This window comes from Xenopus tropicalis, chromosome 7 (genome assembly GCF_000004195.4).
Source record: "Xenopus tropicalis strain Nigerian chromosome 7, UCB_Xtro_10.0, whole genome shotgun sequence".
Classification (NCBI taxonomy): Eukaryota; Metazoa; Chordata; class Amphibia; order Anura; family Pipidae; genus Xenopus; species Xenopus tropicalis.
The window spans coordinates 76,231,507-76,303,595 of NC_030683.2; the positions used below are offsets into that span (position 1 = coordinate 76,231,507).

The 72,089-nt window shown below is 39.8% G+C and overlaps 1 pseudogene; it reads left to right on the top strand.

The window, feature by feature from the left end:
• Positions 1–23,327: 23,327 nt before the first annotated feature.
• LOC116412358 lies at positions 23,328–24,241 on the top strand (annotated as a pseudogene).
• The last annotated feature ends 47,848 nt before the right edge of the window (positions 24,242–72,089 follow it).

Below are 72,089 nucleotides of genomic sequence, written 5' to 3' on the forward strand. Positions count from 1 at the left end.
TGATATGCTAAATCCTTATTCCACCAACAAACCCAGAGAACCATAACCTACCTATAAAAACACAAAATTCAAGTCCTCTCATAGTGTACCACAGTATGGTACACTTCAAAACATGGGTGGAAACACAAAGCAGGCTTGCTAGGACACTTGGGACAATAATACCGGACATCTCGCCTAACACCCTTGGAACGGCAAACCTTACATTTTCTCTGGGCATATCTTTTATTAGGTGTTGGTGGAATTTGTGCTATAAAATGCTTACCCACCATTCGGGCAACATTGTCATTACCTGGCATGTCAGGAACCTCCTCTACATCACCAAACAACAAGGCAGGGAGCAACTGCAGCAAATAATTATAATAAGACAATCTGGGGCCTGGTACTGCCGCCTTGTAAACGACATAAGAATTATAAAGGGCCATTTGGATCATATAAATTGCTGCTTTTTTGTACCAGGCCCTGGTTTTTCGGGTGGCATTATAATAATGTTGTATTTGGTCGGATTTATCAACACCACCCATATGCTTACTATATTCTTTACCACACAGGGGCTTTGTTTTTGAGGGCCTACCGCCACTTCTGTGTTGGACAATCATGGTCTCATCGTGGATAGTAGTAAGCATAAGAACAACTTTGGTGTCTGAATATTTTATGGCCAAGAGCTCATTGCTTCTTAGAGCATGTACTTCTCCACGCTTCAGTTTCTTATCCAGCAATTCCCTGGGCAGTCCTTTGCGGTTACGGTTGACTGTGCCGCAGGCTGGGGTGTCCAAAGAATTTAGGGCTCTAAATAAAGGGATGCCTGTGTAAAAGTTATCCACGTATAAGTGGTAACCTCGGCCCAGCAGTGGAGTTATGAGCTCCCAAACAATTTTACCACTGGTAGTCAAGTCAGTGGGACAACCGGGGGGGTCCAAATTAGTGTCCTTTCCCTCATACAGCATGAAATAACTAGTGTAGCCCGTGCTGCTTTCACAGAGTTTGTAAAATTTAATCCCATAGCGAGAACGCTTACTAGGGATATATTGGCGAAATTTTAGGCGCCCTTTGAAGAGCAAAAGGGACTCATCTACACAGACATTTTGGGAGGGGGTGTAAACCTCTGCGAAGCGCTGAGACAGGCTATCTATAAGGGGCCTCAATTTATAAAGCCTGTCATAACCGGGCTCATTAGGGGCAACAGCCGTTGTGTTGTCGTTAAAGTGAAGAAACCGCAATAAAATTTGATAACGGTTTCTTGCCATAACGGCTGAAAAAAGAGGGATGGAAAGGACTGTATTGGTATCCCAGTAGGAAGCTAAAGAATTACGTTCTACGAGTCCCATTGCCAATGTAAGAGCCAGGAATCTTTTTATTTCGTTTATATTTGTGGGATACCATGCCTGGGCTCTTGAAAAACCCGGTAAAGGGTTGCTGGCAAGATACTGCTCAGCATACAAATTTGTGTAACGAACCATGTCCTGTAGGATGGCCTCTGTAATATAGAGATTAAAAAAATCTATAATTTCAAAATTAGTGGTGTCCACACTGAGGCCAGGGACTGCAGTGAAAGGGGGAATTTCAGGGACATAATTACAGGGAGGCCCCCACGCAGGCTCTCCAACTGCTGCATCAGTGCTACCCTCACCCTCTTCTACATCCATGGGTACATCTTGGGCACTACCACTAGCCTCTGCCTCTTCAGCAGTAAGCGTGCCACCACTACTAAACTCTGCGCTAACCGTGTCACTTTCCTTTATCTCTGATTCCTCAGTAGAGTGGTCAGATGGCACATACTCAGACCCAGAATCGCTAAATTCCTCTGAGCTGGAGTCCATGCAATACCTAGCAGCTTCCTCTGTGCTGTAAAAATGTTTGGCCATTGTGCCAGAAATATACAGACAACTACAAATCTAGCAATCAGCAGGCAAAGTCAAAACAAGCAAGCAAAAAAAAAAAAAAAAAAAGCAAGACAACACTTGTAATGATGTAATAATGTAATAGGAGAACACTTGTAATAGGAGAAGCTAGAAAAAAAAAACTCACTGTAACCTTTTGATAAACTCAAGCCAGCAAGAGATGACCAGGAGTTAACCTTTGGCAATAGAAACTACCAGAACAATCTGAACTTAGCACCTCTGGACCTTTCTAGAACAACTGAAATCAAATGGAATAAAACCACTAAAAGCAATCAAAGAACAATAATTGCAATGAAATCGGTGGTCAGAGCCCTGGATCCACTAATGTCACTGCAAAAGCAACCTTTTTTGGGGCACTAAACACACAATAAAGAACAATGCAAAGATAAAACACCATAAAATAAGTAAAACCCAATAAAACCACCTAAACCAACAGAAGAACAATAATTGCAATGAAATCGGTGGTCAGAGCCCTGGATCCACCTATGTCACTGCAAAAGCAACCTTTTTTGAGGCACTAAACACACAATAAAGAACAATGCAAAGATAAAACACCATAAAATCAGTAAAACCCAATAAAACCACCTAAACCAACAGAAGAACAATAATTGCAATGAAATCGGTGGTCAGAGCCCTGGATCCACCAATGTCACTGCAAAAGCAACCTTTTTTGGGGCACTAAACACACAATAAAGAACAATGCAAGGATAAAACACCATAAAATCAGTAAAACCCAATAAAACCACCTAAACCAACAGAAGAACAATAATTGCAATGAAATCGGTGGCCAGAGCCCTGGCTCCACTAACGTCACTGCAAATTCAGCACCCAATAGCAATACAAAAGTTACAGTGCAATAAAAACAGAAATCAATTATGAAAATGCCAAAAAAACACTAAAATGCAACCAAATAAATCAGATAATTATAGAGCAAGATCAGAAATAAAGTTTTAGTAAAAAAAAAGACTGCCAAAGAAAGCAAAGAAAGAAAGAAAAGAAAGAAAGTTTTTTTTTTTTTTTTTTTCTAAGTGTGTGTGTAAGTGTATGTGTGTGCTTGGGAAAGTTGTAAATAAGTGTGTATGTGTGCAAAAGTGTAATAATGACAAAGATAGAAGAAGAAATGGAAAAAAAAAAAATTTTTTTAGACAGTTGAGATAAAATAAGCAAAATAAACAGTGGTTAGAGAGTTGTAGTTCAGCTCACACAATGCAGGCAGGCAATCAGGGCGACCAATCCAGCAGGAAGGCAGCAGGAAGGCAGCAGGGGGGCTCCAGCAGTCACACGTGCACAGCAGGAGTGAAGAGGCGACGCGGGGGCGGCGACATTTAAAGGGACAGCAGTGGACACGTCATCAATGCGTGTCCACTGCTGTCATTGGCTGAGGGACCGGATCGGCGGCGCTGGGGGACCGGATCCGTAAGTATGTCCTTATATGCTCGTTGCCTAGGGGGTTGTGCAGGCTTTACAAGCGCTGCGCTGCTTTAAAAGCGAGCGCGGCGCTTGTAAACCCGATAGTGCCATAGGACGTAGATTCTACGTTCTATGGCACTTTGGTCCTTTAGTGCCTAGGACGTAGAATCTACGTCCTATGGCACTAAAAAGGTTAAAACCTCACAGACAATTGATTTTTCACAGACCCTGACATATTTTCATTACACTCCTGTAAGGGATTGTTTTCAGTTTTCTGTGTGTGATCAGAATGGCACTGCACATCGGTGGCTGCCATAGTTGTAAGCAGAATTAGTAACAATCCTATTAGTACAAGACCACACACTACTAGCCCTGAACTGTTATAATAAGCTGTATAATTGACTGTTATAATTAAGCTGTACTGTGTCTGAAGACACCAGACTTAAAGGTCTGGCTGTAGCTCTGCAGCTAAGGCATATTTGGGTATACATTTAGAATGCTGTAAAGTAAGGCCTGAGAAAGCACATAAGAAATGGATGTCAGAAGCAGCGGTTCTTATACAACAGCACTGACATTCTTTGGGTTAGGCAGTAAATACTATATTGCTCAGAAATAACAGCTGACTTGTCTCACACAGCAGACAATGCAATAACGTGTGAATGTACCATTACATCCACATCCTATTGTATCCAGTACACAATAGCTTATTATACACCACCATCCACTATGTAAATTCCTTCAAGTCTATACTGGAATGAATGACTGGAATTAATTTTAAAAGATAACACATTTGAGCTTTCTTTTAAAACTAAAGATATATTGTAACAGACTTCTATAAATAGGCAAACCCACATTGCCATCTACTGGTTTAGACCAACATTATAATACAGGTTACATTATACTCATCCACAAAGAGTAACATCATTTAACATAATATATTGTTAGGGAATCACTCGGTTAGTTGTAGTGGTGTCACTTTTCCCTCAGGCAAAAGACAGGGACAAACATATCCATTATCAATGTGAATGTGTTTTATTTACAGTTAATAATCTTCATTATCTTCATTCTTATCTTTATCTATGAACACTGACAAGCAGATGTCATGTAGTAGAAGAACTATGACCAACTGCAGACAAATCCAAGACTCTTTGAAATTCTTTTGAAAGTAAAAAAATAATTTCCTGGCCACCTCATGTAAATACTGAGTATCCCCCTCCCCCCAAAGCAAAGTCAGAAAAGCATCCAAGTAAAGACCCCCAATAGATCTCTGCTACCGCGGGCAACTAATTTCTCCAAAATGCCTTTCCACTGGCAACAAAGGAAACATTATATACATTGCTTTGGTTTTCTGAAGTTGCACATCTCCTCCTGCAGGCAACTTCGAGTGACTCTGAAAAGCTGAAGTGATGCATAGGCCTTTCCACCAGCAATTTCCTTTATTGCCAGGAGAAACTCTTTATTGGTTGGTTGCTCTTTATTGTTACTGAATCTGAAACTTTGCTTATTGTTTTACATATAGTGGTTAGTGTTAGAAAATGTGAGCAGATTGAGAGCACAGACACTCAAATTTACACATAAATATTAAGCTAACATTTTTGTGTACATGTAGGGTTGCCACCCCATCCCTTTAATACCAGCCTCATATTGAATCTACATCATGCATGGCTAATTGGCAATTAATGTAGACTGAAATGATTTATGTGCAGCCATGCAGCATGCATAATGTGGATTCAATATGTGGCCAGTATTAAAGTGGTTAGGTGGCAACTCTAGTGGAACTATTACTCTGGTCTTGCAAGGTGTCTTAAATGAGACACAAATTACTGCAGGTGTTTTTAAGACTACAGGTACTTGAATTAGCACTTTTATACTGAATTATTGATTTTGTGTGCAACTAATACTACTGTCTGTTTTTGAAAGGTGCAAAGTTGATTGCATAGTATGGTTATTGTTTAAAGTCTTCATATTTATTTATTTTTCTTTTATCTTTATTTTATACTGGTTGTTCAAACTAAATTTAACATTGCATGATAGAGTTTGTGTGAAAAATGTGTGATTTAAAACACTATACTATATATTGTTTCTATTGTCCTCTCTTTTTGTAGATGCTATTTATATCTGCTGCTTTTGCGAATGTAATTCAATTGAAAAGGTACAGGAGTGTCAAAACTGAAATGCTTCTGCTAGGACAGAAAAAGAAGATAGCACAAAAGGTTATTTTTAGCAATATTGAAAATGAGGATGGAGGTGTGTGCTGGAATGGGAAGGTAAGAATGCAGACACTTTGTGTGCACCCTCTGAATGAGGCAAAGCGCCTGCCTTGTCTACACCTAGTTCCAGACTATTATGAAGGCCAAAAGATCTGCAAATAATCAAGTCACATTAACACAATGTAGTCTATCGGAATGAGAACCTTATCAATTTAGGGTAATAGAGGGCACTCTGGGCTAGAATATTCTTGCCCTTTAACCACAAAAAAATACAAAATGTATACAAAGTATATAATATCCAGGTGCTAGGGTTTTAGCAATCCCCATAAGAGGATTATAGCTCCCTTGACAAAGGCGTTTGAGCCGAAACGTTGGGGTATTCTCTCATCCAGAGTATCTGCCTTCATATGTATGTACTTGTTTCTTGATGGATATATATTGTTAAAGTATAAAAACTTTTTAACATCATTCTTTTGATGAATAAAATGCTTTTTTTTAACTATAATACCTCCCTAAGGAAGTTTTTTCTGGTGTGCAGGGTTTATATGGGGTTTCACCTTTAGAGTAATGCCAGATGAGGCGTAGGGCAGATATTTTCGGCAAGCGGTAAAGCGCTTGCTGAAAATACCGCCTTCGACCTGAATGAATGGAATACGGTCGGGTGCAGGCACATGTAGCCGAAATACGCATAAAAACGCAAGACTTTCAAACTCTTGCGTTTTTATGCGTATTTCCGCTACATGTGCCTGCACCCAAGCGTATTCTATTCATTCGGGTGCAGGCACAAGTAGGAGGCGTAGGACGGGTTTTTCCACCCTACGCCTTGTCTGACATCAGCCTTACTGTCTGTTGTTGAAAAGTAAACGCTGCTACTAAACTTAGAGTCAGATGTTAGTGAATGACCACTCATGCCATATACCAACAAACCCAGCTTTAAGAATGTTAGAGCATTCTCATGCTGTCAGCTCTGGGTACAATCAGCATCCATTCTATATAGCATTTGCATCTAAATAACATTGTAATATTGATAAGCTAAAATCCATTGTCATTTCCTGATACAATGTGTCATGTCACTAAAGTAAAAAAAAATCCATTGTAATTTCCTTATGCAAAATAACAGCAAGATAGCCGAGAAGGCACTAGAGGGCAAGAATGACCTACTTTTCACAATGACTTGTGGCACAAAAAAATTCACTTTCATCTTACCATTTTGGAGTGCTGCTGGAAATTTCTTTCTATAAAGACCATTGCTGATTACTTTTTAGCCAAGGTGAGGAGGAATAGAATCAAATAACAGAAGCTGTCACATTAACCCCAAGTGATTTGGCAGAATAATAGAATAATAAGTAGCAACTAGGAACATCTAAGAATTTCCAACCTGCAGCCCTCTATCTATTGTTAAACTACAACTACGCATATTATGTAGTAGTTGAACTATAGCTAAGCACATTATTAATAGAGCGCTATCAGCCAAATGCTGCAAAATTACAGCTAGGAGGAGGGCAGACATTGGAGCCTAACAATCACCTACAAAGCTTATTAGGGTCACTACTACAGTGGGATAATTATACAAACTTGTGCAACTTCATATTGCAGTGTAAAGATATGAGTCAGCTGGTATCCTTGGGGGGAGGAGCTTATATTGCAGTGTAACAATATGAGTCAGCTGGTATCCTTGGGGAGGAGCTTATATTGCAGTGTAAAGATATGAGTCAGCTGGTATCCTTGGGGGGAGGAGCTTATATTGCACTGTAACAATATGAGTCAGCTGGTATCCTTGGGGGAGGAGCTTATATTGCAGTGTAACGATATGAGTCAGCTGGTATCCTTGGGGGGAGGAGCTTATGTTACATGGGTTTGTGCTCTACTCACTGGTGTAAGTGTCTCACATATACTGAGTTACACTGCTACCATAAATATCTGTATATTGTACTATATTGAGGGGCCCCCACATGAGTGGTTATTCTGCTAATGTTAGAGTTTATTTGAAATAATGCTATTTATATCTTGTGTTTTATTGACTTGTCAGGGGTAGGGTTGCTACCCGGCCAGTAATTTGTCTAGCTAGTAAATACCAGGCAAGGCCGGGGCCAGTATTGGGAATTTACCAGTCTACCTGTCATTCTCCAGCCTACCCTAAACCTGCCCAAAATCCCTAATCAAGCCAGGTTGTTATTGCCCATACACACAGGGTTTCTGTGGCTCCGCCCCCAGCCTGCCCACCTATATCACCTCCTCCTCCCTTAGCTTGAGCAAGAATCTTTCTAAAAAAAAAAAGGGGGGGGGCAATAATAATTAGGCCTATTATACTTACCTGAAGGTATTATATTTATGTTTTAAAATGCTTTATTCTAGAGTCATTTTTAGCTGCACAATCCAGAGAAACATCATTAGATCAGTTTGTGCCACAGAATCAGTACAGAATTAGGGGGAAGACACACAGAGCTACTAGTAGCAGCTACTTGTAATGGCTACTAAAACAGACAATTCTGATCATTTACTCATAACTGTCTCAACATTTGTTTTAGCAGAGGCAATTCTCAGTATTGTCTATGGCAGGGGATTTTCTGGTGTTTAGTAGCCGTGAAAAGTAGCTGCTACTAGTAGCTCTGTGTGTCTTCACCCTTATAGTTCTCATCCACCTGTAAGACATTCCATTTAAGAACCTGTAGAGAACAGCTGCCCTTTTAAGAGTGTTTGTTCTTTGTTAATGGTTATTGCTATGCAGCACAGCAGCCATTAGAGGGCACCTCTATATCAGGCCACACATCTATAGACTGGGGATGGTGCAGCCATGTGGGGCAGAGCTGGCAGTTTTTTACCTTGTTCAATAAATCCTACAAACAAATCCTCCTTTGTGTGTGTGTGTGTGGGGGGGGGGGGGGCAGGGTCAACACTTTATAGAAACAATTCAAACAGTGGGAAGAAAGACCAGTAAATGGACTTCAATTAAAACTTGCATGTTATTGGATAATTAATATACTTGCTTCTTATTGGTTCAGTAATTAGACTGACGGTGTTGTTTCACAGAAGGGATATTTTATCAGTTTTGTGGAACTGAGTATTCATTTTGTTGATAGAATGATTTTTGTGCTATAGAATCTTCCTTTTTGTAACAAGCATCTATTTTGTCATAAAATCTAGCTTGGAATAAGCTAGTCAGTTACACCATTATATATTTTGTTTTACATAATTCATTCTGTAAAAACTTGTTCTGCTGTATGGATGTTATACATTTGTGAGACAGAATGCTTGTTAAAATTTTCAGAATGGAGTTTGTAATATGATTATATTCTTTTGTGCATAAAATTGATTATTTTCGCAGAACTATATCTTTTGTATATTTGTAACCAGTGTATATGGCCACACATTTATTCTGTGTCCTGGGGATTGTCCTTTGTTTATAGAATGTATTTATGTAGACAAACGGCACCCCATAGTTTTCTTTTAATCTATTTAGTATCACGTGAATACCTCTCCACAGTCTGTACCACAGCCATCTTAGCACTGGCAGCCCTTGCAGTGTTCTCTTTTCCTATATTAATGGAAACTTGCCAAACACATCTATAGAGCTTACTAGAGCCTCTTGTGTCCTGGATACAGCCTCACAGAAGAGTTGCCCAAAGGTTTCATGGAGAGCTCCTCCAAGAAGCGCTGACTTCCTTTTACATCTCTGTTTTGCCCAGCACCACACAGTACAATTTCTCTCATCCAAAAGCAGATAAACGGTTTGGAAACACTAACCTACTTTTATGCAGTGTTGCCCCTAACTGGCACACAATCGCTTAGGTCTTTACTCCTTAACAATAACCTCCTTGCTTGGGCTACAGCTATGCTTGCTATCTAACCTAGCTGCCTTTCACCTATAAGGAGAGATCATGTGGGGTGTTTGGTCAGCTAAACTGCCCTTGCTAACTAACCTAGCTTACAAATGGCAGTAGAAGTTTTGTTGGTGGCAGTCAATAAGGAGTTACTACCAATTAGTAGCAAGTAACTACTAGCTACTGCCCAGAGGCTTTGATTGACCTTCCCTGGAAGGCAACAGACCATAACAGAGGCAAGATGGGCACAACAGTTACAGTAGGATGGAGAAGGAGCCACGGTGTAAGACAAGGAAATAATTTAAATTATACACAATAGATATAGAAAAATATACAGAATAAATGCTAAACAGAAATTGATTCAGCATTATAGGTTAAACATGGCTCTAGATATAATAAGCATTAATTCAAGCTAGTTGTGGCTGCTATTTTTTGTTCTTTTGCCATATAAAACCATATTATAAATTAGTTGTAAATACATTATTGTTTCTTTTAAATTGGATCCGATATGGATGAACAAAAATGTTAAATGTTAAAGTAATGTGGTAAATAGCCCAAGTTTAACATTTCTGTACAGTGGAATCCACTCTTTATGTACGCAGGAGTTATATATGCAAATAATGCATGCAATAATCATCAGTCATGATAAATGTAAATTCTACAAAATAATAGATGTATGTGTATGAGATTACAAAGATCTGGAGTGAATTGATATAGGTGTTGCATCATAGCTGCGTTATACCTTGCTATAAATATTTTGAGTTACTATTTAATTTATTCATAGTTCCATAGGATTGAAAAAAGCCCAGAGTCCATCAAGTTCAACCCTTCCAAGTAAACCCAGCACCCCCAAACCTATACTGACCTATCTATACACTCACATACATAAACTATATATACCAACAACAATACTAACTGTAGATTTTAGTATCACAATAGCCTTGGATACTATGCTTGTTCAAAAACTCATCCAGGCCCCTCTTAACAGCGTTAACAGATAGTAATCTGTCCTGTTTTGCTTTGCCTAAAAATCTGCGAAACAGCAAAATTCGCGAAATGGTGAAAAATGAGCGAAATGTTTGTTACGTGATTTTTTTCTGTCACCCACGTCTTATTTTGTTCCATTTTTCCGCGACCGTGACCATTTGTATGCGACCGCACCCTTTTTGGCATGTCCGCGCCTATTTTGACGTGAGTGCGGTTTTTTTTTGACACTCAAAAAACAATTCACCAATGGTGAAATGTGGAAATTCGCTGCAAATCTATGCCTTGCGAAAAAATTTGCTAATTTTGCTAATTCGCTAATCTCTCTGTTATTACAACATCACTAGGAAGGGCATTCCACAACCTCACTGCCCTCACCATAAAAAAAAACCCACTTATGCTGCTTCAAATGAAAGTTCCATTCCTCCAATCTAAAGGGGTGGCCTCTTCTGCGCTGATCATTTTTATGGGAAAAAAAATATTCCTATAATCCCTTCTAATGTACTTGTCCCCTCGCAAGCGCCTTTTTTCCAGAGAAAACACCCCAATCTTGACAGTCTAACCTCATAGTTTAAATCTTCCATCCCCTTTACCAGTTTAGTTGCACATCTCTGCACTCTCTCCAGCTCATTAATATCCTTCTTAGAGCTGTGACAGATGGGGAGATTAGTCGCCACAACTAATCTCCCCGATATGCCATCTCACCAGCTAGAATGTAAATCGCCGGTGGGATGGCATACGCGGCGCCAAAATTGCAAAAGTTTCCTCTCAAGGCAATGGCATTACGGGGAGATTAGTCACCTTTGTCGCATGGCAACTAATCTCCCCTTCTGTCACAGCCCTTAAAGGACTGGAGACCAAAAATTGTGATTTGCAATGTATTCAAGTACATTATCCCTTAAACCGATACTGACACCAGAAAGTAAATCTTTTTTTACATCTATCATAACATTGTCTTTGCAAGAACTTTATAATTTTGCCATAAAAATATTTGCCTGAGGCGCTTACATAACCTGTCTGATCCCCCGTGTTCCTCTATGAGAGGGCTGCCATATTTGTCTGTTAGCATTAGAAGCTGTAACTGACAGGCTGAGAAGGGACAGTCAGGTTGGCAAAACAGTCAGGTTTAGGGACTTCAAGTAACAATTACTTACAAAACCAAACCGGTCAGCGAAAAACCGCCAACACGACCTACAGGTAGCTTTTTATGTATATTCATATTTTGAAAAGTAGTTTTTTCATGTCAGTATCACTTTAATGCCCCTTCCAATAGCTTTCCTACTACTGATGTCAGACTAACAGGGCTATAGGTTTCAGGCTGAGAACGGGATCCATTTTTAAATAACAGCACTACATTAGCAATTTGCCAGTCTCTGTGCACCATGACAGACCTCAATGAATCCTGAAAAATTAAGTGAAGAGGTTTGGCAATCACAGCACTAAGCTTGTTTAGTACCCTGGGATGAATACCATCTGGTCCTAGACCTTTGTTTACCTTTACATATTCAAGTCTCTTTTGAATACTTTCCCGAGTGACCCATGCGTCAGTAGTTATATTACTAGAATTTGGTCTTTTAAAAGGGAAGCCTTCATTAGCTGGCTCCTCAGTTGTATAGACAGGTGAAAAATAAGAGTTCAAAATTACTTGTATGCTTTGAAAGAATGTTTTTTCTTACCAACCACGACACTAAGAATTTCATTCAGGCATAAAGGTTTTGCTTTGCAATGCCTCTCCTTGCTTACAAGGGAAAAATTCTGACCTGTATACTTGCTAAGCAACATTTTAAAGATGTTCCATTTTCCTTCAGTGTCTAACCCTGTGAAACGCCTTTCCCAGTTGACAGATTGCAGAGATACTTATACTGGCAAAGTCTGCACGTCTAAAATTGAGTGTTTTAATTAATCCTTTATAGACCTGTCTTTGAAGTATTATCTCAAAAGAGACCATGTTATGATCACTGTTCCCCAAATGGTCACCCACACATATGTTAGAGATGAGTTCAGTATTATTATATATCACCAGATCTAAAAATTGTTTCCTTTGTAACAATGGAAGCTCCTTATCTGGTAAACTGTATGCCTCCTTACTTCTCCCCCATAACCCTTTGCTAATCCCACTGCCCCCTCTACACTAGCTTTCCCATAAAACTCTAGCTCACCCACCCCCTTGTCTAGTTTAAACACTCCTCCAGCCTCTTAGCGATTCTCTTCCCTAGCACAGCGGACCCCCTTCCATTGATGTGCAATCCGTCATGGCTGTATAGATTGTACACCAAAGAAAAGTCAGCCCAGTTCTCTAGGAACCCAAACCCTTCCTTCCTACACCAAGAGTTTAGCCATACATTTAACTCCCTAAGCTCCCGCTGTCTCCATAAACTTGCACGTGGCACAGGCAAAACCTCCGAAAAAATGACATTGGAGGACATTTGCTTAATCTTAGAGTTTAGATCCCTGAACTTACTCTTTAAGGTCCTCCACCTACCATTCATTTTGTCATCAGTACCAATATGTATCAAGACAGTTGTGTCCCCTCCCAATAATTTGTCAACCCGATCAACCACATGCCGAACCCTGGCACCAGGAAGACAGCAAACTGTTCTGATTGTAGCGATCCGTTTGACAGATTTCCCTGTATACTTTCCTAATGATTGAATCCCCCATAACCACAATCTGTTTAGGCCTAGCTCTGCTCTCTTTTTTAAACCAAACCGGCTTCAAACCACTCTTATTTTATCACAATGGTGGTAGTGCAGCAAAAACCCAAATGCTTGGTCCTTACTGCGGGAATATTTACCGTCATTCATATGTAAAAGAATTATATTATGTCATATTAAGATATATCCTTAAATCTATATGCCTCCTCCTCCCCTGTGTATAGCACAGCAACCCCCAGCATATAATTACACACCTTAGGGACCATTTAATGGTTATTTCCAACTGCTAACAAACTCCCAGAAAAAAACCCTGCCATGTTCACCTCCCACAGGCAGCATAGGGTAGGCAGAGTATGGCACACAGGCAGCACTCTGCCTGCCCTACCCTGCCTGTGTGTGCCATACTTTACCTGCTGTATGCTGCCTGTGTGTGCCATACTCTAAATGCCCTGTGCTGCATGTGTGTGCCATACTCTGCCTGCCCTACCCTGCCTGTGTGTGCCATACCCTCCCTGCCCTATGCTGCCTGTGTGTGCCATACCCTCTGTGCCGTATGCTGCCTATGTGCCATAATCTGCCTACCCTATGCTCCCTGTGTGTGCCATACACACAGGCAGCATAGTCCAGGCAGTACCTACAATGTCTGAGGTGTGAACAATGGGGGTGATTACAGCCTGAGGTGTGAACAATGCAGTGGTTGAACAATGCAAGGATTAAAAGGTGTGAACAACACAGGGAATTACATTTTTAAACAATACATAGGGATTACAGCCTGAATCTGAGGTGAGAACCATGCAGGGGGCCAGTTAATCTCAGTACTGATACCATTTAAAGCTTACTCAAAGGTAAGCCATCAAAGCCAGACAGATGGGGGGCCACACAGAAGGGGGTCGTGGGCCACCAGTTGGACAGCACTGTCCTATTTCATACAACAGCAAACATAGCATGTTTCTTTTAGTGCTACATTTTTTTTCTTTTCTACTAAAGTAGAAAAGTTTAGTTGATCACGGTTGATCTATCTTAATAGTGGGTGACAAATCTGAAGATATATTTATTTACAAACATTACATTTAATATTTTGTAAGATTTAAATGCCTTAAACAGAATAAAGGCAATGGCACACAGTGGTCAAATCTCCCCAAAATGCTTTTACATTAGCAATAAAGTGAATCTCCTGTGGAAAGGCATATGCAACACTTTGTTTTCTGTTGTTGCCCATAGTTTCCTGTGCAGGAACTTCACATAACTTCAGAAACAAAGCAATGTATATGCCTTTCCACCAATGATTTTATTGCCAGTGGGATGGCATTTCAAGGAGATTAGTCACCAGTGGTAGCTGTGATTTGACATCGAGTGACTAATCTCCCCTTGTGCCACTGCCCATAACCTGGCCATACACATATCGATACCAATTTTCTGACTGTGTGTGGGCTTAGAACCATTGTTCTGATAACTTTCATACCATGGTGATCAGTCATTTAGTCGATCAGCCAGGTTAGAAAATTTAACGATAAAATCTGTGCATGTATTGTGTATTTGCCAATATCCTTGGGACCTACAATGGAAGTCACTTTCGTACGATTGGTGTCTGCCAACTATTTCATGTTCAAAACATCCTCCGATTAGTCTACAATTAAAAAAAGGTATCGTAAATAATAATGAGCAAAGCTGTCCCATTTCGCTTCGGTGTAAAATTTGCGAAACGACAAGAAAATTGGCAAAATGGCGAAAAATCCGCAAAACATGTTTGCTCGCGACTTTTTTGTCGCCCGCATATTTTTTTGATGCAACCGCACCTATTTTACCTATTTTTACACTACTGCACCCAATTTGACGTGACTTTTTTTGATGTGCAACTAATTTTTCCGCTGTAAGTTTTTGTGGAGGTATTGCAAAACAATTTGCCAATGGCGAAATGAGGAAATTTGCTACAAATCCATGCCTGGCAAAAAATGTGCTTGTCGCTAATCGTAAACACAATTTTTTTTGTTTTAATGAATTTCAAACTATAGCTTTATACCGTACACACATTATATTTTTTAAAAATTAGACTATGGATTTTATAAATCTTAATCATGGAAATGATGACTAAAATTACACAGCTGATTACAAATGAATTCTGTAATGTAATCCAGTAGCATTCTATGCAACCAAGCTTTCTCTGCTATGTAAACTTGGTTATTCTCTTTTATTTAAAAAAAAATAAATAAAATGGAACAATTGTCCCCATGCCCACACAGCAGCTTCTTTAGATAAGCTAGAGCTGTCTTTGTGAAACAAAAATGTTTTGCAAGTGTCAATCATCATAATGTTGCATTTAATTAATATCTATTCAGGGGTTCAGAGACTTTGACAGAAATTATTTGATTTGTGGTATGAGTTAGTGAGTACATTTTTGCAAGTTTTTATAGGTGAGGATTAATGTGTAGGAGTTGTGTCAGTTAGATGTTTAGCTAGTTATAAAATGCAGAATTCCAGACTTTTCAAAATGAAATGTGTTATACACCAGTTGCAGTTGATGAAGGTATGAAAGTATGATGGTATGCATACATTTGTAACAGACTTAAAGACCACAAATGTCATCTGCCATCTTTATATCATCTGCCATCTGCTAATTAAGAAGTTTTTGTAAGGTGCCTGCAACCAAAAAAATCTTGTCTTTAAAAAGCATTGACTAATAAATATCTTAAGAGAAAGTTTTTCTGCCATTACACAGCACATTCAATTAAATACAAGAAAAACTAGTAAAACACAGTAAAGATATGAAAAATATTACAATGGATACACTATATAAACAATCCTCTGCATAGCGTTTCTAGCATAACTAGAGCACAATTAAATAACTACACATTTACAATGGAACTTATAGGTGTCGGAACAGGGTGTGGTCATGTAGAAAGGCAGATGGAATGCTTGGTATTTTAATTATTTTTCATTTGCATTGGCAAACACCCATTTACTAAGATTTTCTGAGAAAAGTTGTATTTTTTTTGTTTATTTTTTTTCTGAAATCTAGATACCGTATATACTAGAGTATAAGCCGATCCGAATATAAGCCGAGGTACCTAATTTTACCTAAGAAAACTGGAAAAACTTATTGACTCGAGTATAAGTCCCTCAGTGGTGCAGCATGAAAAGCATCCATATATACAAAATCTTTAATCCCATAACTAAATATGGCAATTCTGTACAGTACAGTAAATTGCTGTTCTGGATGTCACTTCAATGAATACAAAATTATTCTATATAAATTTGATAAAACAACTACTGTGCCACTAGCCATAGAGCTTAGCAAGTTATGTAAACCTCTCAATATAGAGACCAGTACATCTCTCTCTCTTTTTTATTTTTTCATTGGTGACTGTACATAAGCCTGAGAAGAACTGCATGTGGGTACTTTTGATTTAATTAGGTGAGCAGTAATTATGTAAAGAGCTTCAGAAGGGCCTCTTGTGTCAAAGACATCAATTTCATTTGCAGGGCCACTTTGTACAGCATCTGCTGTAAATCTCAAGCAATGGCCTTATGCAGCTGCACCAGATTGCAAGATGTTCATTACTTTACCAAAAGCTGACAAAGCTATAACTTCATACCAAAATAAACTGTGTGAGGCCTTATTTTTTATAACCCTACCTGCTGTTGTTACACTACAACTCCCATCAACTCCCGATTTGATGAGGTTTCGGCAGTCAGTGGATTACAAAAGTTGTATTCATAAACAGTTGGAGGCTGCATGTTGGACATTTGCTACCCCTTCCTTGAAAACCCCCAGACATCCTTACTGATGAGAAATGACGTTGGTCAAAGTAACAAAATAATTACAGGGCACAAGTTAAAAACAATAACAACAACTGGCTGGCTAGCAACACAAGTGTGTACATTGATTTCCAAACCTCTCCGTTGCTAAGCATGCTTGCAGGAACACTGCTTTTTTTTTTGCAGAGCACTATTGTCACCAGCAGTAAAGGTGGTAATCAAGCTAATCCCCTCATTGTAAAAACAATAACAACAACTGGCTGGCTAGCAACACACGTGTGTACATTGTTTTCCCAACCCAGTCTACCTGCTTAAGGCACAGAGTGTATTTATGTAATCAGAGAATCAGCACGGCAGGCGAGCTTATCCAGGGGGGATGTGCCCCTCAAAGGTGCATAGGCGCGCCGTGCACGATGTCCTGTAAATATTTAGTCGCCATAATATGCAGTACTATAGTGGTAAATATTTATTCGCCATAATATGCAGTACTATAGCGGTAGATATTTAGTCGCCATAATATGCAGTACTATAGCGGTAAATATTTAGTCGCCATAATATGCAGTACTGTAGCGGTAAATATTTAGTCGCACAAAATACATTACTGGGTATATTTTGGCGATTTCTTTGTCGCGACTTTGTAATTTCGCGACTTGCGGACATTTTGTAGCAATTTTGTAATCTCGTGACATGTGCGACTTGCAGCCATTTTGTGTCATTGAGCCTGCAGTCACACTACAGAGAGCATCATGCCTGGGGTATCTGATCTGCTACCAGGGGAGAGGCACTATATTGTGTCATTTTTCCTGCGCTCAGGATATGACAACCTGCCGCTGGGGCCCTTAGTGGTCCACGAGAGGAAGAGGGCAATCCTGCGCGACCTCCAAGATGGGTTGCGCGACAGGTTTGCCCTTGATGTGGACCTCCGCCTGCTTCAGAGCAATATGGTCGGACCTGAAGCGCAGGAATTCAGATCTGGTCACTGAAACTTACTTTATTATGCTTTTACAGAATACGTTCAGTAAAAGATTTAGCAAGTAATTTGAACTAAAAGTACAAATGTAAGAAATGTCAGGGATGACGAAAGTAACATAGTAACATAGTAAGTTGGGTTGAAAAAAGACATACGTCCATCACATAATGCCAGTGAGGAACTGAAATGTTGGTCACAATAAACCTCTGAATATTATTTCACATCTTCGTGACTCCTTGTGAAAATCCTGTGTGTGCCGTCACCCCATGCCTGTCTAGATTTTGTTTTGCCACAGGCACCCAGGTATTATTGTTCCTTATGGTGTGCAGCTTCCCAGCACTTCATATTGTATATATATATATATACACACACACACACACATCTATTTTCAAATATATATGCATAAATGAGTTTAAAGCAGGGGGAAGCAGCAGGGAGCGGTCCATAGTGTGAGTCATTTGGGGAAGGGCCACGAATGCTTTAGGGGGCCCTGGCTAACAATGTCCTTTGTATTGATGTGAGGGTTCACAGGGGGAGGGGCCAGTGGGGGCGTGGGAGGAGGGAGGCCCAAAAAATGTTGTTGTGAGGGGCCCCGTTATTTATGATGGTGTATAAATGTATATATGTGTATAATATATTACACAAAATAACATCTTGCAATACTATCTCACAGAACTTCAGCTGGACGTAGCGCCTCATCCCCAGGCACACCAGGCTCCAGAGGCCCCCCGAGGCCCCAGCACCCGGCCAGGCCCCTTCACCCGGCCAGGCCCCTGAGGCCTCAGCACTCGGCCAGGCCCCAGCGTCACCAGAGGCCCCAGAGGCAAAAGAGGCCCCCAAGGCCCCGGACACTCCCCCCTTCATTCCTCCCCCAGTTTCCCCCCAGGTCCTTGAGTTCTCCCCCCAGGCCCAAGGACTCACCCCAAGACAAGCGCTGGGCACCAGGTTCTCCTGCCGACGAGGGACCATCACGCCGGTCAATGCAGGAGGACCTGGATACCATCAAGGCCCGAGTTGGCCCAGCTCCGGGGGGGAAATGGCCGAGCTGCGGAGGGACATGCGGGAACTCAAGGGCAGCAAGCCCTAAGTTTTATTTTTCCTATTTTTTTCTCTTTTAAAAGATTTTATTGTTAAAATAAAAGTTTTTATTTTTCTGCTTTTGAACTGGTTAATGTCTAATTATTTTTCCTTCCTTGATATGGTATTCTATACTTTCATGTAGTTTCTCCTCCACTCTTACATTTATCAGTAACAGCATCAATATGCTATATGGGTTAAATTTTTGCAAATATTCTGCGCAACAATTTTGTCTTTAGCCCATTTTGCTGAATAGTAAAACTTGCATTAATTAGTACGCAGCGTATTTTCTGGCAAGTGTGATAACTGCCAATCAAATGTTTTGTTGCCAGAATAATTGCAATTTTATATTTGTTCCCGTTTAATAAAGTGCCCATAATATATTTGCCATTTATTCTGTGTCTAAAATCTCCCACATAATTTAAGCCACTTTAGCAAACGGACCCCTAAGTATTTGGCTAAATATTCTTAAATGCCCCCCCCATTTTATTATCTCTAGCACTTCTTTTTTTTTCTTACTTATATTTTTATTGGTTTCTTGGTTTTTTTTTTGCAAATAAACATTTATACAGCACCTCTCTAGCACTTCTGTGCTCTCCCAGGGCAAAATGTCGCCAGTTTTATGCTGCCGATTGCAGTGTGCGTAATGCCGCGACAATTAGCACTTGCGATAATTAGCGTGCATGGGAAAAATACTGCGCACGTTATTTACCGCGACAAAAATATCGCATGCAGTATCGCGCGTAAATTAGCGCAAGTGTGCTTATAGTGAATCGTGCGATAAGTCGCGAAAATTTAGAGGCGATAAAATTTTTACCGCACGCTATAAATTGCGCACGTTTTATCGCACTTTAGTGAATCAGCCCTATTATGGTTTTCCAAAAATGAGCGCCAATGCTCCTAACATGGCTGCTGGAGCAATTCATGTTTGGGAAAAATAAAGAGGATTCATGGAAATAAACGGGCATTTATCTAAAAAAAAACAGACAAATTTCTCAAATTTTTTGTCTAAAAAAAATTCTTGATTTTTAGACAATAAACTCAAATTTTTTGTTCAACCCTACCAACATTATTGTAACATTTAATAAATGTAAGAATAATCACGTTTTATTTCAGAAAATACCAAGTCGAGTTTATATGAGTTAAAAGGCCAGAAAAATCCTAGTATTAGTAAATATGCCCCTTACTCACTGTTGTGCAGTAAGATCGTTCCCCTCCTTCTGTGCCATGCAGGAAATTCAAAACAGCAGCATAGCAAGGAGCAACGCGATCTTACTGCGCAACAAAGCAAATAATTTGAAAAGTTAAGAAGCCCAAGATACATAAATATGGGCACATAAACTAAACTGAGCGGTAAAGCAGCTACCAATTATATATACTCATATAATGCATTAGGCTACATCTGTTTACTGTTTTAAATATATTGAAATTTTCACTTTTTAACTAATTTTAAATGGTATATGAATATATGTATTTAGTAGGCAAGAGAGGCACCTGCCTGGCACCCCCATCTTCATGCCCTAGGCAGGTGCCTTTTCTGCCTACCCTGCACCTGATTAAAGGAGAACTGCCATCTGAAGTGTGATTTAAGGAGGCTGCTATATTAACTGTTCAGGAGTTTGTACAATTCACTCTCCTGCACAAAACCACTCCTGTAGCTCTCCTGTATTGGATAATCAAAAGAAAACCTGTATAACTGGCTCGGTGACTGCAATCCTTGCCTGTGTAAGTTACTGCTTCTGACTCTGATCAGCAAGTAGATGCATGTGCAGTGGAGAACAATTTCATCCTGGCTTCCTCTGCATATGTTCTGCAATTAGATTCAGGGAGCCAGAAACAGAAAATGACCAAAGGCAGCTGCCAACCCCACGGCGCAGGTCTGCTTTGGATTATAGGGCACAGAGGAGTAGGAGAGTGATAATAGTGATATTCAATTAGGGGCTAGGAATTGTACAGGGGACTTAAGGCTAGGGGAGTATCAGTGCACACAGCAGACCCAGCAGCTGCGCAGGAGCCCAAAATACAGAGAGCTTGATGAGGTTCCCAAGTGATGCAAATGTTTTTAAAACAAACAAAGAAAAGAAGCGTATTAGTGCTTTTTGTGCATTTGATGCATAATAAACGGTAGAAAATTTACTTTTTTTACACAAAACATGGAGTTCAAATTTGAAATAGTGAAAAAATAGTTTTAAGCTGTGTAGGAATGATGTATATACTGTATTAAGCCATAATGTATGTCAAGAATTAGTAACCTATAAAAAAAATAAGAGGTTTGCTTTTAAACTAGTGACCTCTAAATGTTAATTTACAGTAGCAGTTTACTGCTCAGTACATATTTACATAACTGGGCATATTTATATTTTTTAAATGTTTGTTGGTTTGATAATATTTGATAATGCTTTTGTAACCATAAAAATACCAAGTGTCCAAGTGAAAAGTTATTAATTTTAAACTTTCAAACATATAACTTTTATTTTAGCCTTCTGTTTATATTTCCTATTTCATACAACAGCAAACATAGCATGTTTCTTTTATTGCTAAAGTAGAAAGGTTTAGTTGACCATGGTTGATCTGTGTTAATAGTGGGTGACAAATCTGGATTTTAGGATACTTATTAACCAATAGAGATGTAGCGAACCTCACAAAAAAAGTGCGAACTTTGCGAACCCCATAGACTTCAATGAGAAGGGTGCCACGACCTGGACAGTGGTATGCCGGAGGGGGGATCAAGGGCAAAAATTTCTCTGAAAAATACGTTGTTGACACAGCGTTGCGTTTTGTGCTGTAAAGGGCAGAAATCACACTACATTTCTAAACTTGTGTAATAAACTGCTTTAAAATGTCCCGCATCTACATGCCAATAAAAAAAAATATTTGAATGTGTGGTTGGTGCTGGTGCACTACTATGTCTGTCTCCAACACACACAGACGGAGCTGCAGTACACAATGAAAAGAAGAGTAACAGTAATCAGAAAATAAAAGCAGTCCTTACAAGGACTATTGGGTTACAGCAGATGAGATCAGCAGGACAGCTGTCCACAGCAGCTACATATAGAGCAGAAGAAAGTAGATTACTAGTCAGCAAAGCTACCTAAACTGTCCTTCAAACCCCTGCACAGCTCTCTCCCTATGCTAACACACAGACAGAATGTAAAATGGCTGCTGGGCTTCGGTTTATATATGGAAGGGAGTGGTCCGGGGGTGGTGGTCCAGGAGGGAGAGCTGCCTGATTGGCTGCCATGTATCTGCTGGCTCTGGGGTGAGAGGTCAAAATTTGGCTTCAGCTAAGGCGAACCCAAAATTGCGAACATCGCTAAAAGTTCGCGAACTTGCGAACACCCGATGTTCGCGTGAATTAGTTCGCCGGCGAACAGTTCGCTACATCTCTATTAACCAATGGAACTGCAGATAACTCAGTTACATAGGGTTGAAAAATGACAAGAGTCCATCAAGTTCAACCCATCCAAGTAAACCCAGCACACACAACCCATACCTACCAATCTATACACTCATACATAAACTATATATACACAACCACTAATACTAACTGTAGATATTAGTATCACAATAGCCTTGGATATTCTGCTTGTTCAAAAACTTATCCAGGCCCCTCTTAAAAGCATTAACAGAATCTGCCATTACCACATCTCCAGGAAGAGCATTCCACACCCTCACTGCCCTCACCGTGAAAAACCACCTACGCTGCTTCAAATGGAAGCTCCATTCCTCTAATCTAAAGTGGTGACCTCTGGTGCATTGATCGTTTTGATGGGAAAAATAACATCCCCTATCTGCCTATAATCCCCTCTAATGTACTTGTACAGAGTAATCATGTCCCCTCGCAAGCTCCTCTTTTCCAGAGAAAACAACCCCAACCTCGACAGTCTAACCTCATAGCTTAACACTAGATTTACTATAGCTGCGCAAATCTGCGTAAATTCCCTGCACCTCACACCTACTAGCATCCCTGCTGAGTTTTTTAACATGCCGTTAGCTCCATTGTTCTATTGCTTTTGTTGTGCAAACCACCCATTACCTGTGAAGCCTGGCACATTTGCATTTGTTTACTCAGAGTAGCTCAGATCCAAGGCACATCCAAACCTCTGTGTGTGACATGGAAACCTTCAGAAATGTTGGGGGTTGGGGAGCAGTGAGCAGAGAGTGTGGAACCTCTCTGCACAACAGGCTTTGGTCTGGCTTCAGGAAATGGACGAAGCAGACTCTGACGGAGGAGAGATTTAATTGTCCAGCAGGCCACTGATACCTCCTCAGAAGAATCTGAAAAGGAGACAGAACAAGAACCCAACATGCGGCGGATCCAAGGCAGATCCAAAACTCTGTGTGTGACATGGAAACCTTCAGAAATGTTGGGGGTTGGGGAGCAGTGAGCAGAAAGTGTGGAACCAGTGTGAAGTGTAGAAAATAAAAATAAAAACTGTACCAAGAGTACAGTATAAAAAGTGCACTATACTAAAAATCTGGACATAAATATGGACACGTGTATTGAAAAATATTTGTGTGTAATATATATATATATATATATATATATGTGTGTGTGTAAACAGATAAATATATGTACAACACTGTGGATATATCTTTATGGAGAGAGGCTGGCAGAGAACGTGGTCATGAATCTGATGGAGCCATTTTTGCATGATGGGAGAAATGTCATGATGGACAATTTCTTTACTTCACTGTCGCACAAACTGCTGCGGCGCAAAACAACGCTACTGGGCACGGTGAATAAAGTCCGGCATGAACTTCCTCAACTTGCAAAAGACACTGCACAGCGAGAGGTATTCTCCACTTCAGTGCTTAGAAGTGGCAGTGTCTCCTTGACAATTTATGCACCTAAAAAAAACAAGACTGTGTGTGTTCTAAGTTCCATGCACCAAGACGTGACGATCGGTGACAACAGAAAGAGGAAACCCAACACAATAACAGACTATAACCACATGAAGGTATATGAATGTGTGTATAATTTTAGATGTGTTGGACCAAATGGCGCAGATGTATTCCGTAAGACCAGCACCACGCAGGTGGCCAGTAGCGTTTTTTTACAATATGCTGGACCTGGCGGCGGTGAATGCCTACATTTTGTACAAGGCATGTACAGGGTGGACAGGCAAAAGAAGATTGTTTCTGAGTCTTCTAGGTAAGGAACTCCGTTGCCGATTCATGCAGCACAAGGAAATATTGGCACAGAGGCAGGCTGCTGAAGCTGTTGTGCCAGGGACTGTACAGACAACGCAGTGCCAGGTGAAAGAGAGCTGCAACAGGAATCACAGCAGGTTTACCTGTGCAACATGTCAGAAATTCACCTCAACGAATCCTGAAAAATTATGGACCTTTGTTTACCTTTACATGTTCAAGTCTCTTGGAGTGACCCATGCGTCCCTACCTAAATTACTATAACTGGGCATCTTAAAAGGGAAGTCTTCATTAGCTGGCTCCTCAAATGTATAGACAGATGAAAAATAAGAGTTCAAAATGTCAGCTTTTTCCCCATTCTCATCAACCAACTCAACCCCCCCCCATGATAATAAGGTTCCCACCCCTTAATTTTTTTACTATTCACATAATTTAAAAATATTTTTTTTGTTGTGATCACTGTTCCCCAAATGCTCACCCACATAAATGTTAGAGATGAGTTCAGTGATATTAGATATTACCAAGTCTAAAATAGAGTCATTCCTAGTAGGTTCTTGAACCGCCTGAACAAAAAGTTGTCATTTAGCATATTTACAAACCTACTAGGTTTTTCTGACTTAGCCACCCCATTACTCCAGTCAATGTCCGGATAATTAAAGTCCCCCATAATAACAACTTGCATTTGCAACAGTAGCTGGGTCTCATTCCCCCCATCTATACGGGGTGGTTTATAGCATACACCAATGATCATTTTCTTTGTGACCTTCAGCCCTACTGAAATTTCTACCCAAAGAGATTCAACGTTTTCATTGGTAATGTCTTTATTACATGGCTTTAAATCTGACTTTACATAAAGACAAACCCCTCCACCCTTTTTAATCCCTCTGTCCCTCCTAAAAAGCGTGTAAACATTTAAACTCTAGCTCACCCACCCACCCCCTTGTCTAGTTTAAACAGCCTCTTAACCATTGTCTCACTAGCACAGCAGACCCCCCTTCCATTGAGGTGCAATCCATCACAGCTGTATAGATTGTACCCCAAACAAAAGTCAGCCCAGTGCTCTAGGAACCCAAACCCTTCCTTCCTACACCAAGACTTTAGCCATGCATTTAGCTCCCTAAGCTCCCGCTTTCTCCCTAAACTTGCACGTGGCACCAGCAAAATTTCCGAAAAAATGACTTTTGCTTAATCTTAGAGCCTAGATCCCTGAACTCACTCTTTAAGGTCCTCCACCTAGCATTCATTTTGTCGTTAGTACCGATATGTACCAAGACAGCCGGGTCAATCCCAGCCCCTCCCAATATTTTGTCAACTCGATCAACCACATGCGAACCCTGGCACCCGGAAGACAGCAAACTGTTCGGTTGAAGCGATCCGCTCGACAGATTACCCTGTCCACTTTCCTAATGATCGAATTCCCTATAACCACCATCTGTTTAGGCCTAGCTCTGCTGTCCTCCCCACCACTACTAGAGAAACTGGTCTCCCGGCTGTTAGAGAGATCAGCCTCATCTAGAATCACCAGTTCAGAGTTCACACTCCCATCTTCTTCACACAATCTGGCAAATCTGTTGGGATGTGCAAACCCTGGCGCAGCCTCCCTTTAATCTCACTCGATTGTCTAACTGTCACCCATCTTACTGCTTTATCATCCTTTCACTGCTCCCCTCCCCCAAAACTATCTGACCCCGCTAGCCTCTGCTCAGTAAGCAAGAGACTCCTCTCAAGATTGTCAATCGAACGCAGTGTTGCAACTTGTTCCTCTAGGGCTCTAACGCGAGCCTCTAAAGTGGCAATTCACTCACAACCACAACAGAGGTATGCACTTTGGAACTGTTGTTCCACAAATGCATACATGTGGCAGGCTGTGTCAGATCTTCAATGCATTCATGTGGCAGGTTTGTGCACTGTGTCAGATCTTCAATGTTGCTGCCACTCATTCTCCCAGTTACAGAAACAGTTAAACAGAAATAGGTGAAAAGATTTGAAATAAATACAAACTTAGTACCTTGTTTTAAACTCCCTTAGTTTGTAACTCCTGTGTTTATAACTCCACTTACAGAGCACCCACTAACTCCTGTGTTTATAACTCCACTGACAGAGCCCCTCTTAAAGAGCAATCACTTACAGAGCACCTATTACCAGAGCAAGCACCACTGGAGTGCCAGTAGGTCACCTGAACAGTCTGTTCAGGTGAACTAATCAAATGCCACCCACCTCAAACTGAGGGTAATTACAAAGGAATGTAACTTCTGGCAAACCTGCTGTAAGCCTTATAGTTCACCAAACTTTGTAAAATATCACCAAAAACAGCAAATACTTTTGATAAAATTAAACCGAACAGTAAAAAACACAATGATTTTGAATAAAGTTGACAAAAAATACTTATCCTTTTTTGTTTAAGTGAAAAGCAAATTGATTCAACCAGCCACCAGCCTGTTTAGCAAATTATGGAGTACTTTGGGCCTTCTGGTTCCCTAATAGATAATGCAACCACGCCCATTTTTACTCCATTGTGCCCAATTTGACATGACTGACTTTTTTTTGATGTGCAACAAATTTTTCAGCTGTAAATTTTTGCGGAAGTATTGCAAAACAATTTGCCAATGGCAAAATGAGGAAATTTGCTGCAAATCCATGCCTGGCAAAAAATGTGCTCATCACTATTCGTAAACACAATTTTTTTTTTTACAGAATTTAAAATTATAGCTTTATACCATACACATATTATATTTTTTAAAAATTGGACTACTATGGTTTTTTATAAACAAACGTTATGGAATTATGGAAAAGATGACTAAAATTACACAGCTGATTACAAATGAATGCTGTAATGTAATCCAGTAGCATTCTATGCAACCAATCTGTTCTCTGCTATGTAAACGAGGTTATTCTCTTTTATTTATAAAAAAAAATGGACCAACTGTCCCCATGCCCACACAGCAGCTTCTTTAGATAAACTAGAGCTGTCTTTGTGAAACAAACACATTTTACAAGTGTCAATCATCATAATGTTGCATTTAACTAATACTTATTCAGGGGTTCAGAGACTTTATTTTATTTGTGGTATGAGTTAGTGTGTCTAGTCAATTTTGCAAGTCTTTATAGGTGAGGATTAATGTGTAAGAGCTGTGTTTTGCCAGTTAGATGTTTAGCTAGTTAAAAAAAATGCAGAATTTCAGACTATTCAAAATGAAATGTAATATACACCAGTTGCAGTTGATGAAGGTATGAAAGTATGATGGTATGCATAAATTTGTAACACAGACTTAAGACTGACTAAAAATGTCATCTACCATCTTTATATCATCTGCCATCTGCTAATTAAGAAGTTTTTATAAGGTTCCTGCAACCAAAAAAATCTTGTCTTTAAAAAAAATTTACCAATAATATCTCAAGAGAAAGTTTTTCTGGCATTACACAGCACATTCAATTAAATACAAGAAAAGTAAAGATATGAAAAATATTACAATGGATACACTATATAAACAATCCTCTGCATAGCCTTTCCAGCATAACTAGAGCACAATTAAATAACAACACATTTACAATGAAACTTATAGGCATCGGAACAGGTTGTGGTCATAAAGAAAGTCAGGTGGAATGCTTGGTATTTTTTATTTTATATTATTTTTTGTTTGAGAAAAGTTGTATTTTTTTCCCCAAAATTTACATGTATGTGTAGGGACCCATAGGGTTAATCTGCCCCTATCGCTTTAAACCCTACCACTTGCTTATTTCTACTGTTACTGGGCAAAGACCCATGTATCTAGTTTACAATTTACATATTGTGCCTATTGGTTTATTTGGTTGATCACACCCCTTGCACTCCAATATAGTATTTAGCAAGAAGGTGTGGCTTCCTCTTTGGCTGCCTCTGTGTCTCAGGTGAAGGTCCACTGAGCCTGGGATCAGAATAGGCCCCAGTAAAGCCTTATTGCCCTAGAGTACCCATCATCTACTCTAGAGAAGTCAGGGGACAGACCCCGTAAACGAGGACCAGTTTTTCTTGTAAGAGCACTCTCCAGGAGAGTGAGATAGAGAGGGTAGGAAGCAAGAGCAGCTCAGCTCCAGCCAGCAAAGTAGCTGGAACTATACATCCATACAGGCAATGCTGCTTCAGCATAGGCCACGGTTGAGACATAGGAGACAGGCAGTATCTCAACCCTGATCCACAGTAAGCTGTAGGACTCTTAAAGCTAGAGGTATTCAACCTGAGGACTGAAGTATCTATCCAGACTGTTTCCAAAGGGGTGCTCAGCTGACCAGGTGCATTTACCCTGCCCAGACTCTAAAATGAGGTAGGATAAACCGGTGTGCATCCTCTCTTGTTATCCTCAGAGTACTATCATATACCATCTGAACTGTGAGTAATGTATATTTGATTTAACCCTGCATCATCATTTGTCTCTAAAAATAAACTGTGCTATAGTTCAACTGCAAGAACCTTCTTGTGTCCATCTTTGCTAATCTGCACTGCACACAGCTCAGTGAGTTGTAGTTCCACTACACCCTTGCTCCGCATGTTCTCTTCCATATAGCAAAGGCCCATTCTGTCTGTACCCCATGCTCTAAACCACACTAGCCTGGGTTTGACTATTTGATAGCCAAATAGGGGTTGCATATGTTTAGCAGTATATGATAGTTTGTTCCTTATCAAAATATATAATTCTGAGTATTTTCTCGGATTGTTTCCATTGTTTTCTTTTTCACTCAGTTTCAAGGAGAAATTAATCCCATCATTGTTTTCTATGTCACTCATTTTCAATGAGAAGTTAATCCCATCATTGTTTTCTTTTTCACCCAGTTTCAAGAGGATGTTAAACCCATCAGTGTTTTCTATTTCACCCAGTGCCAATGTTTCTAAAATGGCTGCTGGAGCAATTCATATTTGGGAAAAATAAAGAGGATTCATGGAAATAAATGGGCATTTAAATTTTACATATTTCTCAATTTTTTCTGCAAAAACATTTTTTTTGTTCAACCCTACCAACATTATTGTGACATTTAGTACATGAAAGAATGATCATGTTTTATTTGAGAAAATACCAAGTCAAGTTTATAAGAGTTAAAAGGCCAGAAAAACAAAATCCTAGTTTTAGTAAATATGACCCTTACTCACTGTTGTGCAGTAAGATTGTTACTCTCCTTCTGTGCTGTACAGGAAATTCAAAACAGCAACACAGCAAGGAGGGGTGCGATCTTACTGCACAACAAAGCAAGAGTTTGGCAATACAAATGAAAAACAATGGTCATTGTGTTTTGGCTGAGAATTAATCAGTTTAGTAGCCTAATTACAGTTGGATGTGTGCCGAACACAGGTAGAGTGTCTAACACAGGTGCAAAGCAACATTCTGCGTCCAACTTGCATCTGGCACTTACATGCGTCTGTGAGAGTACAGGCTCACTTGAAAGAATGAAATGCATTCCTTCCTGTGCTTCCCTGCGGTAGAATCCTGATGAGACTAAATAAATTAAAGATGGCTGTGCTTTCCAATGTGGAACTGTGTGACCGTATAATATAATTTTTGCAGGCAGGAGTTTCAGATAAGCAAAAGTAAGACAAAAAGCATGATAGTTGATAGTAGCTAAATCTATAAAAAAAAAAATAAACAAAATATTAACATATAACATTTAACTGACACATGTATATTGGGGACAACATATATCAACACAAGGACAGTGATTAGAGCTAATTCTACACATACTTTTTTCCAGAGCTACAATAGGACATTTTAAGATAATCCATATTAACTCCTTGCAAGGTAGATGATTCCTTTACCTCAGATAATGCCCAAAGATAATGCACTTTCTAGTTATCATTACAATAATCCGAACTAATTTCCTTATTGGTGCCAAAATTTAAAAAAAATAAACAAAAGACAAATAATTACACATTTTGACGAGGCAAAAAAAGGAATATCATACCTCCCAACTGTCCCAATTCTCGTGGCACAGTTCCTCTTTTAACAGCAAAACCCATAGTCCCGAATTGTTACTGAAAAGTCCCTCATTTCCCTTTGATCTCCCTCACTGAAAGCGGACTTTAATTAAAAAGTAGTTTTTGGCAGAGAGCCCAGAAATCTTAAAAAGCTGCAGAGAGCCTAAAACGTTAACAAGCCACACCTGCACTTAGATACAAAACCCCCAGAAAAGTGTTCAAAATTTAAATAACCTGCCAAATTTTGTAAAATGGGAGTAGTATTTAGGGGATGTGGTCACAAAAATTGGCATGGTCAAAAAAAATTTACACGCTATGCCCAGCATTCCTTTTTGTCCCTCTTTCCATTTTCCAAATGTTAGGAGGTATGGAATAAGTGAATAATACTTAAACTGAGCAAGCAACGAAGTCAGCATTCAAATTTCCTGCTTCTCATTTTTTGCCTTTAGTCTGATGGAAGTCTTCTTATCTCAAAATTCTATTAAAATAAACAGAAAATACACATTAATGTTAATGGCAGTAAGCACTAAGCATGGCCTGCAATAATGTGCTCTGCACCCAACCCAAGGCAGAAGCATTTTCTTCATGAGTAATAATGGTTATGCTTTAGTACCTAGTGCCTTGCCCCTTGTGAATCTTTGACTGTACTAATATGCTTTTTATATTATAAACATGCAGCCTAATCTCACAAATGTTTGATGTGAATGTTTTAAAACATTTATTTACCTTTATTTGAAAACCTTAATATACTAAGGGGCAGATTTATCAAAACACGAGTTCGAATGGGAACAATTCGGATTGGAAACGAAAATTTCTGAAGATCGCAAATATCACGAAAATGCTTCCGAAAAAATCATATTAGTCACGATAATATCGTATTTAGATGCAAAGGACAGACACACACTTAATCAAGGCACACCATATAGGAATTTTAAAATAAATATTTATTTCAATTGCTTCTAAAAATTAATTAATTTAAAATAGCAAATAAGGGGAACAGGAAAGATTAAAAAGGGAAAGAAGGCCCTATGTTTGTTGGAATTGAAACAATTTCACATTCTATGTAGCAACATAGTAACAATGTAGCGACTTAGGGTTTTTTAGCTATAATTGCTATTCAGAGACAGCAGCTATTGGGATTCTCCAAACTAGGAGTAAATTGATCATACTAGATCAAAATCCCAAGTATTGATAAGCGATCGATATTTCCTAAGGCAGTAACAGTTTTACTACAATGGTACCTCTACCCTAGGTCATCTACATAAACATTCTTTTTGAGTTCGAGTGAAAGTTTGTGGGAGTTATAGTTCACATTGTTGCACATTATTCATTGCTACAGCATAAGCAGGGTAGCTATCTATGATACCCGAGAGTTGTAATTAGAAAGCTGAGCAAAATTCAGCCTATCTGTTTAGCTATTGTCTTCACAAAACAAGTTAAGTATCGTATACACCAACTTGATGCGCAAAGGTAGATTTATGTCTCACGGGGAGCTGGCTGCCTCTTTCGAGGTTCTGTGCCTTAATCTGACAGATGCGCCGTTTTAAATATTCAGCATTAGTTGTGCCACTCATGCATCGGCGGAATCAGGAGCGGTAAATTTATCTCACTGCAGCGGCCCCCTAGCTTACCCAAAGATCGCTCTCAATTGTTAGGAGCCGCCCGTACCATTCAACAAGCTACCTAATACCATTCAGCAGGCTGCCTAATACAAAGGGCGTCCGCGCCTACTTCAATATGTATAGTGCTAATTACGGGTTAGTCGATCCAATTCACGGATCTTATAACAATTACCCGTCTCCCCCATGCTCGTATACTTGGCTAACTCGAAGCTGTGCGGCGCCTTAACTCCCATTCACATTATTTTGACCGGATAGCTTGAAAGCACCATCTCTCCCCCCGATATTTAGACTCAAAAGAACGGCTATTAGTGTCCCTTAGCAACCATATGTTGGTGCCGTCAACATTAGCTGTCCCTATTCTTTCTCGTGCCTACCATTACCATAGATTTAACCTCGGCACGAGGACCAACAAACAAAGGGCTATAACGCAGACGCGCGTTTCGCAAGAAATGCTTTCTCAAGGCGAACATCTGTGCCTCCGTGGGAGTTGTTTAAATATTCTCCCCCACCAATCACCATCATTCGACGCCTTCACGTGAGCTCCAATTGCTCTAAGAGATTAATGATATCGCAGGAACGGAGAGGAGCCTAACAACAACAATATGCTTCTTATTTTTATTTTTTATTATTGTTCATTTATATCTGTTTTAATAAACTCATTTGCCATTTATATGATTTGAAAGCTAAGTGGTTTTCTCTTATGTCTTGTGTTGTAAATATTTATTAAGAAGGTTCTTTTATTTTAATTATCAAGATTTTATGTTATAAGGATCGGAAAATTTATTAATATTGATTTAGTATCTCCTACTCAGGTTAACTTCAATAAATTAGAAAGTTGACACAAGGGATTATCTAACGCCTAATATAGGCAAAAAATTAAACAAAATTATATAAAAATTAAATAATTAGTTACCTAAAAAGGTTCTCATAAATTATTATATTTGTATTATTGGGAAAGAGAGGGTTTACCCGTGTAAGTTCTCATAAATGTGAAGTGCTGTCCAATATCAAACATACGAGAAATAAGAGAATTTTAATATATGTGCTCCCTTGCTTAATGTGAATATTTATCAAGGAATTACAAGTCCCTGATCAGGGTTGAAAGTGTAAAGAGGTGACTAAAAAACAAACCAAAAGAAAGGTGAGTGAAAATTAAGTGAATTGGACTACCCATAAATCTGTGGATTCTCCTATACGTGGTTAGGGGGAATTGTATGTGAAATTGAGAGGATCACAGTGATTGATAGTGCAGGTGGGGATTAGGTTTAATAGTGTACATATAGCAATTTGTGATGAATTTATATTTATCTGAGATTTTATAGTGATCTTATGAATAATAAAATAAAACTTTGATTCCCAATAATTATAAACTAAATTAAAGTATTATCTTAAGAAGGTAGAGAAATCAATTTTCTCATTTAATCCGGCCGGGGCTAGAGTATTTAATGTAAAAATCCATTTGCTTTCGCGTTTTAGAAGATGTTCCGATATATTACCACCCCTTATACCAAGGGACACATGTTCAATTCCCCAGAACTGCAATTTTTCTGACTTGGCATTATGATGCATTAGGAAATGACTTGCCACTGTACTGAGAATTTTAATTCTTTTTCCAGTCTTCTTTTGCCATATTAATGGTGCTTACATGTTTTTGTATTCTTTTGTTTAATCTTTGTGTAGTCATGCCTACGTACTTTTTTTCACAGGGACATTCGATACAGTATATAACGTTTGAAGTCCTACAGTTGATATAATCGTTTACATACTGTACATTACCAAAACGGTCAGTAAAAGAGTCCTGACTTTTAATCATACTGCAGGAAATGCAGTTCCCACATCTAAAGGTCCCCTTAATGGGGGGTTGGCGTTTCCTTCCTGTGAAATGACTTCTGGTGAGATGGTCTCCTAAATTCTGGCATCTTTTGTAACAAAATGAGACTTTTTCAGGCAGTACAGAACGTAAATCCGGATCTTGACATATTATTGGTCATAGTTCTTGGATTATCTGTTGTACTTTATATGTTTGTGGACCATATGTGGTTATAAATCTTAATTGTTGGTCATCTTGAGTCTTTGCCGGTTTGATTTTCAAAAGCTTATCTCTATTTGTAGTGAGTGCTTTGTGATATGCTTGTTTCAAAATTTTATTTGAATAACCTCTATCTTTCAGTCTGGTTTTTAGTTGTTCTGACCTTAAACAAAAAGTTTCCACAGATGTACAGTTATGTCTAAGTCTTAGAAATTCGCCCGTTGGTAAGGATCTTTTTACCGTATTCTTATGATAGCTCTCAAAGTGTAGAATTGTGTTAGTAGCCGTTTCTTTTCTATATAGGTCAGTAGTAATGTTTAATTTTTCATCTATACTTATAGTTAAGTCGAGAAAGGAAACAGTTTTTTAGACCCAGAACTGATTTTTTAGAGAGTATGACATCACAAGACAGACCCCGTTTAAAAAGAACTCGAGGAGAACAATCTATAATGCACACTCGAAACGCAAAATCAGGCGGGGACAGGGAAAGAGAAAGGGAATTTCTAAGACCCCTGACCAGGCAGAATTACAATTACAGACACCGGGAGAGACAGCGGAGACTGTAATGGATGATGCCTTACAAATTATAAACCTGTCTAAACATATCCTTAATAATGACCATATGAAAATACTTTCGAAGGGCCTTTCCTTTTGCCCTACACCACAAGGTGGTTATTTTGAGTTAGAAAAGGACTTAAACCTTTTTTGTAGGAAAATCCTCTTGAAAAAACACTTTAATAAGGTAAAACTAAGAGAGTCTGATATTGTTGATAAGGACAAAGAAATCCTGGGGATTCTGGAGAGTTTACTAGAAGAAAATGAGGTGGATAACGGGAATCAGAAAATAAATAGATCGGGGCTAAAGAAAAAATCAGATTTCACACCTGGGTACGGTATTAGCAGCTATGTTTCCGTGTTTAGAGACATGGCTTCTGATGCCTTCTTAAAACTTAATCATAAGCGACAATTTGACAATTTAGATAAAGCAGAAAGACAAGCGTTAAAAGATCTAAAGTCCTGGGAAGATGTCCAGATAAAACCATCAGATAAAGGAGGTAATGTCATGATCTGGGATAACGAAATGTACATAGTTACATAGTTACATAGTTACATAGGGTTGAAAAAAGACCTGTGTCCATCAAGTTCAACCCATCCAAGTAAACCCAGCACACCTAACCCACACCTACCAATCTATACACTCACATACATACACTATATATACAACCACTAGTACTAACTGTAGATATTAGTATCACAATAGCCTTGGATATTCTGATTGATCAAGAACTCATCCAGGCCCCTCTTAAAGGCATTAACAGAATCTGCCATTACCACATCACTAGGAAGGGCATTCCATAACCTCACTGCCCTCACCGTGAAAAACCACCTATGCTGCTTCAAATGGAAACTCCTTTCCTCTAATCTAAAGGGGTGACCTCTGGTGCGTTGATTGTTTTTATGGGAAAAAAGAACATCCCCCAACTGCCTATAATCCCCTCTAATGTACTTGTACAGAGTAATCATGTCCCCTCGCAAGCGCCTCTTTTCCAGAGAAAACAACCCCAACCTCGACAGTCTAACCTCATAGTTTAAATCTTCCATCCCCTTAACCAGTTTAGTTGCACGTCTCTGCACTCTCTCCAGCTCATTAATATCCTTCTTAAGGACTGGAGCCCAAAACTGCACTGCATACTCAAGGTGAGGCCTTACCAGGGACCTATAAAGGGGCAAAATTATGTTCTCATCCCTTGAGTCAATGCCCTTTTTTATACAAGACAGCACTTTATTTGCTTTATTTACATCCTAGAAGCAAAACGACAGCTCCATTCAGATACGTATAAAAGATTATATACCAACCCCACTGAATCCTTCCTGGCAATACATAATAATTTGATAAATGACGCTTTCAGAGATTTTTTAATTTCTGAACAAGAAAAGGACTTATTAGTAGATAATCCCAGGATAGCTACCTTTTACCTATTACCAAAGATCCACAAAAATAAAGTTAAACCTCCAGGACGGCCTATAGTGTCGGGTATTGGCAACTTAACAGAAAATTCGAGCAAATATGTGGATTGCCTACTAAGAAAATATGTTACCTCTTTACCATCATTTGTCAGAGACACAATGGAAGTTTTAGCCAGACTCAATGGCATCCATGTAGTGAAGGATACATATCTTGTGACACTAGATGTAGAAGCACTCTATACATCAATCAGACACAAAGATGGTATGGAGGCGGTTAAATACTTTTTGGACACAGATCCAACAGTGAATCCAGATCTTGGACATTTTATAATAAAAATGCTAAGCTTTATATTATATCACAATTATTTTGTGTTTAATAATATATTCTATCTTCAAACACAAGGAACCGCGATGGGAACTTCCTGCGCTCCAACATACGCCAATTTATTTTTGGGAAAATGGGAACAGGATGTCGTCTTTGGAGATGATCTTAGTTTTTATACCAATTATATCCCTCTATGGATTCAGTACATAGACGATATCCTGTTCCTATGGGAGGGACCACAAAATTTATTGAATGATTTCATTACTATTTTGAACTCTAATAGTCTGAACATCCGACTTACCCAAAATATTTCCCAAAAAACCGTTTCCTTTCTCGACTTATAAGTATAGATGAAAAATTAAACATTACTACTGACCTATATAGAAAAGAAACGGCTACTAACACAATTCTACACTTTGAGAGCTATCATAAGAATACGGTAAAAAGATCCTTACCAACGGGCGAATTTCTAAGACTTAGACATAACTGTACATCTGTGGAAACTTTTTGTTTAAGGTCAGAACAACTAAAAACCAGACTGAAAGATAGAGGTTATTCAAATAAAATTTTGAAACAAGCATATCACAAAGCACTCACTACAAATAGAGATAAGCTTTTGAAAATCAAACCGGCAAAGACTCAAGATGACCAACAATTAAGATTTATAACCACATATGGTCCACAAACATATAAAGTACAACAGATAATCCAAGAACTATGACCAATAATATGTCAAGATCCGGATTTACGTTCTGTACTGCCTGAAAAAGTCTCATTTTGTTACAAAAGATGCCAGAATTTAGGAGACCATCTCACCAGAAGTCATTTCACAGGAAGGAAACGCCAACCCCCCATTAAGGGGACCTTTAGATGTGGGAACTGCATTACCTGCAGTATGATTAAAAGTCAGGACTCTTTTACTGACTGTTTTGGTAATGTACAGTATGTAAACGATTATATCAACTGTAGGACTTCAAACGTTATATACTGTATCGAATGTCCCTGTGAAAAAAAGTACGTAGGCATGACTACACAAAGATTAAACAAAAGAATACAAAAACATGTAAGCACCATTAATATGGCAAAAGAAGACTGGAAAAAGAATAAAATTCTCAGTACAGTGGCAAGTCATTTCCTAATGCATCATAATGCCAAGTCAGAAAAATTGCAGTTCTGGGGAATTGAACATGTGTCCCTTGGTATAAGGGGTGGTAATATATCGGAACATCTTCTAAAACGCGAAAGCAAATGGATTTTTACGTTAAATACTCTAGCCCCGGCCGGATTAAATGAGAAAATTGATTTCTCTACCTTCTTAAGATAATACTTTAATTTAGTTTATAATTATTGGGAATCAAAGTTTTATTTTATTATTCATAAGATCACTATAAAATCTCAGATAAATATAAATTCATCACAAATTGCTATATGTACACTATTAAACCTAATCCCCACCTGCACTATCAATCACTGTGATCCTCTCAATTTCACATACAATTCCCCCTAACCACGTATAGGAGAATCCACAGATTTATGGATAGTCCAATTCACTTAATTTTCACTCACCTTTCTTTTGGTTTGTTTTTTAGTCACCTCTTTACACTTTCAACCCTGATCAGGGACTTGTAATTCCTTGATAAATATTCACATTAAGCAAGGGAGCACATATATTAAAATTCCCTTATTTCTCGTATGTTTGATATTGGACAGCACTTCACATTTATGAGAACTTACACGGGTAAACCCTCTTTTTCCCAATAATACAAATATAATAATTTATGAGAACCTTTTTAGGTAACTAATTATTTAATTTTTATTTAATTTTGTTTAATTAATTTTTTGCCTATATTAGGCGTTAGATAATCCCTTGTGTCAACTTTCTAATTTATTGAAGTTAACCTGAGTAGGAGATACTAAATCAATATTAATAAATTTTCCGATCCTTATAACATAAAATCTTGATAATTAAAATAAAAGAACCTTCTTAATAAATATTTACAACACAAGACATAAGAGATAACCACTTAGCTTTCAAATCATATAAATGGCAAATGAGTTTATTAAAACAGATATAAATGAACAATAATAAAAAATAAGAAGCATATTGTTGTTGTTAGGCTCCTCTCCGTTCCTGCGATATCATTAATCTCTTAGAGCAATTGGAGCTCACGTGAAGGCATTGAATGATGGTGATTGGTGGGGGAGAATATTTAAACAACTCCCACGGAGGCACAGATGTTCGCCTTGAGAAAGCATCTCTTGCAAAACGCGCGTCGGCGTTATAGCCCTTTGTTTGTTGGTCCTCGTGCCGAGGTTAAATCTATGGTAATGGTAGGCACGAGAAAGAATAGGGACAGCTAATGTTGACGGCACCAACATATGTTGCTAAGGGACACTAATAGCCGTTCTTTTGAGTCTAAATATCGGGGGGAGAGATGGTGCTTTCAAGCTATCCGGTCAAAATAATGTGAATGGGAGTTAAGGCGCCGCACAGCTTTGAGTTAGCTAAGTATACGAGCGTGGGGGAGACGGGTAATTGTTATAAGATCCGTGAATTGGATCGACTAACCCGTAATTAGCACTATACATATTGAAGTAGGCGCGGACGCCGTTTGTATTAGGCAGCCTGCTGAATGGTATTAGGTAGCTTGTTGAATGGTACGGGCGGCTCCTAACAATTGAGAGCGATCTTTGGGTAAGCTAGGGGGCCGCTGCAGTGAGATAAATTTACCGCTCCTGATTCCGCCGATGCATGAGTGGCACAACTAATGCTGAATATTTAAAATGGCGCATCTGTCAGATTAAGGCACAGAACCTCGAAAGAGGCAGCCAGCTCCCCGTGAGACATAAATCTACCTTTGCGCATCAAGTTGGTGTATACGATACTTAACTTGTCTGTGAAGACAATAGCTAAACAGATAAAGCTGAGCAAAATTCAGCCTCTAATTACAACTCTCGGGTATCATAGATAGCTACCCTGCTTATGCTGTAGCAATGAATAATGTGCAACAATGTGAACTATAACTCCCACAAACTTTCACTCGAACTCAAAAAGAATGTTTATGTAGATGACCTAGGGTAGAGGTACCATTGTAGTAAAACCGTTACTGCCTTAGGAAATATCGATCGCTTATCAATACTTGCAAATATTTGGGATTTTGATCTAGTATGATCAATTTACTCCTAGTTTGGAGAATCCCAATAGCTGCTGTCTCTGAATAGCAATTATAGCTAAAAAACCCTAAGTCGCTACATTGTTACTATGTTGCTACATAGAATGTGAAATTGTTTCAATTCCAACAAACATAGGGCCTTCTTTCCCTTTTTAACCTTTCCTGTTCCCCTTATTTGCTATTTTAAATTAATTAATTTTTAGAAGCAATTGAAATAAATATTTATTTTAAAATTCCTATATGGTGTGCCTTGATTAAGTGTGTGCCTGTCCTTTGCATCTAAATCATTTATTTACTACATTCAAGTGCACCCATAGAGCAAGCTATAGTGCGAGGTCGTTCTTAACTTTAGATAATATCGTATTGGCGATCCGAAAGTCACAAAATTTTCGTACTGAACCGTTGCAAACAGCGGCAGCGGCGAAAAAATTAAGAATACGCCCGGAGCGTTCGCATTAACGCTCGGAGCGTTCGGGTCTTTGTAAATCTCCCCCTAGGGCTTAAAGAATTTTTTTTAAATATATAAATAGTTTTGATTCCAATTATAGCACTGTAAGCTAAGCTTTTGAAGGTCAGATATATCACTATGCAGTATTAGTCTGGAAAAGTATCTGTGGGGAAAAACAGAAAAACACGGCAAATAGTGAAATACGTTTCTAATCTTTGAACTAAAAGAAACCCAAAATGACTAAAAAAAAAGACAAAACCCTGGCCAGTTTCTGCACCGGATATAATGAAACCGGTTTTAGGTTAAAACAGGTTAAAAATAAATACTGACACTTGATAACAGCAGACCCAATACTGGGACATGAATATGGCAGCAAACTTTTTCAGAAAGGCACTCACCCTTAAAGATATGGTGGCCAAGTCCACAATTTGGGGAAGAAAGAATGACACATAATCCCTTTGGTATAACGAGAACTTTTAGATGTGAACGTAAGTACTGTTAAGCATTTCCCTTTGTCTTACTCAACAAAGTATTGAAAATGGTATACCATTAACAGATAATTTTATAAATTCTGCCTCTATTTATATAGTGTATGATTGTTATCCCATGCAATGCATTTTATCTAAGAAGAACTAAAATAGTGGTAAGTTGTAGAATCAGCGAACAAATCTGTAATATTAGAGCTGGTAAAATAAACCACAGTGTCCCACTTTATTAAAAAAAATACACAATGGGGATCCCTCTGCTACAAATAGCAGCTAACATTATGGGTGGAGACTGATTGATTGGAGTTTTAAATTATATCATCTGCAACTGAAATATCTAATCATTTTAATTTGTCCTTATTCCATGTATCCTTTGAATTAGTAGCACATATTTATTAAGAAGTGTGTTTTTTATAACATTTATTGTCTTAAATCAGTTCTTAAAAAAAGGTTGTAATTGTAATGTTTTTTAATTGAAAAAGATTGCATTTTAATATATTCCATGTATCTGGTAACCATAGCATTGCTTGCATTTTCAGCCATAGTGGACTTTAACACTTTGCAGACTATCATTGTACAATGTTTGACATTTGTTTTGTGAGTATCCCTTTTGTTTTTTTTTTTATTTTAAAGATTAAAATCATATTACACTATTTGGCTTGTCTTTTCATAGCAAATACATTTTGAGCAGAAAAACTGTCATGGGTATTATGTCTGGTTATGATTTATTGGTCTGGTGAGTAGGAGTCCTGCTATTGAAAGGATAAGTCATCTCATTTTGCCACTTTCCCTTGCAGTTTTGCACCAGGCACGAATGAAGTTGGCAGCAGCACAGTGTCAGCCTGGCCCACCAGGATACTGGGAAAACTCCCGGTGGGCCCAAGTGTCAGTGGGCCCTCTTGCTTCTAACTATTTAGCCTATTTCATGGTCATTCCCTACAAGGAATTTCCATGTTTTGCCATTGGCGGATTGTTTCGCGAAACGGATGAAAAAATTTGCAGTTGAAAAATTCGGCGCACGTCCAAAAATTGTCGCCAAGGGCAACAAAAGAATAGATGTGGGCGACAGAAGAATAGCCACACGATGAAAGAATAGCTGCGGGCGACGAAAGAATAGCCGCGCAACGAAAGAATAGCCGCGGGCAACAAAAATATAGTCGCAGGCAACAATTTTTTTTTGACGTGCGACATTTTCGCCGTTTCGCGAATTTTTTGCCGTTTCGTGAATCTTTTGAAAGATTTACAAATTTTTCTGCGAAGCAAAACGGGACAGATTCGCTCATCACTAATAATTAAGAGTTTGAGGGAGGAGAGGAGGAATTAAAGTTTTGAGAGTTGGCCCATGGTTCAGGGTTTTCTGGTGGCCCCTGCCATCTCAGTCCGACACTGCAGCAGCACTTGCACTCTTGTGTTTTTTTTAATGTGTGGATATTAAATATTGTATAAAATTTAGTGCACCAGGATTTGGTCTGTGCGCTTTCCCGCAGATACTTTTCTCAATTTGTGGATTCAGCAGAGTAGATTTTATAATGGAAGCTGCAATCAATTTTCTTATACCACGACTACAGCACTGAATGAAATTTTCTTCTGTTTCAGCATTAGTCTGGAAGCCTGTCTACCAAAGCTACACCCTAACCCACATGTTAATATGCTATAAATGTTTATATTCTACCAGTTCTGTTTTACCTTTACCTCACTTAGGAAACAATAGCATATAATAATATCTAGGTGGGGATGGAGCAAAATTTATTTCCAAACAAGAGAAATATTTAGCAGTTAAATAATAATAATCAATATTTTGCAATGATTGCCAAAACCACAATGGGTTACCTGCAAGGTCACCACCTTCTGTAAGACCATACATCATAATTACATATAAAGCTGGGACATAGGCCCCTCAGCACATGACAAGCATTCCTCCAAGCTGTGATAAATAAGGTAACCCAAACTATACACCCACTTATCACCCATGTCAACTTAACCAGGTGGCTGGGCATTATACTGTCCTCAGTGCCACAGAACAAGGAAGAGGTCCCCCCTCTCTCCCTAAACTAATTATTACTCCCCAGGCCTCCTGATCTTCCCCTGCTGACCAATTACTCTACTTGCCCTACAGTCTGACACTCTATAATTTATTTTATAAATCCCTTTGCTTGCCTGTTTACCACTACCAACCAATTACTTTCTATTTGCCTACCATGATAAGGCACTCACCTCCATTCTGCGCTTCCATTTGGAGCCCCAGTACTATTTGGTTGTTCATTTAAAAATGATTTAATATGATTATATAAATCCATCTATCTCTGTGGCATCTTGAGCTATTTAAACATTGAAGGAACAGTAACACAATTATTTCACATAAAGAAAAACCCTTCTGACTGCTTTTATGAACATATTATACAAAAATACAATATTATAAGTGGTTGTTAATATAATAACATTGCATCATGTATAGGGCAAAGAAAAAAAGATGACTGGGTTATTGTTTCAGGTTCAAACCAGAAGTTAGTTTCTGACATTCTTTAGAGCAGGAATCCCCAACCTTTATTACTCATGAGCCACAGTTAAATGTAAAAAGACTTGGGGAGCAAAACAAGCATCATAAAAGTTAATGACGGTGCCAAATAAGGGCTAAGATTGGCTATTAGGTAGCCTCTATGCAGACTGCAAGCCTACAGAAGGCTTTATTTGGTAGTAAATCTTGTTTTTATTCAACCAAAAATTGCCATAAAGCCAGGAATTAAAAAATGAGCACGTACTTTGAGGCCACTGAGAGCAACATCCAAGGGGTTGGGAGCAACATGTTGCTCACGAGCCACTGGTTGGGGATCACTGCTTTAGAGTCTGCCTTGTGAGTGATTAATTTTTTTTGTGTTGGTTCATGGGTGGGGGATGGAGGGCCTCTCTTGTTCTTCTGTTCTTCAACCTCTATATTTTCATAGTTTTTTATCTTTACGTACTATAATCTATTCTTCTTTATATTTAGTCTCTTTGTTCCCATAGAGAAATAGGGAATTACCATAAATTAGGCCAAATTGTAGAATCAGGAGGGCCCACTGACACCAGGGCCCACCAGGAGTTTTCCTGGTATCCCTGTGGGCCAGTCCGACACTGCTTCTGTATCTAAATGCCTGGGTGAATGGAGAACGCTGCCTAAGCTTGTACAGGGAGAGGGAGGGGGAGGAGGGGGAGCCGTCAAGATGGAAGTCAGCAGATTTAGAAGAGATCTGCAGTCTAAGACCTATGAATCTATAGTAATAATATTTATCCAAAATACACTTAGAATACTAATATTTTTGTATGCTAATAAAAGTGTTTAGAATGGATATTATTATTATTGTTAAATATTTAAGACTTAGGGGCTGATTTACTAACCCACGAATCCGCCCCGAATTGGAAAAGTTCCGACTTGAAAACGAACATTTTGCGACTTTTTCGTATGTTTTGCGATTTTTTCGGATTCTGTACGAATTTTTCGTTACCAATACGATTTTTGCGTAAAAACGCGAGTTTTTCGTATCCATTACGAAAGTTGCGTAAAAAGTTGCGCATTTTTCGTAGCGTTAAAACTTACGCGAAAAATGCGCAACTTTTCGCGTAAGTTTTAACGCTACGAAAAATGCGCAACTTTTTACGCAACTTTCGTAATGGATAGGAAAACTCGCGTTTTTACGCAAAAATCGTATTGGTAACGAAAAATTCGTAAAGAATCCGAAAAAATCGCAAAATACCGATCATTAAGAAAAAAACGCAATCGGACTCCATTCGACCCGTTCGTGGGTAAGTAAATCAGCCCCTTAGATTTGAGCACACCTAATTCCATTATATTCTGCCTAGAAGTATTCAGATTAAACGTGCTGCATTTTCTTGCGCTTGACACATGTTCAAAAAACGAGAATAAAGGACTAACAAAAATGATAAAAAATTCTATATATGAAATATATGTATATTAATGCATTTAGCATGCTTTTTTAAATGAATAAAAAATGCCTGTGTGTAAGGGTCCTAACAGTTGAAGTTGCTCTGAGAATTGTGCTGCAGAGGAAACTTTTGAGCAGTTCCTATTATTAATTATGTTGGGTTAAAAACCCCAACATACTGTTCTTCGACTTTAGCTTATTCTTCTGCTTTTTCTTCTTCTTCTTCCAAGCACCCCCCATTTTTTAAACACTACTCCTCCTACAGTGTTATGGGTACAACACCCAAATTCTCCACACTTCACCCTATAGTGGAGCAGGTTGCTTGTGCTTTTCTAAGCGATCCACCTCCCCGTCTTTTTGTAGCGCCGCTCTGAACTCCTCAATTTTCCCATTGACTTTGACAGGGAAGATTTTCAAACTGCTGCCATGCTTATAGCTTTGAAGCGACACACCCCAAACTTGAATAACATAATAATGGGGTCACCCCGAATGAAACGGCAACATTTGTTGGATGGCCCCAAAGTGGGAGGAGCCAACCAATCAAAGCCAATCAAATTTCACCCATTGACTTTTATTGGGAAATTGAAACTGCTTATTTGTATCATGTGTTAGTTCAATAAAAATCCTTTGATTTTACTTCATCTTTTTGTGAACAACCGCTTTTCTTCACTGCAATACCGGAGTGCCTGCCTTTTCTCAATGTTTGTGCTTTATCCATGATGGCTCCCTTTAGCTGAAGGTCTGGGGCATGAGCACCTGGGCCCACCTACACTACGGGTGAGATTTTTCTAAAACAATTTTGAGCATATGTTTTGTTCTTGTATCTTTGGTAAATTGAAACTGCTGCCAATCTTACAGCTTTGAGGTTACACTCGCCAAACTTGAATCACATAGTCATGGGGTCAGTCTGAATGAAAATATGATGATTGTTGGATGCCCAAAAGTGGGTGGAACTGTGAACAGCCAATCAAATGTCACCTATAGACTTCATATGTTTCATTCTTTAAATATTAATACTAAGGTCCCCAGAGCTAGTCACCAGGTAACTGCGGTTCAGAGTTAGAAAAAGTGGGTGGAGCCACCAACAGCCAATCAGATTTTAACTATTTATTTAAAATGGGGAAATTCAACCTGCTGCCATTCTCACAGTATTAACACCAAGGACACTAGGGGATTAGATTTTTAGGTTTTAAAAAGTGGGTGGACATCAAACTTCATCTATTGAATTTATTTTTTTTGTTTACATTTAACATGCTGCCTTTCTCACACTATTTAGTCAGTCACTGGCTGACTACATATTCAGGGTTAGAACAAGTGGGCAGAGCCACCAACAGCCAATCCATTTCCACCCATTAAATTTCATTGGTTTATATTTAAACGGATGCCATTATTAAGTATTAATTCCAGGGTTGTTAAACTTTCCAGAGTTAGTCACTGGGCATTTGCCGTTCAAAGTTACAAAAAAGTGGGTGGGGTCACCAACAGCCAATCGCATTTCACCTATTTACTTTCAATGGTGAAGTGTAAAATGCTGTCAGTCTCACAATTTTTATGCCCGAGTCCCCAAACTCAACAACAAATAGGAAACAAAAATAGGAAAAGTGGGTTGGGCCACTAACAGCCAGTCAGATTTCATCCATTGAATTTTATTGGTTTAAATTTAAACTGCTGCCGTTCTTCAACTATTAATCCTAGGGTCCCTAAACTTTGCAGAGTTAGTCACTGGGTAACTCCAGTTCCAGGTTAGAAAAAGGGGGCAGAGCCACCAACCACCAATTAGATGTTACTCATTGACTTTCAGTGGGGAAATTTAAATTGCTGCCATTCAGACACTATTAAAGTGATACTGACAGCCTCGTAAAAAATTTTTTTACACCTGCTGTTGTGTTTTAATTTGTATCAGCTTTAAATTCCTTATAAACTAAATCTGCAAAGTTTTCGCTTCATAATTATGGTAGCACAAATTACAGACCAGCCATGTCTGTCACCCTCTTCCGGGTTTTAATTTAAATGCCTCCCAAGTGAATAAATATGCCCAATCACAAACCTGAAACGTCCCTTCTGCTTTCAGCTGGAGTGTGACAAGCTCAGCTCTGTTGTCTATGTGTAATGGGGAGGGGTGCACGGAGAGCTCTTAGAAGCAGACAGGCAGGCAGGCATGGGAAAGCTTAAGCTGGCCTGCTATTTAAATTCTTTATGCAAAGAGCAGAGTGCTATCTAGTTCACAATGCAATGCGAGGGAGGGGGAACACTTTGAAGCAAACGGCAAGCTGAATCCTCCCAGTTTATGACGTAGTCCTTTTGACAGATTGAGAAGCTACAGTCGGGTTGCCAAACAGTCGGGTTCAGGATCTTCAGTAGGATTTATGTAGAGATACAGGATTTTTAGGAAAAAAACAGTCAACATGACCTATAGGTAGGTTTGGAAGTAGGTTCATATTTTTTGTGTCAGTATCACTTTAAACCCAACCTTTGCACAGTGGTTTTTACTATATAACTGTGGTCCAAAGTTAGAAAAAGTGGGCGGAGCCAACGATCAGATTTCATTCAGTGACTTCACGGTTTTTAACCTAATATGAAGTTTGTTCTCAAACTTCCCTTTCTAGTTTACAGAGATGTTGTTTGTTATGAGTAGTGATGAGCGAATCTGTCCTGTTTCGCTTTGCCATAAAATTCGCAAAACGGTAAGAAAATTCACGAAATGGTGAAAAATTCGCGAAACGCATTTGCCGCGTGATTTTTTTTTCGCCCGCGTCTTTTTTGTAGCCAGCATCTATTTTCTGTTGCCTGCATCTATTTTTTTTGTCGCTCGCACTTTTTTTTACATGGCCCCGCCCAATTTTGACAGGACCACGCCTTTTCCTGACATGCCATGCCCAAATTGACGTGACCACGCCCAATTTGATGTGCGGCAAAAAAAATTCCGTGTGGCAAATTTTTCTGCGGCAAATTTTCACGAAAAAAATTTGCCAGTGTCGAAATGCGGAAATCACTAGTTATGAGTTTATAGGGTTGATTCATTTAAGTGTGTTGAAACATGCGCTATTTATAGCGTGCGTTAAAAATGTTAACATACTTGTGTTAATTTACGCGCGATACTGCATGCGTTATTTTAGTTGCGAAGACTATTTTTGTGCGGTATTGGACGGTACATGCGCTAATCAACGCCCGCGTATAAATAGTCGCCACATATAAATAGTCACCGCATATAAATGGTAGCATATAAATAGTGCATATAAGTAGTAGCATATAAATGGTAGCATATAAATAGTAGGCGCTAGTGATGAGCAAATCTGTTCCATTTTGCTTCACCAAAAAATTTGCGAATCTTTCAAAAGATCCGCGAAACAGCGAAAAGTTCGCAAAACGGTCGTGCGGCAAAAAAATTCTCGCCCGTGACTATTCTTTGATGCCTGTGACAATTTTTGGACGTGCTGCGAATTTTTCCGCGGTGAATTTTTTCATCCGTTTCGCAAAACAATCCGCCAATGGTGAAACACAGAAATTCGTCGCGAATCCATGCCTGGCGAAACATTTCACCCATCACTAGTAGCCACATATAAATAGTCATGTGAATAAATGCACGCCATGTTAGCCATACATGCCAATACTTGCGGAAAATTACTGTACTGAAAATAACCATTTCCCTGCAAACTGGAGGTTACATCACTCTAGGGCCAACACATACTTGAATAAGTAACACTGCAAAGTCCATACTGTGTTGCCAAAAGCTCATGAACTGTATTTTTCTATAATTACCGCCTGCCCCAAGTAGGTGTTACTTTTCGCATAGACTAATGCGATATTTAGCGCATCTAAGTGTTTGTGAATCATGCGTTAGTGTTATTTAACGCATGCAATGTGCAACTTAACGCACGCGGTAATACTGAAGTAAATCGCGCACTCATTTTCACGTCCATTTTAACACAGAAAAGCATGCGATAAAAATGAACGCACTTTAGTGAATCAGCCCTTATGTGTCATTTATCATCGCTGGCTTTTGTTCCCTTTGCCTAGATCAGGGGTGTCAAACTCAATCACATAAGGGGGCCAAAATCTAAAAAAGACAGGCTAAGCCGCAGACCAAATTTTTTATTAATATACTTAGTAAGATACTAAGGGGTATATTTATCACAATGTGTAAAAAGTGGAGTAAGACATTACCGGTGATGTTGCTCATAGCAGCCAATAGATGCTTTGCTACTGTTGAAATCCGATTACTGATTGGATGCCTTGGGCAACATTACTGTTAATGCTTCACTCCACACAGCATGATAAATATACCCCTTAGTCTTAGTTACTATTTGAGGAAAATGGAAATTGATCAGGCTGGATGGTCAGACACACTCACCAAGGGCCACATAAAACAGCCAGGTGGGCCAGATTTGGCCCCTGGGCCTTGTGTTTGACATATATGGCCTAGATAAAATGCTGCCTTTCTCACACTATTTAGTGAGACACTGGCTGACTACATATGTGTCTGCTTTTTTTTTAAAACTTGTAATGTTTTTTATTTTAAAGGGGAACTATCTTGTAAACAAAAAAAAAATATGAACTTTATCTCATAAATATAAGAAACTTTATAAATATAATCAATAAATAATTATCTATTTTAGTTCATCTTTAACCCTTTGCCTGCCAAGCATGTCTCTCCTACGTGCTGGCAGGAAAAGACTCAAAAGAACACAGGTTCTTTAGCAGTCAGAGTTTCTCTTTGCAGGTATTTTAACCACTTTAACTGATTTGCACAATTTTATATGATTTTTGTAATTGTATTACATTTTTATTCCTGTATGTGTTTTTTTTGCAAAGCATTGGGATTTGGTAGTTTGTAATAAAAAGACATATTCACTCATTTTGGATTTAGGAGAATGGGTGCTATCCAAAAATGTGGCTTTGTGGATTAATTTTTTTTTTTTGCCCCCACATAATAATAATAATTTATCCATAGTTATCCATTCTGGATTTGTCAAAAAAATTGTGGTTTCCTGGGATAAACCTGTGGAATTTTTGGCCTTGCAAGTATGCAGACTTCTGTATGGTTGCCTTGAAAATTTGATAGTGTACTGCTGGGAGTTTTTTACCTATTCAATACTGACATGTTTAAGTAACACGGGGCATTCCAAATATGTGGCATTTTAGTGCAGAAAATAAACTACGTTTCTATTATATTTTTTTTTTAGGCAACTAATTCCAGAATTTTTTTTTTTTTTTTTAAAGTATACCCCAAAAAACAATATATAGGTTTTCCTAGTTCCCCCCAAAGAAATGTCCCTAAAGTGAAAGAGCACAAAGTGCTCATAGTAAATCTGGAAGTACCTGAACTGCTGAAAATTATTGGCATTAAAGGTTATTACCTGCCTCAGCAATGTTTCTCTATATTTATGCTTTTCTTTTGATGGACAGTAAATTATATCAATACATCACTGGCTTTTGTTCCCTTTGCCTAGATAAAGTATTTGAGCTATTCAAAAATGATTCTGATGAAAAACCTACATGTACAAAAGGTACAAGGAGAGCAGTAAAGAGTAATTTGGTTTGTTTTAGAAATTATATTTAATTGATTATATTAAGATTTTTTTTTTTAATTACCATGGGATTAAGTTTATATAAAATGTTTGTTTTCATGACAGTTCCCTTTTCATAAAAAAAATTCCCACAAGTTCTAACACCAGCCCTTTCAGACAGTTTGTCAGGACTGGCCTCTGGCGAGAGACCAGCAGGTAGGAGCCTACATGTAATAACCCCCAGAACTCCCTTTAAGGGCCAGACAGCCAAGTATGATAACCAAGGAAGTTTAATGAAGACCAAACAGAACAAAAATAAAAATAATGTACAAGCCTGTGATGAAGAAAACACAGAGGCCGGCAATAGGCAAATCCGTAAGCGGGCAGAGGTCAGTCCAGGCAGAGTTCAAGCAGATCCGTTTATCAGGCAGGGGTCGGTCCAGACAGGGTTCAAGCAGATCTGTAAATCAGGCAGAGGTCAGTCCAGGCAGGGTTCAAGCAAATCAGAAATCAGGCAGAAGTCAAATCAGGGAAACCAAACAGGGACCAGGCAGGGAACACAGAATCAGAAATGGCAAGACCAGGCTCAGTGGGAACAATGATCGAGCAACTGGGTGTTGCCCGGAGAGGGTTTATATAGGCAGGTAATTAGAAAAGCAGCCACACATGCAATTAACAATATATGTTGCGACATAAGGAAAACTGGTGGAAATGCAGAAGTCACATAAGGGCAACTGATCCCATAGAGCTCAAGGAGCCTCCTGTGCCTCCAATGTTCAAATCCCCATAGTTCCTGACACAGTTGCAGCTTCATCCCAATATGGTAAAACTCTTATAGAATTCCATTAAAGAAAAAAGTTGATCACCAGTACATGGATTTTCATATAATGGTTCTAATTTAATTTATAATCATTGCTCAGCCATAGTTGCAAATTGTTTCGCAAAACTTCCATGGAAAATTGGCACAGAAAAATTTGTTGCTCAGAATTTTCTTTGTTGCACGTCAAATTGGGGTGTAGTCGCATCAAAAATGGGCTTGGTCACGTAAACCTGGGCGCAGTCGCATCGGAAATAATCCCTATTTTGTTTATAAGAAAGGGCATTTTATAGTAACTTAATGCACAAAATGTCTTATGGGCTTATTTATTCGATCTTGTGAATTTCAGAGTGCTTTTCTAAATAGATTAAACTCACATTTTAAAACAATTGAATGGTTGCTTGTTAATTAATATGCAAAACACGTTTGAATAAAAAAAACTTAAATTTATCTAGTTTTCAAATTTACAAATTAGAAAAAGACTTGAAAAACTGAAAATATGGCTTGACTTCGTCTAGGGCAACTCCCTTTGACTTCTATATAAACTTGCAAGCTTTTAGACATAAAAGTTGCACATTTGAGTTTTTGGGTTTTTTGCACTTAATAATTATCAGACATTTGAGCTTTTGAATCATAATTCAAATTTTGTACGTTTTAGTGCAAAAAAACTTGAATTGTAAAAAAAAATTAAAACAAACTCGAACATTTATAAATCACACCCTTAATGTCTTTAATATACATCAAAAATGGGAAAGAATGGAGGATCTCTGAACTTTTTGTGTGTGCTATAATGCCATCTTCTTTGCTGTTTACTGGCATCTGCTGCCCCTGTTAAAGAAGTACAGAAATCATCAACCCAAAGGACACTCTGTAATCCACATGTGCTCACACAGGGAGGCATAGTTAATGTCTGATAAAGGAAGTAGGGGTGTAGTGCGATAAAATACCCTGGGATTGGGCTTTTTTTCAAGAAGGGGAGGGCTTGAGGGGTCATTTTACTTCTCCTTCAGTCTAGAGAGTAAATAATAATGCCGAATTATGCTTTTCTTACATAATCTTGAGAAAACACTGTCAAAACTGAGACCTCTATGTCAATTTTAGAACATTGTCTCAAAACATTTTTTAACCCTGTACTATTGGCAATAAGTAACAACTAAACTTTAAACATCCACAAAAGTTACCATAGAAAAATAAAGCATTTTAGAATAAATGTAGTAATGTAACACCTTTACTGTAAGGACATGTAGGCACTGGACAAAATAGAAATAGACCTATATATTGCCAAGATATGCCCCTTTCTTTCACAAGTAACAGCTAAAACACTAATCCATGCCCTTATCCTTTCCCGCTTAGATTATTGCAGTCTCCTACTAACCTGCCTCCCAGACTCCCACCTCTCTCCCCTGCAATCAATCTTAAACTCTACTGCCAGGATCCTCCTGCTCTCTCCGAAGAGGGAACCTTTTCAGCCTCAATTAAGCTCTCTTGCATGGCTGCCTGTTAAGCAAAGGATAGCTTACAAAATCCTTCTGCTAACATTCAAAGCCCTTCACTCCTCTGCTCTTCACTACATTTCTTCACTGATCTCCCTGCATATTCCTGGTCGTCTCCTCCGCTCCTCTCAGACCCTCTGTCTTTTTACACCATCCACACCCACTGCGCTCTTTCATCTTAAACCTTTCTATCTCGCTGCTCCTTACCTCCTGAAATCTATCCCTGAATCTCTCCGCACTGAACACTCACTAACTCTCTTTAAGAAAAATCTCAGCTGTTACCTTCTGGAGCACTAAAACACTATTTTGCCTAGTCCTGAGCTTAAGGGCAAATGCCCATAACTGGTGCACTCTTACCTTCCAATTTGTGCCTGTATGTTACCAAACCACTTAGATTGCAAGCTCTATGGGGCAGGGACCTCTTTCCTACTGTGTCTCATACCACACAACACTTACTCCCTGTGTATTTATATATATTTATATTTATTTATTATAACACTTGTCCTCCCTGTGTGTAATTTTGTATTTTGTAAAATTGTTCAGCACTTCATACCCTTGTGGAGCTTTATAAATAAAGTTATACATACATACATACATACATACATACATACATACATATTGGGCAAATTGCAAAGCACAAAGTCTCCTGTTTTTCACATTTCCCAGATCCAATTTACACATTGCTTCTACAATTAAGCACAAAGCATTAATCTGCACTCTCTATGCAGTGTTGCCCCTGTTACAGAGAGGAAGGGCAGAGGTAGGCTGGAAATTCAAGTCAATCATAACGTGCAAGTTTAAAAGAGCCGAGGAATGCAAGGCACTAGGATGCTTATGGCAGGTGTAGCACAAGACTTCCTTGTGTCCGTAGTGAGCTGTGCTCTGCAAAGGTGAAACTGTACTGTGTATGGGACTTATGAGCACAATTTTGCACCCTTAGCTCTTAGCTACACTTGTACCTGTATATCTGGTAAATGAGCCCTCAAGCATTACAGGTATAGGACCTGTTTTCCAGGTAAGGGGTATGTAATTTGGATCCCCATGCCTTATGAAAGGTCTAAGGTCATTTCCAAGGAATGACAGAACAGGAGATTTTAAAATGCTCACTCAGAAAAGGAAATTTATTGATGCGGTGCACCAAGCATAGAATAGCAGTACAGCATTCATCAGCTTCTCACAAATTTGTGTGTCACCTACCCTGTGACATAATTTTTTATACCTTTGAATAAGCATCATTAGCATAAGTAATTACATATTATTACCTTTGTAATTTCATTGGTTAACACATTAATATACAGAATAAGACAATTATTTTATTGGATTAGGTAGTTAAGCGTCACCTGTGGTAAGGCAAGATGCCTAGAGAAACAGGACTATATCTTGTCCATTTTCACTTCCCTACCTACTGTACCTAAAGCTGTTGGACCACATCCTGGCCATCAGACATGATTTCCTGATGAGCAGAACATTTGCAGAAACGTTCCAGACATGGAAGTCTGCCAAGTATATTATTATGTAGGTAAAAGGTTATCTGAGCCAATCTTCTGAGCAATGCAAGCTCAGGTCTAAGAAGCAAAGCAAATCTCAGATCTAACAGTCCCCCCTTTGGAGATGTCCATCTCCACAAAAAGTAAGTAATAAGAGAGGTAATATGTTTTAAAGACATTTCAGGGCACTTAGCAGTTTGTATGGAGATGCACTATAAATTTCCATTTCCAAACATATTCTCTTGGATCACAAGCATAACAGCATATTGGCCACTAGACACTGGATCCTGCCCATGTCCACACCCAGATATGGCCTTGAGGAAACAATATTTTATTAACCAAATAATGACCCCCAACCCCTAAAATAAACGCTACTAATCACTATCTGCGATGAATTGGGGGTAAGTTCTTTCTAATCATGTCTGGAACCCATGTGATTATAATGGGACTTGATGATCCAGCACTGTATCTGCTATATAGATGAGATCTGTACAATCAATATACCATTAAATACTGCCATTTCCTTTCAGATCCACACAAACACTTGTGAATTCAATTGTATTTACAAGAAAAAATGGTATGGCTGACTCAAATATGTAATTGCTTTTTTGAGAAGGAATATTCAATTCTACAATCTTTGTAAAATTAAGGAATAATCCTACTAATGCAGATTCCCCTCCACTAGTAGGTATAGCAGAACAAACCCAACACTCAGTGAGACTTAGGGGCTGATTTACTAACCCACGAATCCGACCCGAATTGGAAAAGTTCCGACTTGAAAACGAACATTTTGCGATTACTTTGCGATTTTTTCGTATGTTTTGCGATTTTTTCGGATTCTGTACGAATTTTTCGTTACCAATACGATTTTTGCGTAAAAACGCGAGTTTTTCGTATCCATTACGAAAGTTGCGTAAAAAGTTGCGCATTTTTCGTAGCGTTAAAACTTACGCGAAAAGTTGCGCATTTTTCGTAGCGTTAAAACTTAACGCTACGAAAAATGCGCAACTTTTCGCGTAAGTTTTAACGCTACGCAAAATGCGCAACTTTTTACGCAACTTTCGTAATGGATAGGAAAACTCGCGTTTTTACGCAAAAATCGTATTGGATCCGAAAAATTCGTAAAGAATCCGAAAAAATCGCAAAACATACGAAAAAATCGCAAAGTACCGATCATTACGAAAAAAACGCAATCGGACTCCAATCGACCCGTTCGTGGGTAAGTAAATCAGCCCCTTAGAATCTTACCAATACGAACATGCATTTGAAATACTATATTATCATTGTAGGAAATATTTTAAGGAAACAGGAAAGAAAGTAAAATTATTGTTGCAAACATCATTGGTGATAGAATGACCAACTACTCTCAGGAAGTAAGTGACTCTTTATCAATTACCACAAACCCCTTGCACACAATGTCTCACTGGTTTACACCACTCAGCCACAAAAGATTTGTTGTCCTGTTGTTGACTTATTGTCTTCTTCCTTGTCTGTGTCTTTGAATAAGTTTCCGGGTCTTTCTTCCACACCTTGGTTTGGAGTTGTGGTCAATTCAGTAATCTTTTTAGCTTTCATAGTTACATAGTTACATAGTTACATAGGGTTGAAAAAAGACCATTGTCCATCAAGTTCAACCCATCCGAGTAAACCCAGCACACAACCTATACTAACCAATCTATACACTCACATACATAAACTATATATAGAACCAGTAATACTAACTGTAGATATTAGTATCACAATAGCCTTGGATATTCTGCTTGTCCAAAAACTCATCCAGGCCCCTCTTATAGGCATTAACAGAATCTGCCATTACCACATCACTAGGAAGGGCATTCCACAGCCTCACTGCCCTCACCGTGAAAAACCACCTACGCTGCTTCAAATGGAAGCTCTGTTCCTCTAATCTATAGGGGTGACCTCTGGTGCGCTGATTGTTTTTATGGGAAAAAAGAACATCCCCCAACTGCCTATAATCCCCTCTAATGTACTTGTACAGAGTAATCATGTCCCCTCGCAAGCGCCTCTTTTCCAGAGAAAACAACCCCAACCTCGACAGTCTAACCTCATAGCTTAAATCTTCCATCCCCTTTACCAGTTTAGTTGCACGTCTCTGCACTCTCTCCAGCTCATTAATATCCCTCTTAAGGACTGGAGCCCAAAACTGCACTGCATACTCAAGGTGAGGCCTTACCAGGGACCTATAAAGGGGCAAAATTATGTTCTCATCCCTTGAGTCAATGCCCTTTTTTATACAAGACAGCACTTTATTTGCTGTAGTAGCCACAGAATGACACTGCCTGGAATTAGACAACTTGTGATCTACAAAAACCCCTAGATCCTTCTCCATTAAGGAAACCCCCAACACACTACCATTCAGTAGATAGTTCGCGTTTATATTATTTCTACCAAAGTGCATAACTTTGACTGGATCAACTAGTACTAAGAGCTATCTCCCATAACCCTGTATTCCCTCACTTGCTAAGAATCCATCCAGCCCCTTCTTAAAGTTATATAATGTATCAGCCAGCACAACTGATTCGGGGAGGGAATTCCAGAACTTCACAGCTCTCACTGTAAAAAATCCTTTCCGAATGTTTAAATGGAACCTCCCTTCTTCTAAACGAAGTGGGTGCCCTCGTGTCCGTTGGAAGGACCTACTGGTAAATAAAACATTAGAAAGGTTATTATATGATCCCTTTATATATTTATACATAGTTATCATGTCACCTCTTAAGAGCCTCTTCTCCAGTGTAAACAGACCCAACTTGGCCAGTCTTTCTTCATAACTGAGACTTTCCATACCCTTTACCAGCTTAGTTGCCCTTCTCTGGACCCTCTCTAACTCAATAATGTTCCGTTTGAGCGCTGGAGACCAAAACTGAACAGCATATTCTAGATGGGACCTTACCAGCGCTCTGTAAAGGGGAAGAATAACCCCCTCCTCCCGTGAAGCTATACCCCTTTTAATACAGCTCAAAACCTTGTTTGCCCTTGCAGCTGCTGCCTGGCATTGCTTGCTACAGCCAAGTTTATTATCGACTCCAAGGTCCTTCTCCATTATGGATTTGCCTAGTGCAGTCCCATTAAGGGTATACGGGGCTTGCATATTTTTACATCCCAGGTGCATGACCTTACATTTATCCACATTAAATCTCATCTGCCACTTAGCTGCCCAGATTGCCAGTTGGTCAAGATCCTGCTGCAGGGATGTCACATCCTGGATAGAATTGACTGGTCTGCAGAGTTTTGTGTCATCTGCAAACACTGATACATTACTCATAATACCCTCCCCTAAGTCATTTATGAACAAATTAAACAAAAGTGGACCCAGTACAGAACCCTGAGGGACCCCACTGAGAACCTTACTCCAAGTAGAGAATGTGCCATTAACAACCACCCTCTGTACCCGATCCTGTAGCCAGTTTTCTATCCATGTGCAAATGACTTCACTAAGACCAATATACCTTAGCTTAGAAAGCAGTCATTTGTGGGGAACGGTATCAAATGCTTTGGCAAAATCTAAATAGATTATATCTACTGCATCCCCACTGTCCAGCTTCTTACTTACCACATCATAAAAAGCAATTAAATTGGTCTGACATGACCTGTCCTTCATAAAGCCATGCTGATTACTGCTCATAATGGCATTCTCCACTACATAATTTTGAATGTGATCCCTTAACAAGCCTTCAAATAACTTGCCCACCACGGTTGTCAAACTTACAGGCCTATAATTGCCAGGCTGAGATCTTACTCCCTTTTTAAATATGGGAATGACATTCGCCTTCTTCCAATCCCTAGGTACCATACCTGATGAAAGAGAGTCTGAGAATATCAGAAACAAGGGCCACTGTAATTCTGCCCCTAGCTCTCTCAGTACCCGAGGGTGTATTCCATCTGGCCCAGGTGCCTTGTTTACATTTATCGTGTGTAACCCTTTAAGCACCATATCCTGTGCCAACCACTGTGTAGTTGGAGCTGAGGCAACAGTGCAGCTATTGGGTGGGACTTGGCCCACTGGCTCCTCTACTGTATACACAGAAGAAAAGAACTGGTTAAGCACATCTGCCTTTTCTGTATCTGCTGTAACCATATTGTTATTATAACTCAATGGGGCCACACCCTCAACCTGCATCTTTTTACTATTAACCCTTTAAATGCCAGCCGAATTCGTCATTTCAGTTCCCCCCAGTGCCAGACGTTTTGTGAACATTCTGTGCTCTCTCAATGTAGGGGCTTTTACTGGGGGCAGGGTTAAGTTTAGGTAGGCAAACTATATATTGTTTTTTTCAGGAGAACCTGAGCTTTCCAAATCTATCCTGAGTTTTTGTGTATTTCCACTTCTGGAACAAGATTTAGAGCTTGAAATACAAAAAAAAAAAGAAAAAATGCTATTTTTCATGATATAAGGATTTCTACCAGAAACACATTTTATTTTATGGACAAAAATTCAACTGATTTGGAAAGCCTCATGTCTCCCGAACGTGCCAATACCTGATATGTATAGTTTTATTGAGATTTCTGACTTCTATAGATCAAAAACTCCCAGCAGTAAATTACTAAATTTTCAAAGCATTACAGCAGAATACAGCACACTTTACATTCCAAAGCCAAAAATCCTGGAACATTAGGTTTACCCCAGGAAACCATACATTTTTGAAAACTACACATTCTGACGAATCCGAAATGGGTAACTATGTCTTCCAACTCCTAAGTACCAAACGGCAATGCTTTATTGAATTTAGCATTTTCTATAAAAAATTATGAAAATTCTAAAAAATCACCTCAAATCTTCCATTTTCAAGCACCTTATCTCCCACATAACATTAGGTACGAAGAAAACACACCCTAAATATGAAAGCCAGGGGTCCACTGAACAGTTTGATGCCCATTGTGCATAGGATCACCGATGTATCTGGAATTTAGAGACCCCAAAAGGTTAGTACATACAAATTGCCAAGGAGATCTCTTTAGCTACTGAAGGAGTAAAGCCACAAAAAAGCAAGCTCTCTGTTTAAGCTCAAATTAAGCAGGGAAATCCCTGTCTAAGGGAGGATTTTTTGGTTTCATTTGATGTGTGAAGGTGGTGGTCATTTGTTGGTTGAATTTTGAGAAGTTTTGAGTTGATTTACTTTATTTAAAATCGAATTTTAGTTTCACCCAGAAGGTGAGTGATTGCTAGCCCATTTCCCTTCACTTCTTTGGGCTACAAACTCACTGATAGATCCCCTACCCCTCCCCCACACCTGGGTGTCAGTTTCATTTGCATTTTGATTCTGTTTTAGCTTAAATCAAATACTTTTTTCTCACATTGTGTGGGTATTTTTATTTTCATATTGCATTTTTTAGTTTTTGAATGTGAGAAAGCTAAAGGGAGAAAGATTTTGGAAGTTAAAATCTTTTCTCAGCAGCAGTGCAACTCCCAGGCACCTGCTCACATTAACTCTCTCCCTGCCAGAGCCTCTCTCCTTTATATCTACTTTTTGTTGATTAATAGGATTAAGCTTCCTTTTTTGTGGGGTATTTTGTAAATAATGGGAGGTAATAAAAACAAAAATGTTAAAAAAATGCCTCAGGGTCCTAAAGGCAAAATACCTGAAAGACCCGGCTACAGCTCTGCAGCAAAGCAGCAGTCAGAGCCTGTGTCAAAAAGCCCCAGTGCTTCTACATCTGCTGCTTCAGCCAACGTGACCCCGGCTAAAACATTTGCGCAGGCAGTAGCTGCTGGCAGCAGCCCAAGCCAAGTCACCACTGGGGCAGAGCAACTTACACGGAAACATGGGGTCCGATGTCTAATGTCAGGAGCTCATGGCATAGAGGCTTATATAAAAGCTGCAGCTGAACTAGTGGGCCCCTCTGCAATAGTGGCAGCCAGCAAAATGTATGGGAAAGCAATAATCTTTGCCCGTACACTAGCTGCAGTACACACTTTGGTGCAGAGGGGTATCACAGTGGGGGGGAGTTACGTCCCTGTAGAACCCCTAGAAGGGTTGGGCACTAGGGTAGTCTTATCCAATGTGCCCCCTTTCCTACAAGACCCCATATTGCGTCCCCACCTGCAAGCCCTTGGGGAATTAAAATCAAATATTTCTAAAATCCCCTTAGGATGCAAAGAGAGCAGACTGAAACATGTCCTCTCTTTTAAACGGCAGGTTCAACTGCTTCTTCCTAGGGGTCAAGACAGTATTGAGGGGTCTTTTGGGGTTCTGTTTGAGGGGGTGTTGTATAAAATTTTTTACAACACAGAGGAAGTGAGGTGTTTCCTTTGCAAGGAGATGGGGCACACTCGCCAGAGTTGCCCCAAAAGGCAAATTAAGACCACAGCCAATACTTGCACCCCTGGCACTACATGTACAACAGCTTGCCCTGCTAAGACTACCTCAGCAGGCCCTTTAAAGGGGACATCCCCTTCACTGGAAAACTCGAAGGAGGTTGTTACACAACCCACCTCCACAACTTCAAAACCTCCCCCTTCTTCACTGAAGTTATCTAAGTCTCCAGCCTGTCTTGCAACTGCAGCAAAGCAGAAGAGGGGAAATAAATTCACCACATCCCCCAGTGGCACAGCTATTCCTACCACACATCAACCTTCCCCTGTGGGTGTGGGGGCACTCAAGATTGTAACATCTGCTGGGGCAGGAGCAGTGAGTGACCCTTCCTCTTTAGGTGGCAAGGAAAAGAAGAGGAAATTTAAGTCCAACCACCTGGTACCTGAGGAATGGGCATTAGTAGTCAATGATGGAGCACCCCCATCCAAGGGCAAGAAGAGCAGTGAAACATCTGGCCCTCATGTAGTGACATTGGCTAACCCATCTTTTAGACTCAGTCAACCAGTGCCAGACCATACACTCTCAACTCCAGATTCAGTAAGAAATAATGAGGTTAATGGTCTGGAGAGCCTAGAACAGGGGAACATGGGTTTCTCCACAGAGTGCAGAAACCTGCCTCCAACACATTTAGAGGTTCTGCACATGGAGTGCAAAGGGACACCCAATGAAACACCTGCAGGGTGGGTAGTGAATGTCCCTGAGGTGCTAAGTTTTGGGGACTGCAAACATACTCAGTTTTCAGTGCCTCAGGATATTCCACTCCTAGAGGGGGAAAATATTGGGATAACCCCCATACTGGAATCTGCAGATAAGACTGTATGGGGGGATGATGGGGCTGGGGTGGTGGACATGAAGGAGGATAGCATGGCAAACTCAGAAAAAAACAACCCTATGAACAATGCTGTCCATGTGGAGGTCTCTCCTCCCTTACCTTCCACTGACCCCAATGTTATTGCCATCCGGAGTGATCAGGAGGCAGTAGAAAGGGCAGAGGCTGACTATCGAGCTTCTAAAGCTCCCCCTGTTGTGGAGGTGCTGATTCCATCTGCTGCCCCAGACACCTCTGAAAGTGTTGCAGAAGAAATCGAAAAAACACCTGAACCATTGCAGGTTTTTCAAATGATGGGTGCTTCTGATTCTATTTCTGCAACATCACGTGTAGATATCCTCAAAGTGGAGGAGAGACATTATCAATCCCCCAGCCAGGAAGAGCCAAGGGATGAGGACAATATTGTAGAAGAGGGTGAAACAGGTGTGGCAAATCCTTCTGCCCCTCTCATCCCTGCTGAGGAACTCAAAAGGTTTCTTGAGAGCAACCTTGGTGTAAAATTGGATAACAAACTGCGTATGGCCCTGGAGAATTGGCATGATTTGCCTTTAATAATACATTCTGTGAGACATTATATTGGGGTCATAAGAGAGGCCAAGAACTATGGCACAGCAGAATATCTCCGTATCATTAAGTTCCACAAAAAGTGTTTGTCTCACCAGGCCTATATGAGGGCTAAAGCACTTCCTAATACACAGTAATGGCCTTGAGTATAAGTACACTAAATACAAATGGCTGTCGAGAGCCTTTCCGCATGTTTCAGGTACTTTCCTTTCTTAACCAAGGAAGATACTCTGTAAGTTTTCTTCAAGAGACCCATACCACTCCAGAGCTTGAAGCAACCTGGCATCTGGAGTGGAAGGGTAGGGTCTTTTTTAACCACCTCACATGGACTTCATGTGGGGTGGTGACCCTATTCTCTGAATCATTCCAGCCTCAGGTGCTGAGTGCTAAATCTGTCATCCCAGGCCGTGTGTTACATCTCCGGGTCCAGGACTCGAATATAACATACAACCTTATAAACATATATGCCCCAACTACCGGACCAGAGAGAACACGGTTCTTTGAAAGTTTGTCAACGTATGTGGAGACAATTGACTCAGATGAAGCCTTGATTATAGGGGGTGATTTCAATTACACCCTGGATGCTCGAGACCGCAATGTGTCCCAGAAAAGGGACTCATCGGAGCCAGCACTGCGGGAACTCATTGCCCGCTTCTCCTTGGTTGACATCTGGAGAGAGCAGCATCCAGACACAAATACCTTCACCTATGTCAGGGTGAGAAATGGTCATGTCTCTCAGTCCCGGATCGATAGGATATATATATCGGGCCATCTCATGTCACGAGCCAGGTGCAGTACCATTAGGTTGGCTCCATTTACAGACCACAACTGTGCCTCTGTGATAGTGGCAGATGCACCATCACTGGCCAAAGCTGCTTATTGGCATTTTAATAACAGTTTATTGGAGGATGAGGGGTTTGCAAAGTCGGTCCGAGAAATATGGATGGACTGGAGGGGTTTTCAGGATGAGTTTGCCACTTTGAGTCAGTGGTGGGACGTAGGCAAGGTTCACCTAAAACTCTTGTGTCAAGAGTATACCAAGAGTGCGAGCAGGCAGCGTAATGCAGAGATTGAGGCATTGAATGAGGAGGTGCTTGATCTTGAGCAAAAGCTGTTGGGATGTGAAGACCAAAACCTGCAGCAGGAATACCTAGAAAAGAAGGAGACTCTGCGTAACATAGAACAGCGTCAGGCTCGTGGTGCCTATGTACGAAGCCGCATGCAGTTACTCTGTGACTTAGATCGTGGCTCGCGCTTCTTCTATGCTCTGGAGAAGAAGAAGGGGAACCGAAACCAGATCACATGCCTCCTTGATGAAGATGGCACCCCCCTTGAGGACCCAGAGGCTATCCGGGACAGAGCTCGGTCCTTCTATCAAGACCTTTTTTCTCCGGATCCTATCTCTCCAGATGCCTGCAAGGAACTATGGGAAGGGCTTCCAGTAGTCAGCGAGAGGAGAAAAGAGAGATTGGAGAAACCTATCACTCTAGATGAGCTCTCTCAAGCACTCAGTTTAATGCCCCACAATAAATCTCCGGGGCTAGATGGACTAACCGTAGAGTTCTTCCAGTTTTTCTGGGATACTCTGGGACCTGATTTCCAAAGGGTCCTAACTGAAGCCCTTGAGACAGGTGAGATGCCCCTTTCATGCTGTCGGGCAGTGTTGTCACTGCTACCTAAGAAAGGGGATCTCCGTTTTATTAAGAACTGGCGTCCAGTCTCCTTGCTCAGCACAGACTATAAGATTGTAGCCAAAGCGATCTCACTCAGACTCAAGTCTGTTCTGGCAGAGGTGATTCATCCAGACCAGTCCTACACAGTCCCCGGCCGGACAATTTTTGATAATGTTTTTCTGGTCCGAGATTTGCTGCATTTTGCTCGGAGGGCTGGTCTATCCCTTGCCTTTCTCTCCCTAGATCAAGAGAAGGCATTTGACAGGGTGGATCATCAATACCTCTTAGGTACTCTGCAAGCCTATGGCTTTGGTCCACATTTTGTAGGCTACCTGAAAACGCTGTACACCTCTGCAGAGTGTCTTATTAAAATCAATTGGTCTCTAACTGCACCTTTAACTTTTGGGCGAGGAGTTCAGCAAGGATGCCCCTTGTCAGGACAACTGTATGCACTGGCCATTGAACCCTTCCTGTGTCTCCTAAGGAAAAGACTAACGGGGTTGGTGCTCAAAGAACCAGATATGAAAGTGGTTCTCTCAGCCTATGCAGATGATGTAATCCTTGTGGCCCAAGACCTATCTGATCTTGAGCGGGCACAAGAGTGCCAAGAGATCTACGCTGCTGCCTCATCTGCTCGGATCAACTGGGCCAAAAGTTCAGGCCTTCTGGAAGGTCCTTTAGAAGTAGGCAATCTGCCTCCTATTTTTCAAGACATCCCATGGGAGACCAAGGTCATCAAATATTTAGGAGTCTATCTGTCAGCTGAGGAGTGCCCTGTCTCACTGAATTTCAGTGAACTAGAGGAGCGTGTCATCATCCGTCTTGGAAAATGGAAGGGTCTTGCTAAAGTGCTTTCTTTGAGGGGGAGGGCATTGGTGATCAACCAGCTTGTGGCCTCTCAACTCTGGTACCGGCTGGTGTGCCTTAGCCCAACTCAAGAATTCATTGCTAAGATCCAGAGGAGGTTACTGGACTTTCTCTGGTTGGGAAAGCACTGGGTATCTGCAGGTGTTTCAAGCCTTCCCTTGAGAGAGGGTGGGCAGGGAGTTGTGTGCATACGCTCCCAAGTGCACACTTTCCGTCTCCAACAGATACAGAGATACCTTTATGCAGACCCTGCTCCACAGTGGTGTACTCTGGCATCCAGTTTTTATCGCAAGGTACGCAACATGGGGTATGACAGAAAATTATTTGTCATCGAACCTGAAGGGTTCTTAAAAAACCTCTCACCATTACCGGCATACTACCAAGAGACTCTTAAAACCTGGAGCATGGTCTCCGTGTTAAGGGAAGGAGTTATTCAAGGGGAGGACATTCTAACTGAGCCCTTACTTTACAATCCGTCTCTAAAGACTAGGATGTTAGAATCCACCAGCATCCGCCGCCGCCTTTGCCGGGCTCAGTTAACTAGAGTTGTGGATCTCCTTGATTTTGAGAGAATAGATTGGGTGCAAACTCAGGAAGTTATGCAGTGCATGGAATTGCGCACCACCAGAGTTCCAAACCGTTTAATCAAGGAGATCAAGGACACCATCTCCTCTGGCTCTCACACCTTTATTAATGAGGTTTTACATGCTGGAGAGCCAGATTACCCTTGGAATGCCCCACCTCCAGCCATAAAAATAGCACCTAGGATCCGTCAATCCCCTCAGGCTGCTCCTTCTCCCAACCTGAGCCAGTTGGAGAATTTTACCTTGACACGCTTTTGTGACATGCCAAGAAAACTACTGTACTCTCTCATGCTTCACACTGTACACTTCCTTGCCCTCATCTCCCGCTATGATACCATCTGGAGGCGGGTGCTCAAAGAGGGTGAGAGACCCCAGTGGCGAGCCCTTTATTCCAGCTTGGTGCCCAGACCCACTGGAGACCTGAGTTGGAGAGTGCTCCATGGTGCACTGAGCACAGGAGAGTACTTGGCTCATTTTACAGACTCCCCGGCTGCTTGTACATTCTGTGGCAAAGGGGAGTCCCTGTTTCATATTTACTTTTCATGTGCCAGACTGCAACCTCTTTTAGCTCTTTTGAGGAAACTCCACCTGCAGTTCTGGTTACACTTTTCCCCTCATGTTTTTATTTTTGGACACCCAGTGTCCCGGGACAATAGAGGAAAAGACCTTCTCTCCAATTTGCTCCTGGCTTTGGCCAAACTAGCCATCTATAAATCCAGGAAGCAGAATTTGGAAGGTGGCAACCCTCTGTCGGCAGAGGTAATGTTTCGGGTGCTGGTGCGTTCCCGTATCAGAGTGGAGTACACCCAGGCGGTGTCTGCTGGTCGGCTAACCGAGTTTGTCGACCAGTGGGCAATAAATGAAGTACTCTGCTCAGTATCCCCAGACTTGGTTTCTGTTCCCACAACCCTCACATTCCATATTTAAGTGCACTTTAATTTGAGTGACAGTTTTAATACATTCAATTAATCATCTCCTTTTTTAAGGATGTGTGATTAACTTTGGCGAGCAACTACCCGCCTGCAATTTGAATAATATATTAGCTACTGAAAATTCAACACATTTACTGCATTTTCTGTGGGGTAAAAACACAAAAAAATACATTGACCCCCCAAAATCATATATTTTTGGAAAGTACACATTCGGACGAATTCAAAATTGGTACACATGTCTTTCTACTCCAAACTACTGAGTCGCAATTCTTTCCCAAAATTGCCAGTTTTGATGAAATACCTAAAAATCACATCAAATCTTCCACTTTCAAGCACCTTATCTCCCACATAACATTAGGTACCAAAAGAACACACCCTAAATATGAAAGCCAAGGGTCCGCTGAACAGTTTGATGCCCATTGTGCATAGGAACACCAATGTATCTGGCATTTAGAGACCCCATAAGGAAGTTAGTGCATAGAGATTGCCCCAGAGGTCTCTTTAGCTACTGAAAATTCAACACGTTTACTGCATTTTCTGTGGGGTAAAAACACACAAAAATACATTGACCCCCCAAAACCATATATTTTTGGAAAGTACACATTCGGGCGAATTCAAAATTGGTACCCATGTCTTTCTACTCCAAACTACAGAGTCGCAGTGCTTTCCCAAAATTGCTAGTTTTGGTGAAATACCTGAAAATCACATCAAATCTTCCACTTTCAAGCACCATATCTCCCACATAACATTAGGTACCAAGAAAACACACCCTAAATATGAAAGCCAAGGGTCCGCTGAACAGTTTGATGCCCATTGTGCATAGGATCAGCACTGTATCTGGCATTTAGAGACCCCATAAGGACGTCAGTGCATAGAGATTGCCCCAGAGGTCTCTTTAGCTACTGAAAATTCAACACGATTACTGCATTTTCTGTGGGGTAAAAACACACAAAAATACTTGACCCCCCAAAACCATATATTTTTGGAAAGTACACATTCGGGCGAATTCAAAATTGGTACCCATGTCTTTCTACTCCAAACTACAGAGTCGCAGTGCTTTCCCAAAATTGCTAGTTTTGGTGAAATACCTGAAAATCATATCAAATCTTCCACTTTCAAGCACCATATCTCCCACATAACATTAGGTACCAAGAAAACAAACCCTAAATATGAAAACCAAGGGTCCGCTGAACAGTTTGATGCCCATTGTGCATAGGATCACCGATGTATCTGGCATTTAGAGACCCCAAAAGGAAGTTAGTGCATACAAAGTGTATACACTGCAATATAAGCTACCGGCATGTGCATTATGCGGCATAAGACCCCCTAACAGTAAGGAGACCCTAGAAAACTATACATTTTCCGAAAGTACACAATCTGACAAAACAAAAATGGGTAAATACATCTTTCTACTGCAAACTACCAAACTACAAAGCTATGCTAAACAGAACGATTTTTTTGACATTTCTGAAAATTGTCACAAAGCTTGCATTTTACCCCATTATGTACCCCCACATTTTGTACCGTATCAACATAAAACATTCTAAATATGAACGCCAGGGGTCTACTGAACAGTTTGATGCCCTATATGCATAGATTTACCAAACTATGTGGGGTACAGGGGCACCCAAGTAAAAATAGTGCATATGAATTTTCACATAAGATGCTTCGGCTCATGCAGTTTTTGCACCCGGTATGTGTATTATGTGCCATACGACCACCTAACAGTAAGGAGACCCTAGAAAACCATATATTTTCCGAAAGTACACATTCTGACAAAACAAAAATGGGTAAATACATCTTTCTACTACAAACTACCAAACTACAAAGCTATGCTAAACAGAACGGTTTTTATGACATTTCTGAAAATTGTCACAAAGCTTGCATTTTACCCCATTATGTACCCCCACATTTTGTACCGTATCAACATAAAACATTCTAAATATGAACGCCAGGGGTCTACTGAATAGTTTGATGCCTTATATGCATAGATTTACCAAACTATGTGGGGTACAGGGGCACCCAAGTAAAAATAGTGCATATGAATTTTCACATAAGATGCTTCGGCTCATGCAGTTTTTGCACCCGGTATGTGTATTATGTGCCATACGACCACCTAACAGTAAGGAGACCCTAGAAAACCATATATTTTCCGAAAGTACACATTCTGACAAAACAAAAATGGGTAAATACATCTTTCTACTACAAACTACCAAACTACAAAGCTATGCTAAACAGAACGGTTTTTATGACATTTCTGAAAATTGTCACAAAGCTTGCATTTTACCCCATTATGTACCCCCACATTTTGTACCGTATCAACATAAAACATTCTAAATATGAACGCCAGGGGTCTACTGAATAGTTTGATGCCCTATATGCATAGATTTACCAAACTATGTGGGGTACAGGGGCACCCAAGTAAAAATAGTGCATATGAATTTTCACATAAGATGCTTCGGCTCATGCAGTTTTTGCACCTGGTATGTGTATTATGTGCCATACGACCACCTAACAGTAAGGAGACCCTAGAAAACCATATATTTTCCGAAAGTACACATTCTGACAAAACAAAAATGGGTAAATACATCTTTCTACTACAAACTACCAAACTACAAAGCTATGCTAAACAGAACAGTTTTTATGACATTTCTGAAAATTGTCACAAAGCTTGCATTTTACCCCATTATTTACCCCCACATTTTGTACCGTATCAACATAAAACATTCTAAATATGAACGCCAGGGGTCTACTGAACAGTTTGATGCCCTATATGCATAGATTTACCAAACTATGTGGGGCACCCAAGTAAAAATAGTGCATATGAATTTTCACATAAGATGCTTCGGCTCATGCAGTTTTTGCACCCGGTATGTGTATTATGTGCCATACGACCACCTAACAGTAAGGAGACCCTAGAAAACCATATATTTTCCGAAAGTACACATTCTGACAAAACAAAAATGGGTAAATACATCTTTCTACTACAAACTACCAAACTACAAAGCTATGCTAAACAGAACGGTTTTTATGACATTTCTGAAAATTGTCACAAAGCTTGCATTTTACCCCATTATTTACCCCCACATTTTGTACCGTATCAACATAAAACATTCTAAATATGAACGCCAGGGGTCTACTGAATAGTTTGATGCCCTATATGCATATATTTACCAAACTATGTGGGGTACAGGGGCACCCAAGTAAAAATAGTGCATATGAATTTTCACATAAGATGCTTCGGCTCATGCAGTTTTTGCACCCGGTATGTGTATTATGTGCCATACGACCACCTAACAGTAAGGAGACCCTAGAAAACCATATATTTTCCGAAAGTACACATTCTGACAAAACAAAAATGGGTAAATACATCTTTCTACTACAAACTACCAAACTACAAAGCTATGCTAAACAGAACGGTTTTTATGACATTTCTGAAAATTGTCACAAAGCTTGCATTTTACCCCATTATGTACCCCCACATTTTGTACCGTATCAACATAAAACATTCTAAATATGAACGCCAGGGGTCTACTGAACAGTTTGATGCCCTATATGCATATATTTACCAAACTATGTGGGGTACAGGGGCACCCAAGTAAAAATAGTGCATATGAATTTTCACATAAGATGCTTCGGCTCATGCAGTTTTTGCACCCGGTATGTGTATTATGTGCCATACGACCACCTAACAGTAAGGAGACCCTAGAAAACCATATATTTTCCGAAAGTACACATTCTGACAAAACAAAAATGGGTAAATACATCTTTCTACTACAAACTACCAAACTACAAAGCTATGCTAAACAGAACGGTTTTTATGACATTTCTGAAAATTGACACAAAGCTTGCATTTTACCCCATTATGTACCCCCACATTTTGTACCGTATCAACATAAAACATTCTAAATATGAACGCCAGGGGTCTACTGAACAGTTTGATGCCCTATATGCATAGATTTACCAAACTATGTGGGGTACAGGGGCACCCAAGTAAAAATAGTGCATATGAATTTTCACATAAGATGCTTCGGCTCATGCAGTTTTTGCACCTGGTATGTGTATTATGTGCCATACGAGCCCCTAACAGTAAAGAGACCCTAGAAACCCATATATTTTCCGAAAGTACACATTCTGACAAAACAAAAATGGGTAAATAAAACTTTCTACTGCAAACTACCAAATTACAAAGCTATGCTAAACAGAACTGTTTTTGTGACATTTCTGAAAATCGTCACAAAGCTTGCATGTTGCCCCATTATGTACCCCACATTTAGTAACGTACCAACATAAAACACTCTAAGTATGAACGCCACTAGTCTACTGAACAGTTTGATGCCCAATATGAATAGATTTACCAAACTATGTGGGGTACAGAGGATGCCAAATTGAAATACAGCAGACAAAATGTCCATGTGCAAAGACAAGTAACAAAGAACAATGTAAAAAGCAATAAAATTGATAAAGATAAAAAAAAATCACTAAAATCATTTTTTTTTTTGCCTAATAATATCTGCGGGCAGAATAACAGTTTGAGTATTTTGGCTAGGGCAAAAAAGTTTTACAGACAAAGTCAAGCAAACAACAACTATGCATAACTGAAAATGCTATAAAATGGCTAAACATGCAGTAAAATACCCAAAAATCCACCAAAATCACAGAAAATGTAGTAGAAACACCAAAATAATACACAAAAGGTATTGCGCAGTGCGGTTAGCGAATACACTATCCGCAATGGCAATAAAACATTTTTTTCAGGCAAGAATAAAAACGATGCGATTAGAAAAAAAAAAATAATTACAAAATTACAGTAAGTGTGTGTGTACATGCGTGTAAAATGTGTTTTGTGTGCATGTGTGCGAGTGTGCAACCAAGTGTGAGTTTTCTCTAAGTGCTGTAAGTGATAAATGTTTGAAAACCTCCCAAAAATGCATGTGTGTGTGTGTAAGTGTGAGTATAAGTGTGTATTAGTGTAATAAATGTGTGATTGTGTGTTTGTGTGTGTATTTGCCACTTACTTGGGGTCTAGAAGATCAGGATCTGCAGGAGAAACTCGATCTGGCACAGCAGCAGTAGATCATGTGAGGGGGTGGGTCAGGAAGCAGGGGGGCCAGAGGGGGAAGCTGCAGAAGGGAGAGGAGCTGCACAGAAAGCCACGTGGATGGCAGGTATGTATCATGGGGCCACTCGTTCCCCACCTCTGACTGTTGTCTGGAGGCTGGGGAACGAGTGGGGAGCGAAGGTGCAGCAGGACGTAGAATCTACGTTCTGTGGCACTTTGGTCCTTTGATACACAGGACGTAGATTCTACGTCCTGTGGCACTAAAAAGGTTAATATACTTAAAAAACTTTTTGGGGTTAGTCTTGGCCTCGGCCGTGATGCGCTCCTCATTTTCTATCTTTGCCTTCCAGATTGCTGTTTTACAACACTTGTTATAGTGTTTATAATCATTAAACGCATCTACTGTCCCCTCTGACTTATATTTCTTAAAAGCTTTCCTTTTTTTCCCTATTAACTTCTTTACCTCAGAGTTAAGCCACAAAGGGTGATTCTTAACACTTCTACTTTTTCTTATTAATGGAATGAATTGAGAGCAGTAATGATTTAATATCATTTTAAATGACAACCATTTCTGCTCTGTGTTTTTATCAGAAAACATAATGCCCCAATCTATGCCCTGAAGCGCTGCCTTTAAGGAGCTAAAATTTGCTTTCCTAAAATTCAGTGTGTTTGTTGCCCCGTGTAAATTTGTTTCCTGCACCAAACATCAAATGAAATAACATTATGGTCACTATTACCCAGGGGTTCAACCACTTGCACATTTGCTATACGTTCTGGGTCATTAGAGATCACTAGATCTAGTATAGCATGGTTCCTGGTTGGTTCCTCAACAACCTGTGACATAAAGTTGTCATGCAGCAAGTTTATAAACTTGTTCCCATTTACTGTCCTGGCAGTACTATTGCCCCAGTCAATATCAGGGTAATTAAAATCCCCCATTATTATCACTTGCCCCAAACTAGCAGCCTTTTCTATTTGCAACAGGAGCTGGGCCTCCTCCTCCTCACTTACATTAGGGGGTCGCCTACAATTAGTTTGGTAGATTCTTTACTATCTGTGAGAAGCTCAACCCATAAGGATTCAGTTCCCTCTATTAACCCCATCACTTCCTCCTTAATATTTGCTTTTAATTCCTGCTTAATGAACAGACACACTCCTCCTCCTTTTCTATTGCCCCTGTCCCTCCGAAACAATGTATACCCCCCAATATTAACTGCCCAGTCATGAGACTCATTCAACCAAGTTTCAGCAACTCCAATCACATCATATTTCCGCTCCAACGCCAGTACTTCCAGCTCTCCTATTTTACCAGTCAGACTCCTTGCATTGGTAAACATACATTTAATACTGGTTCCGGTGTGAGAATGATGTGTAAACAACTTATGGGCCTCCCTGCTATTATCAGTATCCCGAAGCAAGTCTCCTCCCCCATTTTCCCTTACTATGCACGCTACCTCATCTATCCTGTCTACCACAGAATTTCCCACTGCACCCTCCCCCCCCACTCCTAGTTTAAAATCTCCTCCAACCCGCTAGCCATCTTTTCCCCCAAAGCAGCTGCCCCATCATCATTGAGGTGCAGCCCATCCCTGGCAAAGAGCTTGTAGCCGATTGAGAAATCAGCCCAGTTCTGGAGAAACCCAAAGCCCTCCTCCCTGCACCAATCTCTCAGCCACGCATTAATCTCACTAAGCTCCCACTGCCTTCTTAATGTTGCTCGTGGCACAGGTAATATCTCTGAGAAAATTACCTTGGAAGTCCTCGCCCTCAACTTCGCACCTAGCTTTTTAAAATCGTTCTTGAGGACTTCCCCACCTCCTCTAACTTTGTCATTGGTACCTATGTGTACCAAGACCGCCGGGTCTTCCGCAGCCCCTCCCAACAATCTGTCCACTCGTTCCACCACATGCCGAACCCTAGCACCAGGCAAGCCACATACAGTTCGGCATGTAGGGTCTTTGGGACAAATTACCCTATCCACCTTTCTAATAATTGAATCCCCTACAACTATAGCCTGCCTTCCCTTCCTAGCACTATTCCCCCCACCTGTATTAGAGGTGCTGGCTCCCAGGGTGCTCTGAGAGTCAGCCCGCTCCATAC